Genomic DNA, 72,089 nt, shown 5'->3' on the forward strand with positions numbered 1-72,089 from the left:
TGTTTTTGTAAGAACATGTAGTTCCAGAAATTACTAACTTGTTAGCCACGAGTCTACTTCACTAACAAGGATAAAATTGATGAACCTAGCAAATATATTTGAAATTTTTGTAAATATCTGTCACATTATTTCATAACTTCGTAACTGTAATATTCTCTTAATGGTTTCAATGAGTATCTCCAATTCATTTTCATTTCACAACAGTGTAGTTCTAAGCATTTATGTGGAGCTACATCTAGCTTGCATAACCAAAAATAAATCTGATTAAAAACGAACAGTATTTCCTCTTTTAAGAAATAGATTTACGTTCCAATCTAGGATTGAAATAAATGTGCATGACAAGTGACTCCTCTTCGACAAGTCACATGCTTAGTTTTTTCTGTTTGTTAGGTTTTTTTAATCAAAATAGATTTCAGAAAAGAATGGAGAAATAAATGGGAACTTTCTAATCACGAGTTCTACACCCACGTAAACTATTATGTCCTGTTTCAGCTTTAGTAATTATATTGTTAAACTGTATTTTAAGAGCCCTTTTTCAAAGTACAAGGTAATGTTTATTAACACAAATGAAGCATACATAATAAAAATATAATATGCTATCAAAATAATCAGTACAGTAAGTATACTTAAATGGTGTATTCTAAAGGCTTTCATTCACACGTAAATAGCAGTTTACTTCCCATTTCCATAAAAATTAAAGCTGTGTTCTTTCATGGATGATTTCTACCCCCATGGTCTTTAATGACTGTTTCTTTTTCCTCTTGATTTTTATTAATCTTCTTCCGCCTTTTTTTTTAATGAATCCTAGAAGTAAAATTACAATGTTAAGATTGCATGACTAACATCCAAGGTTATCCAAAATGAGACAAGTCTTGTTTTCAAGGAGTATTATTGAAAAAAGAAAAATGAACATTCTGCCTTACCTAAAGTCTTCATATGCCTGACCAGCGTTAAGTAGCTTGCTCTTGCACACAGTATTTTAGTGTCTATCCTTCTCTCTCTAGCTCTGTCTTCTGATTACCAGTTGCACTTTGCCAGAACTTTCAGCTATTAGATTTTATCAGGCCAATACTTACTACTGAAATCTGCAAAAATCTCTCAGCCCATAGCATGCATAATATTTGCCTTTCATGATAGTCTATGCCAATATCAGTTCCCATACCTTTCCTGCAGATTCTCAAACATGACTTCCTGGAGGTGAAATTATTTTCATTCCCACCACAACCACTGTAGGTAAATGGACGACATCTTCCAGTTGAATAGTGGTAGAAAAACCTGGCCTCTTTAGCTCTACAAAGTCCTCTATCCATGGGAGTCATGCACAGAGAAGGGATAGGGGGTGGGTCTAGAAATACCAGGAAAAAAAAAAGGTTATACAACACTGTCATTTACCAGTTTTTGTTATGCTGATATTTTAGATGAGACTTGAAGCTGTCAGAACCTTGAAATTCATATGAAATTTACTGGCAAATTTAATTCTGCCCTCCTGAAAATCCAGGATAATGTGCATAAGCATTTGTCATTTTATGATGATGAAAAATACCAGCAAATATTCTCTTTTTCACTCCAAAAGCTAACAAAACCTTACCTGAAAGCAAGGTTTGGTTCCTGTACATTTAGTGATAAAATCAATATTTCTGTGTTAGAAGATATTATTGAAATTCAATTAGAGCAATTTACTTGTAGAAAATGAAATGAAATAACTGAAATCAGAATAGCTTTAAAAAAAAAAGAAAGGTAAATATTGAAGATAATCAATGAAATAAACTTTCCAAATTACTGCTAGATATTCTGAAATTATGCAGAAGAGCTGCTCCAAAAGTAATGCTTCCTATTTTATTCTGTTGGTCCATTATGTCAGAGGAAGATGTTAGTGGTGTGGCAGTAGAGGTTGAACCTTCCCATCTATATTCTGTTACATTTTGTTGTCCTGCAGCTGATGGCAACAGAGGGGCAGTCTGACAAAATGGCTTTTGACGTTGAAGTACGTATGATGTAAGGTGCGACACTGAATCCCTTCCTCCCTGTGGAAAAAATTGCATTCACTGACATTCATAGATGCTTATGAATGTTTCTGGAGACGAAACAGTAGATGCAAGCACTGTGAGACGTCATGTGGTGTGTTTTAGCAGTGGCAATAGTGAGTCATCTCCACTGGTGTAGATTTTTACAAGTGCAGCATGCAGGCTCTTGTTCATCGCCTGTGAAAATCCATTGCCAGTGGTGGTGATTATGCTGTAAAACAGTTTTGTAGCTGAGAATTTGCTCTACCAACTAGAACCATTGTGCTCTTCATAGCAATTGTAATTTCTATGGAAATAATCAGGAGGCATTACTTTTGGAATGATGTACATACATAGTACAGTATTTTTGATACAAGATTCAATATTATTATTGGTTTTTATTTCTGTATGAATATAGAAAATTTGACCTAAGTAATAAAATCTGGTCTGTCCGAGAACACTGAACTTTTTTTTTTACCATTCACAGAAGGTTGATGTTTAGTTTCTTTCATGTTGCTGCAAGTGAGTGTGAGAAATGAAACACCAGGAGATGATCCTGGGGTTATATGAAGTACCTAGGCACTGGGACAAATTCAAGCAGCTCATCTATGCCAGAATTCCCATACCTGGAGAAACAGTTATCTACCACCCTGGAGAGACTCATAAGCAAAATCACAACTGACATATGAAAACAAAAAGATGAATGGGAGCCATTGTATCATCAGTTACCAGAGACGCGAAGAGCTGCTTTTTTCTTATAGTAGTAGCAGAGTTGAGACAATTGAGATCTGACTGCATAACTGGACAAGTGAAGATAGTTAGATTGCTCTCTTGAAGTTAGAAAGCCACGTAGCCAGCAAAAGTTTTTCAGAGGAAAGAGCAAGTTATAATTTTAGGAAGTAACTTGGATTATAACAGAGATGAAGACATCCTGTCTTTCAGAAAAGTGGGAAGCAGGTGAGTTACTGAAAGCATGAAATTATGAATTAACCTGAGCGATTCAAGGGGCTGAAAATGTCAAAAAAAAGAACGTGTTTCACTTCATATTTGTCTTACAAATATCTGATGAAAAAGGCTTGTGTGCTAAGTATAACTGCTGAACTGCCAAGGTGAAAAAAAAATTCCAAAAAAAAAAAAAAAAAAAAACCCAAAAAGAAAAACCCATAATCTATGGAAGACAGGCAAATTAAATCATTCATATATTTGAAGCCATATTAGCAATAGTGTACTTAGTATTCAAGTAACTTATTCAAAAACTAAGTCAATGAAATCAAGACAGAAAAAACTAGTTTAAAGTTATGAAATAAGCACTAATTAATTTCCCTGTAATTCCAGTAACATTAATATAAGAGTCTGTGAAGTCTGCTTTTGATCCAGACTAAGTGCCTACAATGGATATTGAATCTACTGTTCTATTTATAATGAATATGGTAGATAAATTGACTATTGCTGGTTTTGGTATTGGTCCTTTGGGAACTCCTGTTCCCTAGCTGGAAGGGAAACTAACATTCAAAACAAATGTTTAGCAACATTAAAAAAAGAAAAAATACAAGACAACAAAACAGGCTTACCTATTTTATAGGAATAGAAAGGCTTACCAGTGATGAAGGGGGTAAATAAAATAGTTTTGTTAATTATAAAAGAATTTAAATATATACTTGTAATATAAATTCCTTGTCTGGTATGTGGACTTTTTAGAGAGATTCCCCTTATGCAGGTGTTCTCAGAAATCTTGAGCTTTTGGAGCTTTGTTAACTGATAAATAAGGACTATTTATAGTATGTATAAAGAACTGGCAGAGTGGCATCCAAATGCTTTTCAGAATCTTTGTTTCTAAAGATCATGTATTCTATTCTGTTTCTAAATTTGTACTGTTCCTAAAAATGATATTATTGTCTACATCTCTAGAAAAATGCCCAAGATACTAAAACATTATTTCTGTTAATCTTCAAAATACCTGCATGCTCTTCACACTGACAGAAGCATCAGCTCATGGAGATAACGTCTTAATTTTGTCATATAGTAAAATACATGCACAATAGCTTCTTAGAATTTTTTTACAGTTCATGTTTTAAAATACAATTCTTAAAATAAAGCCTTTCCTCAAATCCCAGAAAGCCTACCTTTGAAGTAAACAAGTGATATTGTGATACAGGGAAATATATAAAACATTTACATTTAGATATGGATTTATATTTATAAAAAATAATCTGAAACCTACTTTACAACTAAAAGCATTTTTTTTTCTCAGGCATAGCTGGGGTTGAAACACATGACAATGAATGGTTAATTAAGCATAATTTGAAAGAAATTTGAAATGATCTTCATGAGCTAGTTGAAACTAAGACTTACTCTATGCTCTTTCACTAAACAATGGATTGTGGCACACATGAAACTTCAGACTCACTGCCAGATTTTTTAAATATTCAGACTTCAGTTTCTCATTCCTGTTACAGCAAAGGTATAATAAAATAGTCTTCAAGCACACAAACTGTTACAAACAGTAATGAGTCGTCTCCACTTGACAGTACTGTATGGGCAGTGGCAAATTGGTGCAGATCCATTAAAGCAAATAGAACTGTGTCAATTTATATCAGCAAAAGAAGTGGCCCTGACTTTAAGGAATAAAACACGAGCTGCTTCTGTCTGCCATTCCGTACTTACTGAGCAGAAAGCTGACATTTTATCTTACATCCCACTTAGATTTCACCAGCTGAATGTAGTATATAGCATTCTTAATTTCACAGCACAGATCACTTAATCTAGAAATAAGAGTGTTGATTCTTGTCTTCACTTTCATTTCTCTAGAATTTTTTTCTAGATGACATCAGAAATACATTGACATTGCAAGGAAGTTAATTGCTGGGAGAGAGCACTAGTCTTCTATTTACAAGCCAAAATGTTAGTTTTTCTTGGCCTCAGAAGAGCTTAATCTTCTGAACATGAAGAATTTTGCTGGAAATATATTAATTTATTATTACGGTAAAATTATACATACCCTCAATAATGCTCATTTTTTTTCTTGAAATAACAGAAAAAACATTTCAATTATATGGTAAGGTGTTCTAAAAGGGACAAGTCCTTGGATTATTTCTTTTTATGGTGATCCATTATTTTAAAAAAAGAATATACACAGCCAGACCAACAAACACACAAAACATGTTATAGTAGCAGATCAGCTACTCGTCTGTGCTTGAGAAGACAGGAATCAGCCACTCCCACCCCCAGCAGCCTGTTCTGACCTCATATGTGTAACAGCTATGTTCTCTTCCAGCACGGAGGGTTATGGCAAGTCACAGCGCATATTTGCATAGTTCTACTTTACAACTTCTGTTGCAGACTAGTGCAAGACAGACAAAGGTTCTGTATCAGAGGAGAAAGTCAAGCCTTCATACATTCCATCAAAATTCATCAGTCCTTCCAATTTTATGTTTCTCACGTGACCCACCAGGCTGCAATGACTCCACCTATCCCTGTTACTCCAGCCTTTCTTCCACTAATCTTCTGGTCTCTTACCCTCACCAGATCTGCGCTACCTCAAAATTCACCACTGTTAACGTAACCATGAACTTTTTTTTTTTCTTTCCAGACTTCTCAGAGAAAACACAGTGAATAATGCCTCTTTGCTTCTATAGATGAGTTGATTTGTAGATCTGGAGGTTCATATTATGAATAAAAATCTTCCGAGAGCAGTACACTTCTGTATCAGTAGATTTATTACCAGGCCTTAAATTATGCAAACATTTTTCAGTAAAATAAGCTGCCATGAGGCTTATTGTTTTATATTCAGCCATTTTGATAACACAGAGCATTGATGTTTTGTATGAGATAAAAAATCTAGCTATCTCAGAAACTTACCTCAAACCAGTCATACATGTTATCACAGTACAAGCAAAAAACATTAGCATACATACATTCAAACTTTGTTAGACATGATTCTATCAAAGAGCACAGGAATGTTATTCTATATGTCTGTTATCTTACAGACTGTATAAGTACACAGAAACACTGACCATTCTGTAAACCATCATTCAATACCCAAAAGTACAAGTAAGAGAAAACGCAAAAGAAGAAGAAACAGAAATACTTGGTAAGAATGCTCAGTCTTTTCCAAACCGTTTCTTGTTTCCTCTTGCATAACTGTGGATCATAAAAATGACATGCTTCAAATTCAGTCACCCTTTACAGTGTGAGCAAGTACCAGCAATCTATCGCGGAAATTATACTACGTACTAGTGCAAAAATACCTTGAAGTAGATATGAAATTCATTCACACTCTCCTTTTTATTATCAAACCAAGTCCTGAGTTTAATATAGTCTTAACAATAGTAAAAATGTGTCATGATTTTATAAATTCCAAATTCCAAATATGACTCTTCCTAAATTGGTAAAATGAGCTTTAGATCACCTGCCAGTTAGAACCACACAGAAGTATTTATTTTGAATAAAGGACTTCTGTATCACTGCTTTTGCTTTTAATCTTTAATGCTTTGTATCTTTCAGACTTCCACGAGGCACGCACTTTCACAACAGAACAAGGTGTGATCAGTATTTCACCATCTGATATCTATAGAAGATATGTAAGTAAAAACGTATTTCTTCCCTTTGACTTGCTCTGCTTATGAAAATAATTGATATAGATGAAAACCAATTCTTTAGTCTCAGACACATTGGAAAATGAGTAGAAATGGAAAATAAATCTAGAGCACAGATAAAGACTGAGAACTAAGAGCTGCAAAAGCAAATTCCTACCAAAAGAACTGGGAAACTGCTCACGCTCTTCCTCTGGGTAACTACTGTTCACAATATGGGATCTTTCCTCATCTGAAGCAGTTGGTAACAGATTTACTAAAAAGAAAAAGAAAAAGCCATGTGAGGGAGTGAAATAGTGATATGCTATCTAGATACAACAAAGTACTGGAAATAAAATATGATTAGTACCTGTCTGATTTGATCCATGCTGGTGTTAATACCACTATAAGGCAGCATTCCTTCAAATGCCAAAGGCAGTGGAAACTGATGTTCTAAAGCAATTTTGACTTGCATTTCTTTTTCTTTTTCTTTTTTTTTTCAATTTTATTTATGTATGATTTAAATGAAACATGGTTTGGTAAGGTTGTTATATTACTGGCAGACATTTTGCTATGATAGTGCATTTTCAAAATATTTGTTATTTATGACCAAAGTGGCTATGAAGCTACTTTTAATGTTCCTGTTTCACTATGCTTATGTATTTCAACTGATGTATAAATCCTTCAATAATTAAATGAGCAGAGAGTTTGGCAAGCAGAAATTGCACTGAAAGCCAACAGCTAAAGTAAATTCTTACCAAAAATCCCAGGAAACTGATTGTGTTCTTCCTCTGGGGAGCTACTGTTCTTATGGTTAGGACGTTCTTCATCTGGAACAACTGACAGTAAATTTGGTCAAAGAAAAATGAAAGGGAAACAATGAGGAAAAACACACACAAAAAGTGTCAACATTTCGGTAACACTAAAGTAAAAAAAAAAAAAAAAAAAAAAGAAGCAACAAAACATTTTAAACAATGGCAATGGCTCCTCAGCCTCCTAGAAGATGTGGGTGAAAAAAATGTCTCCATCCTATGAACATAATCAAGTGCTCTGTGGAGAGGAGTCAGAAAGGTTACTGTATTCTGATACACAACAATTCACAGGAACCACAGGACAAGAAAGAAGAAAAATGGTATGTGGTCAGTCTAAGTTGCTGTTTTACACCCTAACCTGCACAGCTAAATCACTCAGAAGCAAGAGACAAGTTTCCCATTGTTCTTTGGTGGGAAGGTAGCAACCCATTGTAAAGAAACAGTAAGAACAGAATTTATTTTCCTCAGAAGACCTGTTTGAAGGGAATATATTCAAATGTATGGTTTAAAATATAAACATGCGAACATCTAATGGCATTATAAGGCCAAGCAGCCAGCATAGCTTAAATTTTAAAAAAGGAAAAATTATGTGGCTCCAACCAGAGCAGGTCCATTTCTAAATTCTCTGTCTTTCCAATCTCTGTTACCATAAAGTCTTTGTCTTCAGTGTAGATATCAATATTTTTACAATATATTTCCCTAGATGTCTGCTCTAGAAAGTGTTTTTATATTATCTGTCCCCCTAATAGCAAGTTTAGCAAAGAAATGTGATCCTCTAATGCCAAGGTACAATGGGAAGCAGTACTTATTGTGGACCAAATCTCTTCTTCAGTAGAAATTGATGTTCCATTACTTCATTTGTCCGCATTACTCCTAACATTTTATTTCAAATTCTCTCTCACTTTTTGGTCTACTTAGATACATTAAATAGTATGCAGATTTTTGAAAATTAATTGTGTTCCCTCTTACATAATAGGTTTGATGTGTATTTTTGCAGTGGTTTATAGAATTACAATGTATGAAGGCAGTCAACTACCAAGAGAAAAATAAAACAGGTAGGAAATCTTCTAATATTCATTAAATAAATGTTCTATAAAATTTTTAATAGATTTTTCCTTTTTACTTTACATTTCTCTTTTATGTATATATATTTAAAATACATAATTGTGTTAATTTCAGGTGTAAATTATTGCCATTGCAACAGTGGTTTGTTTTTGGTTTTTTTCCCCATGACAAACACCTCCAAAACAATGCTATTTATAGAAGAAAAAAATGAAGAAAATGAAGACAACAACTTACGGTTGCCTTGGCAGGTAGTCTGGCATTCTTCCAAACTCTTAAAGTTGTTCTGGTTTCCCAGGCACCCACCATACTTGAATATTTCACATATTTTTGTCTCTTTGTTATAGAAATACCTGGAAAAAAAGCCTCGGCAGATTCCAGGGTCTTTCTCATGATAACAGAAGTTTGGCTTTTCTGTGAATAAAGGTAAATGAACAAGGTGAGGGAAGGAAAAAATACAAAGTACATCACAAGGTGAGGGAATAAAAAATACAAAATGCATCACATGCTAAGACAACAGCAGAGTTGGAGTAAGTTGACATAATAAACTTAGTAACTTCAGAATATAGGCCATCTGTAAAATATTTGCAGTTTTAATGCACTGCTTTTGTTCTCTCTATGTAACACTGCAATACTGTACGAGAGCATGATGGGACATTTTAATGGCTTTTTTTTTCCAAAATAACCAGCAAATTGTATCTTGTAAAATGAATACTGTTGACTGCTTTAAGTGTTCACCTAAAATGAAGCTCTAAGATAAAAATTAGACTTTATTCTGAATTAAAACACGATTTAAGTATGGATCATTTGAATCTAAGAACATATTCTTCCCATTTATGTAGTTGCTTTCACCAGTGCTGGCGTGAAGGACACAGAAGACAGTGTTAAAAGAAAAGGAAAAAGGAAATAGTAAACCAAGAATACATTTTGTCTTGGATTTTCTACTGCTTTAAAAGGATATAAGAAACTGGGAGGAAGAACAACTATTCTAAGTACCATTTTTTAGTCTCAGTTTCTAGTCTGTAATCTGCAATTATAATATCAATACAATAAATGAGTACTGTGTAATTTCACTGAATAATCAGGCACGATACCAAGTACTCTGGCAGTAAAGAAAAAAACATAGCTCTACAATAATCCTCAAATTTGATTTTTTGAGAAATGTTGATTTCTCAATGCATTCCATTTTCTTTCTAGATTATCATCTTAAAATCACTGCAGAGGTAATAAAACCCATCTGGAGGTATTCTCAAGTTCTTGCAAGTAGGTGCTTTTGAAATATGATACTTGACTAAGCTCACTTGCAGAGAAAAGTGTTTTTAGAAAACATATGAAATAATCACATCAGATGCGACATAAGCCACTGTACACATGAAGCTTAACAGAAAAGTGAGGCTAAAACAATGTGCAGAAGACTACTATTTTAATAGAAGTGACCTTAGAACAATCATTCTGAAGTCCCTAACATATTTTTAATCGATAAAAGAGTTGTAATTAAGTTAATCCTATTACCTTTGTTTTTAACCAAGTATCTATTCGAAGTATTTTATTTTTGTTTTAGAGTGTTTTTATCTATTTTTGCTAATGGCAGAACAAGTATTTAGGTTATTCTCCAAACACACAAGGAAAAGTTCCATATCATACTTGAATCTATTCACTCTTGTCAGAATTTTGAAGAAAGAAAACAGCTTTATTTTAAAGAAAAGAGGCTGACCAGTGTCTGCAGTTGCCCTCCAAATCTCTGATGAAAATGTGCAAAGATTAGATAACACACTTAAGTATGACAATGATGTTCTGCTTAGAAGATAGATTTGAATAATAAAGAAACTATCCAAAGAAGATAACTACCTTAAGAGTCCAAGGTTATGTATGTAAACATAATTACCTCTCTTAATTTTTGCTAGCATCACATCCAGAGGCAATTCTATAATAAAAATAAAAAGAAAAATAATTAATAAAAGCACCTTTAAAACCAGAATAATTCAAAGTGACTATGAACACTGAAGAAAAAGAATACAACACCTCTTCCCTTTCTTTAGTCTCTTTATTGGAGAGGTAGCACAAAATCTTGGTACAAAGGACTGAACTATTGTTTTCTCATATGAGAAGATCTGATAGACTTGAAACTAGAAGATATGGAAAAGAGTGGAATTGTGCCCATACTGAATTGAATTGGCAAATTCCTCTTTTGTGTTACTGGTGCCAGAATCTTGATTTATATAATCTTAGTCCTCAAAAGACATTTAATCAGTGGAATTGCTTAGCCCAACTGCTGTAGCTATAGGTACAGCTAACAGCTTCCAAGCTAAACTTGTTAACAACAAAGACCTCTCTCATGCTAATTCCCTTTGCTATGCCATGCATGGTCAGAGTGAAGCATTAGTTGTGTTGCTTATGATAATAAAACACCAGGCTGAAATCCATTCTTTCTGGAGTTGCTGTTATGCTCTTCCTTGTTATGAAAGCTGTAACATAAGATTCAGCAATCCTTATCCTTACCATTCGTGCAATTTTTAATTTTCATAAAACAAACTAACAAAAAGCTTCCAGGAACATGGTCTGTGTTAAAATCAAAGCAAATCTATGGGGTAGAAATCAAACTACTCTTCCCTTGAATGCTACCAAAATATCATCAGTTCTGATGGAGGTATGTTTTCTGCATACATAAACCTATAAAATAAATAATATTAATTCATCCTCAGTCATCAGCCCTGTCTGGGTCAAGCAGAGGAATGACATAAGTTTCTCTTGCCAGAAACATTTAATAGAATGACAATTAGGAAATGTTCAAATATATGTGTTTTACATCCAGTCTGGCAGATGGCACTTTTCAGCCAGCTTGTGAGGCAACACTAGCTGCTGCCTTCTAAACCTCGAGTTCTGTATCTCTTCCCTTAGTTAGAAGTGGCATATTCTGACTGAAGAAACTAAACAAAATAAAGATGGCAGAATTAGTACTTAGCCTGTGATAAATGGAATTTTGAAACCTACTACTGACTACAAGCTATGCTCTAGACAGCACAAGACCATTTGCTCTTCTTAAACATGGCAGGGTTTGATTTCTGAACAGGATCAACAGCTAGAACTTGAGATGAACAGATTTGCAGAAAAATAAGAACAAAAGAAAGCAAATGTCATTCCTGCATAAAATTGGTATACTAATATGCAATTCTAACAATATCTGAGACTTTAACAAGAAAATGAATTGAGTTAGTATTGTAAAGGTTTCTGTGTCTGTTCAGTAAAAGCTGAGATATGATACAATTCAGATTCAAGTAACACGTAGTTTCATTGACTAAAGATGTGCATGCATTAATTGCAAGATGTTTATACTCAAAAAGATGCTTTTCTTTCTACCATCTCCTTTTTTCTTTAAACTTAAAATACTAGATGATGTTACTTAATAACTAATTATAATATCCAATTCATTATTTCTCAGTGATCTCCTTTCAATATAAGCCTTATTTTAATAGCATTAGGATTACATTTAACCATATATGAACCCAGAAAACAGAATGAGACTACAGCTGGTTCTTGCTCCTTCTTCCATGAAGCATATCTAATCTCCAAGGCTCATTAGTGGACCTTTATCAGATGCCAATAAATATGTGAAAGTCTCCAAAAAATTGCCATTCAGTTTAAACATGGAGTTGTCTGATCTTTTTTGTTCTGACAAATTGTTGGCAAAATTCTGTGCTATTTCTTTCATCCTGACAGAAATACTTTTATATTCACGAGATTGTTTGAAAACAAAATATAATTGCTTTGAAAAAATAACTGAAATCTGCATTCATTATTTCTGCATTTTGTTTTTCTTTTGTTATTTTGAGTCAATTGTCTGTACTGTCAGGTACAATAAACAAAAGCATGGGGATCCCAGCAGGTCAGAAAATAGCTGTGAACACTTTGTATTTAGCGAGGAAACAAAATGCACATAGTCTTTTTGGTAGAAAGATTAAAGGGATAAAGACCAGACAAAATTTTTTAGGAAGGATATATTTTTCTTCTGTTGGCTGTTCTGATGTTTTCTCATCAGTGAAACTTTGCATATATAGAGAATATCAGGATAATATCAGGTTAAACTTTGCTATTACCTATATGTTCAGTTGCACTGAGGTTTGTGCTCTATTTAGCCAGACTATTCTGGCTTAATCTGTACAGAAAAGAAAGAAAACCTGCTTGCCTTCCCTTTAAAATCTTCACAATGCTGAAGGCCTTAAATAATTATTATGATTATTTTAATTACAAAATCAGCACTCACAACGTATTTGCTATATATTTTGTATCTCATTTTCTTCATTCTCATGGTTAATTCAATTCCAACAAAACAGATCTTTTAAGCCCAACAGCTGTAACTGACATTTTTTAAGAGGATTATTATTTCAGTTCCAATTTTGTTGAATCGTAGCACATGTTCAAGATTTTTGACAGCTTTTTCAGATTCTCAAAGAATCGGAAACGTAGAATCAGAAGTTGGGTGTGATAGTTTCAAAGCAATGAACGTGCTGACCACCAGTTTAGCCCAATATAAAAATCTATTTCATTTTAACACCTCATTCAAAACTTGTCTCTAACCAGAAAATAAGCTGTTTACAACATTCTAGTTACACTGTTTAAATGATTGTTCGCACAGGTTGATAGTGATAGGACGGGGGGAATGGTTTTAAACTAAGATGGGAGATTTAAGTTAGCTGTTAGAAGGAAGTTTTTCATTCAGAAGGTGGTGATGCACCGGAACAGGTTGCTCAGAGAGGCTGTGGATGCCCCATCCCTGGAGGCATTCAAGGCAGGGCTAGATGTGGCTCTGGGCAGCATGGCCTAGTGGTTGGTGACCCTGCCCATGGCAGGTGGGGTCAAAACTCAATTACCTTTGTGGTCCATTTCAACCCAGGCCATTCTATGAACACAGTATAAAAATTGGGAATATAATTAGAGACATCATATTACCGTATTAACTAGAACTGTACAAAATTCATAAGGTTTGTGAACGACAATTAGAAGAACTGATAGAAGAATAAAAAAATGGGTACTGACCTGTTACCACACATTTGTTCTGACATTCTTCCAGCGTTAGAAAATTGTTTGCATTGCCATGGCATCCACCATATTCAAATATCTCACATTCACGACTTTTGATGTTGAAGTAAAAGCGCGTGTGGATTGCTTTGCATGGACCTTCATCTGCTTTCAGGGCACAGTCTGAATGCCCCAGTTTCAGAGGTGGTAAAGGAATGCCTGTGATGAAGAGAAATAGGACAACTGTTATAAAGTTGGTTAGCTTCATTTGTGGAGTTTAACTTCAAAATCATTCTGCTTGTCTGTTCTGCTAGAAATGCATTGCTAATATACATCTATAAAGCTCTGAGCAAATTTTACTCACATGTTAAAGAAACTCATCATCTCTTTGGAAGAACAGTTCCATTCAATCAAATGGAAAAGTGGTTACAATTATCAACCAAAAGGACTCATATTCTAAACTTTCAGTCCTTATCAGAACTCTCTAAAACAGCTACAGATAGCGATCTATTCACAGGAACTCATGCAAAATTCAGAACAAAAATACATTGAGAAAATTCTGGCAGCTCCAAAAGACACACTGACTACCGTTGCATAAATAGACGGCAGAAAGACTGTCTCTTGTGCTCTCTCCTTTCCATGCATAGCTAATAGCAAACATCGTTCATTGGAATCTCACGCCAAGTGGGGCAAGACAACCCTGCAGAGGGCACCATTCCCCTTCTAGATCAAATGTTACTGGCACATAAACCCATCTGGTGTTACTGAAAGGTTATCTTATTGTCATAATTTCTTTGATCTCACTTCCTTGCATTAGATCTTTCAAGAGTTATAAAAATAATAAATAAATAAATAAATAAATGAATAGAAATAGGTTAAAAAAACAAAATCCTTGGGTGAAAGGAAATTGTATCTTTTCAACTCAAGCCACTTGAATGTATTTCAATATACATGATTTAGCACAGGGAATGCTTCACAAACATTGTTATACACATAGTGAAAAAGTTTTAGGTTATCAGGTTCTATGAGGATACTATGATGGATCCATTTTATGACACTGCTCTCTTAATAACATACAGTTTGAGATCTTTTCCTGCTTTGCATTACCAAAAGGAAGTATTTTTACCTTAGAGGGTAACACTACAGAGCTTCCTCTTGCTAACTAGACTAACTTTCCACTTTTAACTACAAGAATTCACAGAAATCAACATTACTACCTACTCCACTCTGTGGCCATCTAGATTTAACATATAAAATTGTCCAGATTATAAAATCTTTAGATGAAATGCACCGCTGAGATAAATCCTCATAAATACTGAAGTCAATGCAACTTTATTCTTCTTAGTCCATCTGGTGCCTTTATAACTAGTGTACTTACAGGAAATACATTTCAATAAAATCTTTCAACCCACAGAATATAGATCCTTGAAAAATTAACACTTATTACACAATTACCACTGGCACAAAAATTGCAGCAGATAATTAATCTTCTGTTTTTAAAACTGACAATTGACAGATTGATATCTAATTTTAAAATACTCAGCCCCTAAAATAAGTTATCTTCTCATTAATGAAATGATATTTACAGATTCCAAAGTCAGGAAGACAAATCTGAAAACATTACTGAAGATTTTCTAATATGAAATATGGATGCATTAAATGAATTAAAGAGACACCAGTTTCATTGTAATTCCTATGGAGCAGGAAACAAAAATGATGTGCAAGCATAGTTGCAAAACTATACAAAGATGATGAACAGATTGCTCAGTACAGTTTATCTGAAGAACTTTCTGGACTTCTAGCTTAGTTCCCATAAAAACCACTGAAGTAAATTATTGTTTTGCTTACGTCCTCAGGCCTTCCCTCTGTAATCACTGACATTGTTACCACTGTCAGATGTACTAACATCTGCTGCAAGCATAATGACTATTTCTGCATCACTTTTTGCAATTTATGTATTAGCAGAGGCATTTATTTTCTTTGGAGTGCTATTAAGTTACCATACTTTAACTAAAATAAGTAATCTGCTTTGCCTCACAAAGCCAAGCCCTCTCCATTTGAACAATAACCAGGTGACTCTAATTAAAGAAGTCAAAAGCATTTATGAAAACTGAATCAGTCCTGTCTCTGGGAACAGAGACAGAGTTCTTCCTCATTACTTGACACCATGGAAACTTAACTCACCGTGAATGATGTAAAATGAGGTTTCTTTCTCAGACAGAAAAGAGAAAGCAAACACGAGTATTTGGCTGCCGATTCACAGAGACACAAATGTGCCTGCACACATCTCACAGAATCACAGAATTGTAGTTGTTGGAAGGGACCTCCAAAGTTCATCTAGTCCAACCCCCCACATGCAGAACATATGGTGCCTGGTCTGAAACTAGTTATTTCCATGAAACTACAACAAATACAGAAAGCACAGTAACACTAGTTGATAGAGCAAATTCTGAGCTAAAAACATGTTTTCTCAACATAGTCACTGCCATAGGCTATGCATTTTCACAGGCAATGAAGAAAATCCTCAACACCAAATCTGGCTCTGGAGGATATTTAGTAGGCATTCCATTTAAGCATCTGGTCCAAATAAAATTTTAGAAAATCTAGAGAATTACAGAACTTTGCTACTCAGAACTAAGAGCAAAATGGGCAAAATTAATATCTACTGCCACACAACAGTTACTACATGCCATACAAAAATTAAAATAAAGGAAAACATAACTCCTCTCTACCTTCCCCCAAAAGTTTTGAAAAGTTTTAAAGCCTTTACTAGGTCAACTACATGGTAAAGTGTCATGACCGAAGGCACTAAATATGCACTGCTATGTTAACATCCTTTGCATTCTGTTTAAAGTGTAGTGTAACACTGATGAAATGGCTCGCAATGACCACAGACCTTGTGCAGATATTTTATGTCACTACTCTCTTTCTTAGTAGGGGCTGGCATTGATCTCTTATCTCTGGTGACCAGCAATAGGACCCAAGAAAACAGCATGGAGCTGCATTGGGATGGGTCAGGTTGGGCATGAGGAAAAGGCTCTTTACCAGAGAGCAGTGGGCATGGAGCAGGCTCCCCAGGGCACTGGTCACAGCACTGAGCTGCAGGAATTCAAGAAGTGTTCAGATAATGCTCACAGATGTAGGGTTTGAATTTTAGGAGGTGCTGTTTAGAGCCAGGGGTTGGACAAGACTATCTTCACAGGGTTCTTCCAACTTGAGATGACTCTTGCTTCATTTCTTCAGCCTTCATACTTTCAAGAATCGTCAGAGCCAGGATACTGTCTAAACTGTTTATAAGCACTATCAGTATTAAGCAAATTGTCACTAATTAAAAGCTTTTCCTTCTTTCTCCATTTTGCCAATTTGACTGATTCCCATTCTCATACTGTTTAGTGCTTTTCCCAGCCTTGTGTTTCTTACTCATTTTTTAAGCGTTTGTATGTGTTCTTAAAAAACTTTTACATTAGAATAAAAAGCACATTCAAGTACTAAGTCATTTTCTTCAGGCTTTGAAACATCAACTAAATTTTTCCCAATCTTAAAAGGCATTGTTGAACAGTATACAAGAGCTAGTTATTTTTATATCACTTATTTTTGTCATTACCCTAATTTACTGGTAGAAAGATGGCAGCATTTTTGCCAGAATACAACACACCAAAAATCCATTCTATCTCATTAAACTTACATTTTAAATTTAACTATTATTGCAAATAAAATGCTAATAGCCTGTCCCCCCAAAATTCCAGAATTCTGATATCATGAGTAATGGATGGACAAAACTTATTTAATCCTTCTGCACCCTGAAAGTAAATACAACGTTTTATAACTGTCTAAGTCAGAAAATAAATACTATGAATGAAATTGAAACTTTTGAAATTTCTGCAGTTAAATTCAGTGAAAACAGAATTTCATCTCTAAGATACTACAATAATAAATTTAGTTAACAACAAAAAATCATTTTATAATAAATGTAATTAGATTACTGCAAAAATACTTTTTTGTAAACATCACAACTGAGTCCTCAATAGTCACAAGAACAGGGCTTGCTTTAATTTCTAAGCGTCGTATTCAACATCTTTTTTCTGTGGAGTACCAATCCAAAAGTTCATAACAGCTCCTCGTAGCAAATTCATTACTGGCTGTATAATGTTAAATGGCTTATTCTTAAACAATAGTGACAAAAGAGTACCTGATAAAAAAAAGAGATGCTGGAGATGCTTTTTGTGCTGCCTTTCGTACTTACAAACAACTATCAGTAGATTTCTTGTTCTGTTGAAGAAGTGCATTATTTTTAACAGACAAGATAATTTGGCCTTCATGAATCATAAGTTTAGGCTGAGAATTTTTATAAGAGGAAAGATAAATATGACTTCGCTCTCAAACAAGAAAGATATTTCTGTACGCCAAGGTTAAAGAGAAAGAAATTCTATCTGTAAAAATTTATCTGACTACATTAACATGCTAAATATAGCACTAATGCAGAATGGCTTATATTTTAAATTGTGGCGACTAATATCAATGTGGTATTAAAGTACTCTCTTAATTTGTAGCAGCTCCATGTTTGTGCAGAATTAATAGGTCTTTATAATTATTATTAATTTTTTTTCCAAGGAACATTGATGTAAAAGGCTTATAGAAAGAAACAACCTGGATGGAAATTTGACAAAACATCGGACAGATAGTCTGCCAACAACAACAGCAACAGAAGGTTTCCCTGAGCTGTATTCTTTGCTGGGTTCCAAAATCAGACCTGTAAAATGAGGTAAAATGAGGGAGGTATTCTCTGCATCTTCCTCTGAAGCGTAAGAAAGAGGTTAACATTTTCTAAAAGGAAATAAAAAATTACTTTAATGTGGTCCAAAGAGAGTATGTTTTTTCTCATCTGCTTTCTCAAAATTGTTTGTGATGAAACTAAAATATATTTCACCGTGATACCCAGTATAGAAATGTAAACTATCTCAATCAAGTGAAAGTACAGTGAACAATGGCCTCACAATGGTAAGAGGATCCAAGAACCTCCCTTATTCTGTCACACTTCTGACATTATTTTTCTTGACACAAAGCACTAACTTGTGTGTTTTTGTTTATCCATCCATACCAAATCAGTTGGAATTATACAGAGAACTTATTCAAGGCCAAGGAAAACAACTAGGGCAATCCAGAATTGTATTATCTTTGATACAAATTTCACCAATTAACTATGTCTAAAGAGATCTGCACAGAGGAGAGAGCAGTATTGGCCTACAGTGCTGTCCATTGTGTTTTTAACCCTTTGCATAGGAAGGCAAAATCTGAGTTAGTACCTGAACATTTCCTTCCTTCAACACTGAAGTTTTCCAGGGATCCTAAAGTGGAACTTTAGAGCAGAGTAATATTGATATCCAATACCAGGTTTGATTAGCATTAGATATTTCAAAATGCAAGGGAAATGGAAGCCCTTACAGTTGGCTAGCAATTGTGCTAGAACTTAATGCAAAATCCAAGCTGTTCCCAATTATTTAGAGCCCAGTTTGTTTTAATTACTGTTTTATGCTTAGTTCAACTTTAAGTTTCCCTGGTATTTTTCTAAGTACAGAATTTCATCTACAGTGCATTGTATCATGGTGGGGTTGTTGTTGTTGTTGTTGTTTTTTGTTGTTGTTGTTGTTGTTTGGTTTTTTTTTGCTTGTTTGCTTTTTTATGTGAGAGTGTTTTCTACAAAGTCTTACCCAGAACATCCTCTTCCCCATCATCAGAGTCATCAGCTACATGCCCAGTGATACAGACAAACAGCAGGATAAAGGTTAAAGGTGAGAAATATCCCCTCTTTCTTCCTTTCATCCTTCCTGAAAAAAAGAAAAAAAAAGACAACATACACTTGAATCAAGTTCCTCAACAATGCTGTGAAAGTAATTAGCATGGCAGTACATATCTTTCAATTATATTATATGCAAACTATGAGCTTTCAAAAGAATATAAGATACACTAGTATAATTACATTTTAAGTACAATGAGGAGTAGTACAAGGTTTTTTGTTTGTATTGACCTGATTGCAAGTCTCTCATCCCAACTACAGTACATGCTAGAGGCACTGCTATTATTTATATTTTAAACCACGATTTTAAATAATCTCCCAGAATCTATAAATAAATAAAACATAACTCTTTGAAAAACAAAGTAATATTTCATGTCAACTGAACATGCGTGGTTGACTGACATATAAATTGACTTCCAAGTAAGTTGTACTCTGTCTGTGTACAGACATAGTACGCAGGATTCATTGTCAAACGAAGGATTTTTTTTTTCTTTTTAGTAAGCATTTCATCATTTTATAGTTAATCAGGTTCCTTGAAACTGCAATTCATAGCAGTCAGTGAACTTTCTGCAACGTGGACTTTAAGTTTTTAAGTGGTACTTTGTATCTTGCACACCTTCTTAATATTGAATACTTCAGTTAGTAAGAGCAGTGCTATTCTTTTTTACACACAAGCAATGCAGCTGTCACCATTCCCACGAAGAAAACATGCTTATTCCACAGCTACTGGCAAGTTTAAGTTTACAAAAGTTAAGTTGTACATGTACATATATGAAAGCACCTCAGGAAAACTTTTGCTTTAATTTTTTGGGAATGTACATTTCCAAACTAACTAAAAGTTCATTAGAGAAACCTCAAATCTAATTACAGAACAGGCTCATTATCTCCTTCCCCATGGATACCCTTTTCTCTTTAAGCATAATAGTAAACTTTGGCTAAGTTTATTAATATCACCTTCACAGAAATCTTAATAACTAGGAAGTTCCTTGCCTACAGACATTGTTTTGTCTTTACTGTTTTTATCTTCATGTCTACGAAGACAGCTGATACAGACATGTTATAACAATGAGGGCAAGAGGGTCTGTGAGCTTGTCACTGACCTTCGCATAGAGCTTCATAAAAAGAGAGTTGAACAGATGCTACAGGCTAAAGCAGGAGGCAAACACGAGTAATCTTTAAGAGATTAAACTTTTCTGGGTGGTGTATCCGTGGCTACAAAGTTAGAAGTAAAACATCACTATAGTAGCTAAGAAAACACAAGCAAGCAAGGATGTTTCAGAAAGGTGAAATACACACAGAAATAAAATTTTAAAAAATGCACCAATTTTTAACAGCCACTCAGAAATGTGCTGGAACCAAAAATTACAATTGTATCTTCAACACAGTCTGACAGAATTTTCACTTCATGCTCTACAATTGATTCATGTTCTCCCTCTCTATACTCACTGTTTTCCTAGCAGTGTTTGTACTAAAGGGATATGTTTCACTTGGCTGACTGCAGAATAACCTTAAAACATCCCTAAAAGACAATAACTAAAACCACCAACTACAGCACTGTACTATGGACGCATCAGTTCATTCTAACATTTCAAACAATATTTAATTACAATAATAAATGCTACTGTTTGCATTTCCTTGTGTACCCTATATGATCATCTGCCTTGCTCTTGTTTGTCTGCTTAGAAATCTCCTACTTAAGTGTAATAAACATATGCATTCATTATCTCTTTTTACCATTGCTACCTTTATGCCAATAAGTTATTGCTACATTATCTCACTGATGATTTTTTTTAAATAATGCACTATTAGAGGAAAAGTCTTTACTGAAATGCCAATTGCTCTCCACTCAATACTTTCCAGTTTCAAACTTTAAAAGAGCATGAACAAGTCTCTTTTTAAGAAACTCAGCATTTCATTTCATTTCATCATTATTCAGATAATTTTCAGTTTCTCAGTCAATCAAACAGTAGAGATTCTCACTTCAATATTTACAGAAAAGCAACTGTTCAAGACCAAGGGCAATGGCATTACAATCATGGTCTTAGTAAGATTGCCCTTAATTTGATCAGCTTCTTCGTGCTAGGACAGAATTTAATGCTAGGGTGTCCACAGAGGACATCTGTTTATATAATGCCTAGCAAAAATGAGACATCAGGCACTAGAAATGAGTCATATACATCATATGAAAAGATTTTAACATACTAAAATAATACCGTATAGCAGCACAAGTCAAATTCAAAATGAACCATGACAGCATCTAAAAAGAGTTTTATTGACTATATTGCTGCTAAAAGTGAACAGTTGACAATCTTCCTTTTCAGCTTTCACATGTCACTCTACAACTAGCTTCAATTCCAATTATATTGTATTATATCATGTTATTTTTCATTCTCATATCTTATTTAGTAAATTAGCTTTCCTCCTCACATTGCTGCCGAAGTTTTGTTTTTAGGTCCATCTCCCTACCCTTTCTCCCTCTCCCTTTCGCAGGGTGTGGGTCCATGGGTTTCCTTGCACCATTCATCATGAAACTGGGTCGAACCGGCCCATAAGTCATTGACAAAAACAAAGAATTTAGACTTTCTAACTCTGTATCTATCTTACTGCAAGTCTGCTGGTCAGGGAAAAATTGCCTTTTTCCTGGCTAACTTTCTCCCAAAGGTCATGCACTCGCAAGAGCACTATATCATGTACAGGTAGAAACTGGATGAAGAAGAAAAAGTACTAGTACTGAAATGATTAAATCCTCAAACCATTTAATTGCTTAAGGATCAGTAAAATCCAGGATCAAAATCAACTTGGCAGTGCTTTTTCAAATAAATAACCCCGGCCCTCTAGAAAAGTCCAGGTTTTCTGACTTCGTGTTCAGTTGCCCAGTAACAGAATTACAGAGCTGCGAGCATGATATTGATTTCTGATTATTATTGTTATATCATGTGTTCTTTACTTCATACTCTTCTTCATCACATTAATATGGGAAGCACAATTCAAAATTCTTTATCTATGACATTTAGCTCAGTAAAATATCAAAGAACTTGAGTAAAGGATTGCACAGAATGGAAAAGATAGGAAATGCTTTGAAAATACAGTAATTGATGTTAAATGGCCTGATTTTGAAAAATTTTAGGAGCACGTATAGCCTCTTACTGCAGCTAGGTTCTAATTTAGAGCAGCCAGGCATCATTTCAGCATTAATACTGGCTTTTCTGTACATCAAAATGTCAGTAATGCAAATTTCTTGAATTCTTAAGAACGTTTCCTTAGGAACTGGCAGTCTGTAGCTCACAAACTAACGAGCATTTAGAGATGTTTTCATATCTAGAAACAAACATCTAAGTTGCCTGACAGCTGAATCGAGTGGGAAAACAGTGACTTGGATACTATTAAACTCTTTCATTAGTGAGCAATGCCACTCCCCTCCCTCAGGCTAGAACACAGGTAGACAAAGCAGACCAGTAGCAATACAGGAAGATCTTTATTATTTGGTCTTATATAACCAGGATCTTTTCACTCTTCTACCTAAATGCAAAAATAACAAGTTACCTGTTTTTAGCAGAAAAGGACAGAGAAATATAGAACTTGCTGCACTCTCTAAGATGTTTTTTATATATGTTTACTTAGTAGACTGTTCTGCACAATTTCTATAGCTACCAGATTGTTTAGAAACAACCATTTTTGTCAGCATTGTATTTATACTTAACCAGCTAATGAAAAAAAAAAAAAAAAAGAAAACACAAAAATTAGCATTTCCGTAGTAGCAAGAAACAGACAGTTTCAGAAAATGCCATGAAGTGATATTATAATGACTGTAAAAGTGACTCATTCATACTGACAGCCCAGGAAATGGAAGGGAGAGGAAAAAAAAAGAGAGAAAAAAGGCAAAGAACACAGTACACGGAAGAACAAATAGCAGGAGATAGGCTATGCGTAGTCAGCAGTTTAATTTAGCACAGCCTGAAATTAAAGATAAGGAAGTCTAATTAGACATGAGAATAGCACCTCTGAAATAAAACCAGACTTTTATTAACTCACCAGAGTTTTCAGGCATTATATTTGCCCTACTGTATCTTGTACCACCCACAAGACTTGTATGATGGATGATTAATTTAGCATACCTGTAGCACTGTCTCTCAGCTTAAGTCAGTGAATTGCCTGAATGCATTTTTACAACATGTGCCATTTTGCAGCTATTTGAATTATCATGTTTACTCACTTTCTGTCGTATCATTTGTCAGATCCAACAAAATTGTCTCCCTTAAAATGCAAAGGCAAGTCACAGGCTATGCAAAATGTATCTTTAAGATGCATCTGCATCCGAGTCCTGAAAACACCAGCTTAGCTCAAGAAGCATGTCAATCTCATAGACCAACATTTATTTCTCTGTTTGCTAAGATGTACCCCACAATGTTTTCACAATGTGTCATTAGTACTTCTATTCTCTGAATGTCATCGTCTTGGGAGGAGAGTTGCTAAAGGTCTGACTTTTAATATTTTCCCCTTCCTGGTTCCTGTTTTTTAAAACAATGACACATTGCATTCAGCAAGAATGCAAGAGCTAAGCCACTTTCCCAGCCTTACCAAACTAACCTCCTACTAGGTTTATTTCCAGAGCTGCATGGTGACTTGACAGTGTAAAGCAGAACGGTTTAAAAAGTAAAACTCAACATTTTACTTTAATTCAGCAGTAAGAGGGATTGTTTCTCTTCCACCACTCTGGCAGTACTGGCTTGACAAAGATTTTTCTTTCCGTAAAATTAGGTACTGTTTCAAGTGTGAAACAGATTGAGAGAGCACCATAACAGTTGTACACCAGCATATCCAAACATCTTTGTAAAAATCCACTTATTACAGAATGTATTGTGTGGATAGAAGAGAAGTTAATGCAACTAGTTTCTGTATTTAGTTATTACATTCCACCTGCCTGTTTCCTTCCTCTCATACTTGCAGCAGAGAAGTCCCATTGTACACTAAATGAATTTCTATTTCCACCTCATAGAAGGCTGATGATGCAAAACAAGGTAAAGAATTAACAAATCAGTCATTCCTTTATATGTGACAACCATATCTATGTGACATGTCACATTCCAATCTAAGGTAAATCTCTACTCCTCGTATCCATCCATTTTCATTGTGACATAGCTTTCAACAGTGAAAGAGAATACTAATTTGTTCCTAGAAAATTACTTTTTAAATGCGTACTAAACCAAATCACTAATGTACACAAATATAACAGCAACCAAAAACCTACCACAACACACAGTCAATCCTGCACTTTGAAAACAGTGATGCACCCAAATAAGTCCTGTTAAATTTCACGCAAAACACAGCCCATAAGCACTTTGTACTGAACAGACTTAGAAAACTAAGCAGTGAAGGTGTATACAGCATTCACGTAATGGTGCCCAGTATTTAGGTTTGTACAGAAAGTAATTGATAGTAGTAAAAATACTGATCATATTCTTTCATACAGGAAACATCTTCAGCATCCTAACAGTAACTACCCTCACAGCATGAAAGCAACAAACAGGACAGACAAGAAACAAAATTAACTAGGCTTTTAGGAACCAGCAGGCAGCCCCAATAACAAGCATCAGCATTAGAAAGCTTCTAAGCTGTCCTTTTAGCAGCTTTTACTAGGAAAGCACAGCGGATGTTTCCAAATCTCAGCTCTGCATATTTAAAATAAGCCCTGTATTTAGAGGTCAGTTAAACAAAAACAAAATAAAACAAGAAAACCCTCTTCCTTAATGGACCAAGACATTTCAGTGCTGAATATTTGTCATCAACTCAGCTGTTTGCAGTTTAAAATTGTACACGCTTCTGAAATATAACTACTTGATTTCTCTTAAGTGAAGCTGTCAGCTACTACAAGGAGGCATAAGTGCAAACCATCTGTCACAACGATGCGTCTCATGATTGATTTTTAACTGTACCTGAAAATGAACATTATGAAACCTCATCTTAAATCATGTTTTGCATGCATACCCCATATAAAAATAATAATTTTCTTGCTCTGTCAGTGATCAAGCTTAGCTCACCCTATCTTTCTCAGGTAGATAAAGCACAAATTCTAACTTCAGTGACTGTGAGAGCTTTGGATTACTGCACACTTAATGCTGCAATTCAAAACCCCCGATTCACACTGCCTCAGATTATTGCCCTGCAGATATGAGAAACCAACATAAACCAACATGGCAAACCAGACAGAGAACTGACATAAGCTCGAGAAAGCTATGGAGGGGAGGGAGGGGGAACATGACAAAAACTGAGTAACAATTATTGAGGATAAAAGTAGAAAATGTTTACAGAAAAAACATTAATGCATGCCTTTATGGTAATTCAAACAGTACCAACTAAGTATTTCCTTAATATAATTCAAGTATTTCTAAATTACTTGTTTCAATCACCTTCCAACACAGTTATAAAATAACCAGTTTGAAATCTGTGTTCTGCAAGAAGGTTGTTGAACTTTCTTGAATCTAGGGTCAATACATTAAAAAGCCTAGTTACATATTTTTTTTTCTCTAAAGAGCAAATCAAATTAGCCAAGTAACTTGCAGTTTATAATCAGTTGTGCACGGCACACATCAGGAAAGGTGACAACACTAAAAGAAAAAAATGAACAGTTGCATTAATAGCAAGGGGGAAAAAGAGCCCTAAGGAAATTGAACAAAGATGTTATGAGAGAAAATTAGAAGGACTAAAAATAAATCTATTTTACTGTGAAGTAACTATGACAGGAAAGGAATTGTATGACTTCCCATATGGTTTTGCTTCATTCTGTCCCCAGGGAAACTCTGTCCCATACTCTTGTAAAGTAAAATAAATACAGTTTCATAAGATAAACATGCAGAAGTGGGGGTAGTCTGTCCATTTTCTTTTTCTTTTTTTTAGAAAGGATAGTTTTCCCTAGTTGAAGGGTGAAGATTTGTAGATATGCAGATATCATCTCCAATCCTTATGAAAACAAACCTATGCAGTTTTTGTTTCTTTAGTGATGGCAAACTTCTCTTAGTTTTCAAGTGAGAAGATAAAAAAACTGTCCAAAATTTAGTCCAAAAAAAAAGCAGTAAGTATTGGAATTGGACCATAAACAGCTTGCTCCAAAATTGTGGTATACTAGAGTCCAATAATTCCTGAGGCTTGTAAACTCTACTATCTTGTTTATTTTATTTTTTCTTGGTTTTATACACTCTCTCCAGCAGATGTTGTCAGCAAATGTTGAATGCACAATAGCAAACATAACACACAACAAAATCATTATACTTGCAAAGCACTTCTAGAAACTACCTCTTTATTTTGAAATGTGGGAGAAAGTTACTGCCAGAATCATCTTTTTAAAGTAAATGTAGGAGCTAGAATAGCTTTCCAGAATGTGAAGGACAGAATCAATTCCTCTTTTCCTCCAGAGACCTAGTACTCATGCTTCCAGAAAGTACATTAATTCCATTGCTATATCTGTCTTCTCTGCACTAAAGGAAATTAAGGTTCATAGAGTCAGAAGAATAAGATAAAAGATATTGGTGACCCTGTACTGGATGAAAAACTCAGCACTAATATTTGCTTCTGTTTGCATATTTAGCATGGGGTGTCTATTGAAGAAACATAAACAGTCCTTGAAGCTGGATCTGGAACCCAGTAATTCTTCTCTTACTGTAGGCCTGGTCTAGCTAGAGGTGATATTACAATCTCACTAAAGACTCTGGATACGTTTTCTAAAAGCTTGTTTTGAAGCTTGCTCTTTTACATCTTGGCTTTGGTGCACAGTCACATTGTATCTTGGATCACTTATCCTTCAACCACTTGACATTTCCTCTAATAGAAATTCTGCCTCCTTTTTAGGTATATTCTTTTCCATCACCTTTCAAATATGACACTCTACCTTTAAAATTTAACAATTTTGAGTTTTGACCACTAGACATCTAATATGAAGGAGAATAAAAGAAACATATTACATTAATTATTCAAACAGCTTGAATGAAGAAGACCATAAAATTATAGTTTAGACTTATTCTTCACTTAAAATATTAACTAGATGAGTTACAGCTGAGTTTTCATTAGCAATATCAGTAAGTGTGGACACTGAGCAGAAAGGCTAAATGCACTTTAAGATCATATAACTATAGTGGCAGCTGAAATACACTCCATCTCCAGACTGAAAATCAAACAGCACACAAAGTAAGGATAAGCAATTTCTGAAAGTTTACTTTCAGTAAAGAAAGTCGATTTAAAGTATAGTTGAATATTCTCTATCACAAATGCTATATTAAAAAAAAAATGAAAGATATGGGTTTATCAAGGAATTACTCGTGTGACTACTTTTTAATGAAAATTTATATGGTATGTATTTGATAGGAAAAGAGGCCAGAGCAGAGTGTGTTCTCATCTTCAGCTCCTTAATGTTGTTCTAATTGTATGCACTCTGTAAAATGTAAACTCTTTAATAATTACAGATCTCAAATTCATCTTCAACAATAATCCAAATTAATTAGGCATTTGTCACCTTCACAGGTGATCACAAACTCTCTCCTAGTAGAATTAAATTACATGCAGAAAATTACAAAGGAAAAAGGACAAGAATTTTTCCCAAGTAGATGCCTAGGAATTACTAAAGCTTGCATTAGATGTTCATATCTCTACTGACAGCTTGGACTTCCTGTCTTTGCAACTGTCCATAAGGAAGGAAGGTTTATATCTTTATATGTTTTCCATTAAGTACTTTGATGACTAATTTCTATAGTAGTGAATCACACTGACCCTTCACATACTCTCCCCATCCAAACTGCTGTCCTCTCTAGTCTACTTTTCTCACTGTTAGATGCCTTCTCTTCTTTTCAGTTATATCTTCTTGAGCCATTATTTAAATTTTAGATTTTTTTAAATACAGACTAGTATCATTGTTTTCATGAAACAGTTACTGAAAATGAATTTTATGCAGATTCTTAATTAAAGTACTTAAGTCACCTGTGATGATCTGACCACCAAGGTCTGCCAGCTTCATTCATTATCCTATTTACTGTTCAAGTGTTACACTTGCTTGAGAATTTCTATAATACACTGTGACTGAAATTGGTTTGTACTAACATCTGATTAATGTGAAACTCCTAAAATGTTCTCAGAGTATTAATTGCTTCAAACAAAATTGCTTATAAACCTTAGAAGAATCAGAAATAGCCTGGCAAAATCAAGCCAAAGTCAAGCCTCCCTTGAAGTTTCTGTACTAGAAGAATTATTTTAATTAATTAAAGGTTTTCTATTTTTTTTCCCTTCAAACTCCAACTAGTGATCAAACTGAACGTATTCACTTTTTTTTTTTTTACAGCTTTCTTTGAAATATCTTAAACTTATTTGGAGCTAAAAATACCTTTACCTTGCATTCAGACAACCAAAAATTAGTTGTGTTAATGTCTGTAAAGCTACTTTAATTGCTACTCTCTTTCAGATCTCCACACAGAAGTGTCTCTTTTTGCAGCACTTATTAATGGACTTTGAATCTAATTACTTGAGTAATGCATCTAACACATTCTAAAGAAAACCTAACAGCAGAGACTTTTCTACCAGCTAAAATAAATAAATAAATAAACAAACAATTCATAAAACAAAGCATGTTACGAAGTACTCACCAAACTCCTAGAAACAGTTCCTGAACTCAAAAGAAATTCCTGAATCAGTGCTGAATGTGATCCGCCCCTACTAATTCACATTTAAGATAATATGTGGGAGTGTAGTGTAAAACTACAAGGGCAAAATTGCAACCTGATCTTCCTAGAGCAGCCCCCTGCCTGTTGATTCATCAGCTAGCCGTCATCGTCGCTTTTGTAGAGCACAGAGGTTTACTCTGGGTAGAAGTCAGAGATCTGCAGCAACAGCAGGGAAGCTTCCTGTTTCAAGTTTTCAGATCTGCCTGCAGTTCAGAGCAACTGCTTTCTAAAGAGCACTAGCTAACTTGAAATACACTTTTAAAGAGCAAGAAAAATTGTAGAAAAACTGTAGAAAATTGTATTAATTGTTTCTAGCAGACTTTGATTCAGGAAGATGCCATATTTAGTGCATTTTTAAGATAGTTATGTCGCAGTTTATAACTCCGGCATCTGTGTTTGTTTGTCTGTTTTGTGTTTGTTTTTTTTTCATGTTTATCTGTTTTTCAATAAAGCCACACTATTCACACTAGATCTAGGCTATGTTCATTGTAGTATCTGGAGCCTGACTATGCTAAAGGCTATGCTGCCTTTAGCAAAATAAACACAATCTTTCTGAGAATCAGGCTGGTTATGTGTTAAAATTAAAGGTAAGCACCATTATCGTATCCCAGCCTTTCCTTGGCCACAGTACTTCTGTAAGACAGAGACATTTAACTTGCCCATATAAAGACAGTACACTAGGATCCTATTCCTGGACACTACACAATGGGAATTTCCCAAATAATGAATTAAATAGCAACAGAGCCAGAAGGAACAGATGAAGAACAACAACTTATGCAGTCAGCAGCTGTAACCAGCTGCAATAATTTCCAGACAAAGACAAACAAGGGAGTTAAATCACTTTCATGGAGGATTTATATTCATATGTTTATCACAACATCCTGAAGGAGAGAGGAAATTTCTCAAAGCCAATTAACAGGCTTATTTGTTCTGAAACAAACAGAAGTGCTTCTGGTAGCAGTTTGGATGTTCTATCTGTTGTTCCTGGATTCTCAGCATTTCTGCAATGCATTTCAGGGCAAAGTCAGCAGCCAGCTGGGGTGATCAACTATTGATGGGGTCAATAACCAAATGGATTACCTCTCCTGAAGTGGACTAGAAGCACTCTAAACACAGAGGTGCAGCTTAAATTCTGGGGGCTGGGTTCTGCTATACAGTTCCTAATTACGAGCTCCTAGTTCACATTAAGGGGAGATAGTCCCTTCCAGGAGAAGCTAGCTAAATGGAAGCAGTCAGTCAGTCAGAATTCATTTACGTGGATGCACAGAAATTCAAATTTATGCCACTATACAAGGTAATTTAGAGGAACTTCTTTATGTGAAACCACATTGGATGCTGAGTAGTCTTAATTTACCCAGTCTGTCCAAAAGTATTTCAAATCTAGGGACTTGACCTGATCTAAACTTAAAATGGACATTTTTTGATTTAATAAGAAATGTTGTGATTTATTTGAAGAATATGCAAAAAAAATTTTGAAGGAAAGTCCAACAGAGCATTTATGTGATTACTGTCCTACAGCCAGGATCAGCTTTACTCAGGGAGTACACCCCAGAACATCACAGACTGAAGAGAAGAAGGAAAAGCCCAGCAGAAAGGACTGAAGGACAGCAGGCAAGACCAGTGCTTCTAAATGCTTTCAAGATCATTCATATCTCCAAGAATTTTCATTAAGAAACCTGACACAAACTTAGTTTATACTGTAATTATGCCCTCCAAATTGTCCTACAGCTCTTTTTTAATGACCTCTTTAACTTTCTAACATTAAAAATTATATAGCACCAGCAGGACATCAGGAAGATGGAAAGAAAATGGTTAATAACTAACCTCATAGCCTAAGAGTACTGGAGCAGCAGTCTTCTGGAATTCCTGTCATCAGTTTGAGTTGGTGACTACAGAGGCTGAAAAGAACAGAGGGAGGGAGAGACAGCGAGCTTCAGATTTAAATTTTCTGGTACTATACAGTTTTAATTTATTTGTACAAAATAGGTCTTAGCAAAATATTAGACTTGAATGCAGTGATGTTCAGAAACACAAATTGTTTACAAACATCAAATATTGCTATTTTACTGTAACAAAAAGCAGGTAAAGCAACACAAAATTATACACTGTATGCATATACAATATTAATAAATTATTTTGGGGAAATGTATAATCTATGACACAAGACTGGCAATAAAACACAATTGGAGAAACACAAAAGTATTTGCCTATGCAAACTGTTCTTGAGTCTTTAACACTAGTGGCTCTGACAGTGAGGGTGTGACATTGCTTGCGTTCTTCAACATTACAGATGTTTCTAATGTTTTATTGCCCCCTAGTGCTGCCAATTCATTTTTCCATTGCTTAAATCTTTTACAGATTTCCATAGAATAGTGTGCTATCTCCTGCCTTGGATAAATTAAACCGTAACTTTATACATTTTCCTGATGCTTGAATTGGATGAATCAGTGCAAGTATTTCTCTAATCTCTATTATGACATAAAATCTCATATTATGACACTCATCTCAACCCTCCTAAGGAACTAGGCAGCAAACTTACAGGAAAAATACCACCAGCATGGTGGTTTGACTCAGTGATCTTAAAGTAAAAGGTAGGAGAGTAGTAGTTACCTTTTACTATATATCACCATATATAGTAAAAGCTCCAAAAAGACATTTCCTCAGTGCAGAAGCTATTCACCTTACACAGTGCAAAGCCATTGCTCTTGCAGAACTTCTGAAAGGACAAAATGTTGCTATTTTTTCCATGCACAACAGCAAGCCAATGCAAAATACTTTAAGCTGGGGACCAGCTACTTAGCACAGACTCCACATTTGCACAGCTAGGAGTTAGTTTCATAGTCAAGCATTACATTTTCTTGCAATTAGTTTATCTTTTTTGAGGTAAGTTAAGTGAATGAAGAATGTGTTTGCTTTTCCATCTGAGGTCATCTATACGTAACTTCAAGACTGTTTCCAGGTTATACAATAAGAACTTTATTCATGCTTTTTTAAATAAGAGTTTTGCAAGTAGCTCTATTAACTGTTTTGTACTATATCTCTTTTCTTATTTTCTTATTTGTGTTGTGGTCTTTAAAGCATTTAATATTTAAATCTCACATTGGAAAAAAAAAACAAAAAATAAAAAATAAAAAGAATGGATGACAGGAACCCAGAAGCTGGCCCTCGAAGGCCTGTCTTCATATACACTCCTTTCCTTTTCCTCCCTGTTGTGACTTCCTGTTATTACAAAGAAACCATGTCTATCTTTAGTATTTTCTATAGATTAAAATTAGAATGAACAGAAAGGGCAATTGTGCATTCTGATAACAGAATATTGAGTTAGTACAATAAGGAAACCACATTTGCAGGCGATGTTTCTATCCTCACTTCAGGACTCATCTTCAAAATTACTCTTCAAATGCTAATATTCACTGTATCCTGAAACGACTGGGAAACAGCACTCATAACAAGCCAAGGGATGTGTATGTTTTCGAAGTTTAGATAAGGGTAAGAAGAGGAAAGGAAGTGACAGATGAAAGGAAACTGCTAATTAGATCCATTCCTTACTGGATGAAAAGTTTCTCCCTTGGAAATACTGTTTGAGAAGGAGCAAGGAGAACATTAAACATCTGCTGCTTTTAAAATTTATCCTTTTCCTGGTATCTCTGGTCAAAACTATTACCTCTTGCCAAAGGGCCAGATGTTAGAAATTTTGAAATTCTTGTTAGAGTTGGACAGTTGTTCCCTCTCTCATTCTTTAAAGCATACTAATCTAAATCTGCCTTTCAGGTTAAAAAGACAAAACAAACAACAAAGAAACTTTAAGCTGTATCAGAGCTCCTGTTTAACTAGTACTTCAGTACAAGCAGCTTTACGAAAAGCAGTACTAAATGCTCTGTCTCATCATGAGTTTTGATCCCTTAGTCTCTTTAGCAAGCTGGGTCTGCTTATGGACTATACTTCAGATTAATACAGTATGTACCCCATTTTTCTGAGCCAAAAATCCATCACAGTAACTTTATTTTGCAGTACTCTAAAATCTCTTCTAAATATTTTTTTCAAGTTCTCAATTTTTCATGTTTTCCCATTATTTTAATCCACTGTGCTTTAAAAAGTGATTAAGAGTAGCTTACATTTCTGAGTCTGAGGATGTACCTCACTTCTCAGTGATCTGAAGAGGCCCAGAAGGACTACTGAGTCTCAAGCAAGTAAGCACACCATAACTTCCACTGCATGATCTTTATACTTGTTCTTAAAGCTGTGCTTTCAGTTCTTATTCAGTTTTTCAGTTCATTTCTCTATTTATGATCTTACATAATTTTATAATCATTTCTTCAATCACCAATTTCAAAATGATAAAATAGCGAGCAACTCGGAAAACGCTTTAGAGCTGAAATTCTAAATAATGAGTTTGCATTACTACCTTTTTGAAAAGCCAAGCTACTTCCTTAGTATAATTACACCAATAACAAAGTACAGATTATATCACATAACATTTTTAATAATAGCAATATTTCAAGAACCAGTTCCAACCAAGAAAAATTTGAATAAATGAGAAAGTAAGGGGTCAGGTCAGTACCAAATGGCACTCATTTTTAAGATACAGAAGCTATGTGATGTTTGAATTTCATTACAAAACTGACATTAGCTTTAATAAACACAGAATCAGGTACGAAAGTGCAGTATGAATTTTGTCACCCTCCTTACACATGGAAGATTTCTTAATTCTTTTTGGTCTTTATTTCATTAACTTGATAAAAATGAAAACTATTTTCCATCATACTGCAGCATTTATCTCTAATGTAGATATTATCCAAAGAAAAATGTAGAACAGGTACTGCCAGTTGAACTCTTGTTATTGTTAGATTAAGCTTTTAAGAAATGCTGCATTGTATCAATAAATAATTTCTTACTGGAGAAATCAATTGTTTTAAAATCATTTATTCCTCACTTGGCTCTTTCCAATTCAATTTCTAAAAGACATATTGGCTAATTCAACATCTACGTGGTTTTAATTAATCACCTATTCATTGTGTTTTCCATTCTCATTCATCCAATATTTATCATCAGTTCAGTACTTCACTAAGAATCTTATGAAATATGCCTCCCTTTCCATCTATGTTCTTCAGCATTTATAAAAACGTACATTAAATCTATAATTTCCTGGCTTAGTCACTGGATGTCACTGTTGCAGCACTAAGTAGTTATCTTATCTGGAAACAGGAGACAAATATGCCTATTTCATCATTCTTTTATTTATTTATTTAAAGGATTTCTTTCCTGTTCAGTAGGAAGCCAGTATGACTCTTATTACAGATGAAGATCAGGCCTTAGGATAAATTTATGCTTTGAAAAAAAACAACAGACTATTCTAGTAGTTCAGTTTTCATTTAATTCCAGAACTGCTTCTCTTTTAGTTAGAAAGCATGCCCATTTTTTACCTTTGTTGCTCTGATAAGAGCTTTATTTCTGAATGTATTTTTATATATACAAAAATGCATTATTCTGTTAGGATATATATACAAAAGTATACACAATACTGTCATAATTATATGCATATATGCATATACAATATAACATTAATAAAAAGCATTCAAAAATGCCTTACTAGGTAGATTTATATAAAAAACTAATTGTAACGAGTAATTATTGAAAATATTACAGCACCTCTTGCCTTAGTTGGCCTGAGGAAAAGCTAAATTGTAAGAGAAACATTAGTCTACATGTTTGCTACCTTCAAACTTGAATAACTTAAGCATGCATCAGTAGGAAGTCAGCCTTCTTAAAGATCCTTTTCCAAAACTCCTTGATATGCATTATTATATCAGCATTGCAGTTTACCAACCATGCAAGCATTGTCATAGCAGTATTTATGTGTTTCTATCTCTTGTTTAAATTAACCCAAATGAAACTCAATGGAACCCACATTTAGGTAGATGATCAAAAATGAGCATTATTTCCTGTTATTTGGACTTTCTATTGGTTTCTGAGAAAATTATGAGCATGTCTGTACATTCTTTGTCTTAATAAATGATGAACAGAAATAAAAACTATTTTCTCTGTGATAAATTTTATTGGAAGTCAGTGGATATAGAGGCTCCTCAGAAGAGAACCTAAGTAGTTTTCTATGACACTTTGTTTTTCTGTTTTCAAACACAACAACTTTTCACAACTTGTGAGGCGGAGTTCTCCCCTATGATATGGCTGGAAAATAAAGTAGGAATGAGAGATACTCAGACCATGACATAAGGAACAACCACAGGAGGTTCACAATATGCTTTCAGATAAGTATTTTGAGAGGATGAGTAACTGAAGGAAATGGCAGCTGAGGACACCATGAACTGCTGCCAGCCCAGGGAAGTCTAAGCAGCTAGTAACAATGTAGTTACTAATAAACTTGAAAAATCTGAACCTAACCCTCTGCAGCAACGTCAGATCTGCTTCCTTCTGTTCCTACTTCAAACACTGTGTCATTATGTTCTTGTCTAGAGCAGCTCTTCAGCATGCTTGCCCTTGCTGCTACTTGTATGTTCCATCCCCTTGCTCACTCCTAATGACCTGTTGTGGTTTTGTGTTTTTTGATGCCGGTATTCCACATCAGAGCATCATGCAGCAGTGAAGGAGTTAATGCTGGGGGAGCAGCAGAGGGGAGGGGCGGAGCTCCGCACCGGATGCAGGCGGCGCTCGGTCTGGGCGCGTTGCTCTGGGCTGCCGTGGAGGCTCAGCACGTGTGCTTCCCCTGCGGGTCCTCCTTAGCGTAAGCTCATAGCTTTTGGTTTGAAAATTTTTCTCTCTCTTCCAATTGTTCAATTTTATTAGATTTAGTAAAAGTTACCGTTCCTTCTCAGATCGTGCCGTTGTTTTCTTGTAGACCCATCTCTTCCCGCCGTTTCCCCCTCCCCCTCCCGGAGCGCGGCTCTGCTCGGGCGGCCGCGCGGCCACTGACGCAGTTTCTTTTTCTCTCCCCTCTCCCTTCTCGGTTTCCTTTGGGTCACTGTCACGGACAACACCGTGACAATTATTGGTGGAGAATGCGGGCAGTGCAGTATTGGCTCTCCATTGTAAATCTGGTGCAGAGTGGACTAAGGTTTTTCATGTACCTTACAGCATGCTGGCGTCTTTTTAAGCTCCTCGCGTTCAGCACCGGAGTAGTGTGGATATACAGCTACTTTAGTGTGCTGAGGGGGTTACATGCCTCCTACCTAAACACCCTGGCTAACGTGACAGATTATGTGGCATTTGGAACGGTTTCCAATTACTCTTTTCAGGTCTTTACCTATATTCAGGATGTCAGCCCGGCAGTTGTGGCAACTGTGTTATCTGTTTTTCTGCATGCACTCTCTGCAATAGTAATTTACATCATGTGGAGGGAGCGTTCCTCAAAACCAGAGAGTGTTGAATGGCAGGGAAGGTGGAAAAAATTAGGAAAGAAATTAGAAGCGTGGGGACCCCCGGTGTTATGCAATTTTGATCTTGAGCACCTGTGGGACCCTGAGAAATTCAGTGAGTGTTTAGGTAAGGAGTCATGGGACTCAGGACGATCTGAGAAGGAATGTATTGTTTGGGGTCTGGCTTGTGCTTATCGAGCCATAATTGATATTCTGGAGAGAAATGGTTTCCAAACCAAGGTCCAAAGCAAAAATGAAAACCTCCAAGTTAGACCTGACCAATCACAGGAAGCACCGGTATCAGTGTCGGTTGCCCCTGTGGAAGGCCAGAAATGGACACGGCCGTCCTTGCGCCTGGAACGGAAAGAAGAAGAAGCAGAGAAAAAAAAGGAAGATCCAGGCGAGGGGCCCTCCTCAGCACCACCACCACCACCACCACCTAAAAAGGCCACTAAGAAAAGTGAGAGACATGGAGAAGACAGCGATGATGATGGAGTCACTGTTACCACTACTCGTCGGCCCCTAAAGATGACTGAAATACAAGGTTCAAGAAAGGAGTTTGTACGGCGCTCGGGTGAATCTATTGTCACCTGGTTGCTGCGGTGTTGGGACAGCGGTGCCAGCAGCGTGTCCCTAGATGGCAGTGAAGCCCGCCAACTGGCAAGCATTGCCCGAGACCCAGCTATCGACAGAGGAATTGGCAGATGTCTGAATGGAGTCGCTACCCTCTGGGAACGAGTACTAGTGGCTGTAAAGGATAGATACCCTTACAAAGATGATCTGGAGCCTAAGGTGGAAAGATGGAACACCGTGGAGAAAGGCATCCAATTTTTGAGAGAAACAGCCATAGTAGAGATGCTGTATGATCCCAATTTTGTCCCTAACAATCCACACCAGGACCGTGATCCTGATAGAGTAAGGTGCACACCTGATGTATATCGTAAGCTCTCAAAAACAGCACCAGAGAGGTACGCAAGTACACTGGTAGCAATGTTCCATAGATTCGAGGGTCAAGACAGGAGACTCCCAGTTTATGAATTGACTATTACACTCCAAAACTTTGAACAGCAGTTTCCACCATCACGTGCTTCCATTGCAGCTATAGTAGCAGAAGAAGTAGGTGAGATTAAGGAGACACAGAAAACTATACTGGACGAACTGTCATTACTGATGAATAGGGATGAACCTGTGTCAGTATTGGAAACACCTGATGAAGACGAGCATGACGCAAAGAATCTGATGAAGCAATTTATCAAACTGTTGAAAGTCTCGGCCACGAAAGGCAACCGCCCCTCTGCACGAGCAAATGACGGCAGTAACATCATGTCACGTGTGGCCATGTGGAGCTTCTTACGAGAAAACGGAGAGGACATGAGGAAGTGGCATAAAAAACCCACTCCTGTACTGCGAGCACGGGTGAGAGAACTACAGCAGAGATCAGCCACCAATGAAATTGCTCCCGTCACTGCAGGTAACCAATAGAGGGGCCCTGCCCTCAGCCAGGGGAGGGAAAGGGATAACAGAGTGTATTGGACTGTGTGGATTAGATGGCCTGGCACATTAGAGCCACAAAGATATAAGGCACTGGTGGACACTGGTGCACAGTGCACTCTGATGCCCTCGAGTTATAAAGGGACAGAGTTGATTCATATTTCTGGAGTGACTGGGGGTTCTCAGGAACTGTCTGTGTTGGAGGCAGAAATAAGCCTCACCGGTAAAACCTGGCAGAAGCATCCCATAGTGACTGGACAGGGGGCTCCATGCATACTCGGTATTGACTATCTCAGAAGGGGACATTTCAAGGATCCCAAGGGGTACCGATGGGCTTTTGGAATAGCTGCTGTAGATGCAGACAACATTCAGCAGCTGTCTGTTTTACCTGGCCTGTCAGAAGATCCGTCTGTTGTGGGGGTACTGAAAGTGAAAGAGCAGCAGGTACCTATCGCTACAAAAACAGTGCACAGACGGCAGTACCGCACCAACAGGGATTCCTTGCTCCCCATTCATAACTTGATCCGTCAGCTAGAGAGCCAGGGAGTGATCAGCAAGACTCACTCACCTTTTAACAGCCCCATATGGCCGGTGCGTAAAGCCAGTGGAGAATGGAGGCTGACGGTAGATTACCGTGGCCTGAATGAAGTCACACCCCCACTGAGTGCTGCTGTGCCAGATATGTTGGAGCTGCAGTATGAACTGGAGTCAAAAGCAGCCAAGTGGTATGCCACTATAGACATTGCCAATGCATTCTTTTCTATTCCTTTGGCCACAGAGTGCAGACCACAGTTTGCTTTCACCTGGAGGGGCGTTCAGTACACCTGGAACCGTTTGCCCCAGGGGTGGAAGCACAGCCCAACCATCTGCCATGGGCTGATTCAAACCACACTGGAACAGGGTGGGGCACCTGAGCACCTCCAGTATATTGATGACATTGTTGTGTGGGGTGATACAGCAGAGGAAGTTTTTAAAAAGGGAGAGCAAATAATCCGAATTCTTCTGGGTGCTGGTTTTGCTATTAAACGGAACAAAGTGAAGGGACCTGCCCAAGAAATTCAATTCCTTGGAGTAAAATGGCAAGATGGACGTCGTCACATTCCAGGAGATGTGATTGACAAAATCACCAGTATGTCACCACCCACCAGCAAGAAAGAGACACAGTCTTTTCTGGGTGTAGTAGGTTTTTGGAGGATGCACATCCCAAACTACAGCCTCATAGTAAGCCCCCTCTATCAAGTGACTCGGAAAAAGAATAATTTTGCATGGGGTCCTGAACAGCAGCAGGCCTTTGAGCAAATCAAGCAAGAGATAGCCCGTGCTGTGGCCCTGGGGCCAGTTCGGTTGGGACAGGATGTGAAAAACATCCTCTACACTGCTGCTGGAGAGAAAGGTCCCACTTGGAGTCTGTGGCAAAGAGCCTCTGGGGAGACCCGAGGCCGACCCCTTGGATTTTGGAGCAGAGCGTACAGGGGTTCAGAGGAGTGCTACACTCCAACTGAGAAGGAGATTTTGGCCGCATACGAGGGGGTTCGGGCTGCCTCTGAAGTAATTGGTACTGAGACACAGCTCCTCCTGGCACCTCGACTGCCAGTGCTGAATTGGATGTTCAAAGGAAAGGTTCCCCCCACCCATCATGCTACCGATGCCACCTGGAGTAAGTGGATTGCACTGATTACACAGCGAGCTCGGATGGGGAACCTCAACCGTCCAGGAATCCTGGAGGTGATCATGGACTGGCCTGAAGGCAAGAAATTTGGAACATCCCCATCAGAGGAGATACCACGTGCTAAAGAGGCCCCACCATATAACGAACTACTAGAGAATGAAAAGACGTATGCCCTCTTCACTGATGGATCGTGTCGTATTGTTGGGAAGCATCGCAGATGGAAGGCTGCTGTGTGGAGCCCCACACGACGAGTTGCAGAGGCCACCGAAGGAGAAGGAGAGTCAAGCCAATTTGCGGAGGTAAAGGCCGTCCAGCTGGCCTTAGATGTGGCTGAACGGGAGAGGTGGCCCATGCTATATCTTTATACTGACTCTTGGATGGTGGCAAATGCTTTATGGGGGTGGTTGCAGCAGTGGGAACAGGACAACTGGCAACGGAAGGGTAAACCTATTTGGGCTGCTGAACTGTGGAAAGACATTGCTGCCCGAACAAAAAGGTTGGGTGTAAAGGTGCGCCATGTAGATGCTCATGTGCCCAAGAATAGAGCTACTGAAGAGCAGAAAAATAACCATCAGGTAGATCGAGCTGCCAGAATTGAGGTGTCTCAGATCGATTTGGACTGGCAGAACAAAGGAGAGCTGTTTTTAGCTCGGTGGGCCCATGAGACCTCTGGCCATCAAGGAAGGGATGCGACCTATAAGTGGGCTAGAGACCGAGGGGTGGACTTAACTATGGATGCCGTTGCACAGGTTATCCATGACTGTGACACATGTGCCATAATTAAACAGGCCAAGAGGATGAAACCCCTCTGGCAGGAAGGGCGATGGGAAAAGTATAAATATGGGGAGGCGTGGCAGGTTGATTATATCACCTTGCCACGAACTCGCGATGGTAAGCGTTACGTGCTCACCATGGTGGAGGCGACCACTGGGTGGCTTGAGACATACGCAGTACCCCATGCTACCGCCCGAAACACCATCTTAGGGCTCGAGAGACAAGTCCTATGGAGACATGGCACTCCAGAGAGAATTGAGTCCGATAATGGGACTCATTTCAAAAATTCTCTTGTGGATATCTGGGCCAAAGAACACGGCATTGAATGGATTTACCATATCCCCTACCATGCACCAGCTGCTGGTAAGATCGAGCGCTACAACGGGTTGTTAAAAACCACGTTGAGAGCAATGGGTGGTGGGACATTCAAGCACTGGGAGAAGCATCTAGCAGAAGCCACCTGGCTGGTCAACACTAGGGGATCAGTCAACCGAGAGGGTCCTACACAGTCCAGCTCCCTACAGACCATAGAGGGAGATAAGGTCCCTGTGGTACATGTGAGGAGCATGTTGGGAAAAGCGGTGTGGGTCCTTCCAGCCTCTGGAAAGGGCAAACCCCTCCGTGGAACCATTTTTGCGCAGGGACCTGGGTGCACCTGGTGGGTAATGGATAAAAATGGGGACGTCCAGTGTGTCCCACAAGGGAATTTGATGCTGGGGGAATGCAGTCTGTAATTAAGTGTGTATGTATGTATATATATATATGTTTCTATGTAACTATGTTTCTATGTAACTTATGTTATTACTGTTTGGTTACGTATAGATGTGTGTTAAGCATGATGTGATGATGTGGAATAAGGGGTGGAATGTTGTGGTTTTGTGTTTTTTGATGCCGGTATTCCACATCAGAGCATCATGCAGCAGTGAAGGAGTTAATGCTGGGGGAGCAGCAGAGGGGAGGGGCGGAGCTCCGCACCGGATGCAGGCGGCGCTCGGTCTGGGCGCGTTGCTCTGGGCTGCCGTGGAGGCTCAGCACGTGTGCTTCCCCTGCGGGTCCTCCTTAGCGTAAGCTCATAGCTTTTGGTTTGAAAATTTTTCTCTCTCTTCCAATTGTTCAATTTTATTAGATTTAGTAAAAGTTACCGTTCCTTCTCAGATCGTGCCGTTGTTTTCTTGTAGACCCATCTCTTCCCGCCGTTTCCCCCTCCCCCTCCCGGAGCGCGGCTCTGCTCGGGCGGCCGCGCGGCCACTGACGCAGTTTCTTTTTCTCTCCCCTCTCCCTTCTCGGTTTCCTTTGGGTCACTGTCACGGACAACACCGTGACAGACCATACCATTTATGCAAAGACAATATAATCAGTTGAACAGCAAACTGAAGGGCTGGCAGAAAATAAATAAATACATAAATAAAAGAAAAAGAAATATTATGACCAACTCCTATGATGAAGACCTGCACTATTCCCTAGGTCTGGCTACTACTGCCCTAGCTCACTGGCTCCCAGACAGCCCACGCATATACTTGGAGAGGAAAGGGCTTCTTTAGAAGATAGAGAGAACATTACCTGAAAATTCTGTACACATCTTGTCTGTCTTCAGCTGCTGTCTTAGAAAACATATCTAAGCCTAACAAGCTCCTGAGCTCTTGAGGCATTCTCATGAGGAGCAAGCAGACTACTGAAAACAGCCAAGTGCTCCTGTGTAACAGTCCTACTGCAGTGCACCTACTTAGCAGAGAATTATTTACACAACAACTTGAACTCCCAGAAGGCATAGAACAATTGTCTTTCTTGTGCCATACACATAGTCACCATGAAGCTAAAGACAACCAATGCTTCTCAGGTAACAGAATATTAACCCACCTTCAGCAAAGTTCATGCTGCCTAGCAGAGAGACAAAAATCTCATTTTCCCAGTATTATTTATATTTTTTTTCCAGCAACTGAGAATAAGTAATACATTATGAGGAGATTAGGCATGAGATAGGAAGTTTAAATAGCAGAGTTCCAATTCTGAAGAGGCTAGTTAGAAAAGGACAATGAATTCCTATCAGATAAAGCAAGTATGAGATTACCTAAATGGAAAATCAGAATAGTTCAAATGAAAATTTACAAAAAATATTTACAAAGCAACCTTATCCATAAGCATCTAGAACTCCACAACATTTTTATATCTTTGAATTTTGTCACACACCAGAGGAAGATGAAGTCCAGGGGTATTTCAGTAAGTCACAGCCTGGACCAATTAACAGCTCTGCACCAAAAGCATGAAGTACTGGCAGCTTCACACAATTTCCAGCTGCAGTCAGCACCTCCTCTCTTTGGTAGAAAAATGACTTCAACTAATATTCAGGGTTCAACACACTTCCTATGTGAAACAGTTTCATGGTGCACCAACAAAAATAAAAAAACCTCTAAAAAGATCTTCTGCAGGATTGCCAGTCTCAAGAGACAGGAAATGGAACATAATGCTGTTCAGAAGAGTTTTCCATTTAGGCTTAATCTGTTCAAAATGAAGAGTAAACATCTGGGAGGTTGACCAGCCAAAATTTCTTCAGCACGTGCTTAATTCTAAACACATGAGTAATAACACTCTAAGAAGTATTTTTTCCGAAGGAGAAAAATATTTCACAGGATGCTACATTAAACTGTTCTTACTACTGCATTTTTGTCTCATCAGCAAACGTGCATTGGTCAGTAACTAGACTAATGAATCAAATGAAAATATATCCATAATAATTTTTCAACTGTAATGAATAAATTAATGCCAGCCAGTTCATATGAGACATTTACTAATGACACTACGAGAGGAGAAGTTCAATTGGAAGTGTTAGCAAAATGAGTGTGATCTCCTCAAGGCTGACAGAGTATCATTACACTGACAATAGACTGTATCAATAACAAGAAAAAATACTATTTTTGCAGATTATTCACTGGAACTAAGTACATCCTTCATAAAACATAGTTAAACACAGCTGTTCTCAAAGAAGCTCTATTTAAGATGTGGAAATTCTTATGGTTTCTAAAGAAAACATCCAATTTAATTTCTGTAAAATACTAGCTAGTTGAGGAATAATTTTTAAATGACAGGCATCTCCTACTGAAATATTACATTCACAGAAAAAGCTTTTTCATGATCACTATGAAGGACGATATAAAATCAAAACCCCTCATCACATTTTTCTATGCTTCTCCAAACAAAAGCTACAGGTGGTAGGTTATTTATCAATGAGATCTCCTTTTTGTACTAATTTTGCGAGACTGTAACAGTCAATCTTCATTAAACATCACTGTGAAACTGGATCAGGAGTTTGAAGTCCCCATCCACATTCCCTGAATTAGACTTTTTTTTTTTTAATAAGAGAACATATGGAGAAGAAGGATTTTTCATAAAGCTTGGGTGCTGCTGAGAAAAGAAGATTAAGTATTACTCAATACTTCTATTTGATCCTCTGCAATTTCTTTCCAATACCATACAAATCTCTTCTTGATTCTGGCAGAAACCTGACAGCTTATTTGATTTCCTTACAGCATGTGGGATAGCAGGGGTCATAATTTTTGCTTCCTTACACTTCAGGGTAACAAAACCCATCAAAAGACAAGATACTGTAATACATACTTGGCTCTAATACACTGGATGATTATTCTAATGCAAGCATATACAATTACTTCCCAGAATAGCCCTCAGACATGCAAACTGCCATTGCTTGCACTTATGTTTCAAGGAAGCTCTTAACACAAACTACTTGCTGGAATACAGATAAGCAATTTTCTCTCAATATCTGAAAGTAAGCTGAACAAACATTTCTGATTATCACCAGAAAACCTACTGAATCACAAAAGAAAACTGTACAACGATAGTCAAAGTCCAGTAAGGAACCTGGATTTCTTTCCTGAGATAATGGTAATTATGCATTTTCTCGAAACATTATGGGAGGAGAGCAGGAGGCCAAATGAACACACACAAGGGCTATGAATCAATGTTGTTGCAAGCTGCTTGCTTATGAGTAAACAAAAGGGGAAAAAATTGTTATCAGGTAAGGTGATGATTATTTACAACTAAATAATATGCTTTGATCAGGCTTCACCTTTCAGTGGTAATACACAGATGATCTTCATGACTGTGTATGTTACCTTAACACTGTGTTTATAAGGTTTTATAATCCATTGTTACAATGGAAAACCATTGCACCAACACTGTAGATAAAGCATGCACTCATCACACAAGGCAGAAGCTTAGTAGTAGAGATCTGTAATAGTTCTACTGCTCTACCTTTCATGAGTGGAAGATACACAGGAGAGAGATCAGAGAACATGTAATAGGAAAAAAAAGATTTTTTATGTGCAAGTCTGTTTGAGTTAATATACATAGGAAAAGGCTGCATCATACATTTCACTCACAAGACATGACTCCTGAGTATTAGAAACTTTTTTTAACTGCCATTGTTAATTGCCTATATTGTACATGTTTTCAGGTTTCTGTACTGATTAGAAGTGCTAGATAAGTAGTGGGAAGAACACAGTTCGAGGATACTGAATGTGAAGAACCTGATACATTTTTATCTGGAAAACTGCAGAAACTACAGTACATTCCTTTATGTAGAACAGAAGGAGGACACAGGTCTGCAGCCCATGAGGCAATGTAAGGACTGTGTTACATTTCATTCCTAATCAGGTCAGAAGTTTGAGTGCAAATCATTCTCAGAAGCATTTTAGGTTTATTTTGAGGATCAAAGTTGCATAAATATCTGTTATGCTGTAAGGAAATAACTTAATTCTCCCCCTTTGTGTTCTGCAGAAGAGGACCAGGTGATAGTTATTTGCACCTAAGCACAGGAATCCTGTAACTGCACTACTCTATCTGTATCATTCACCAGGCCTACAAAGTAGAATGAGCTGTGTTTCAATCTGAAGCATGTCAAATTACAATGCTTCCTCTCATTTTTATTCAGTGATGAGCTAGCAAAAGAAAAGTTGAAGTGTGGATGTAAAATCAATTAAAAAAAACTTGAATATGACACGGATCCAGAATAGGGTTATAATTCTTCATATGATGAAGCTTAAGATAAGGAAAATGAAGTTTTTTTAGTACTTATTCCAGATATGTACGCAAGATGATACGTATTCAGGAAACAGGGCAACAGTACTTTTTAAAATCCAAGGTTCACTTCATTTCTTATAGTGTGGTGGAGATGAGGCCAAATTTAATTAGAAAGCAAGACAAAGCATCCTTCTCAGTAATCAGTCATTCACGATGAAAGTAATACCTTGTAAATACATGTACAAGAGCATATACGATTTATCATTTTTTTTCTCCTACACCACTAATATGATTTTGTTTTTCAACATCAAGTCCATTAGTTTATCCAGACACAGGTCAGTATGCAATGTATTTGCAGATTGTGTCAAATACAAATAATCAAGAACACAAGCATTGCCATGACTAATTTGTTCTGCTGTTTAAAAAAATCTCACTGGTTTTTGAACTGTGCTTTTTGGACCCAAATAGCAAGCAGGTGGTCAGGGCAGCTGGAAAGAAGGAAAAAATAACCCAGAAAATTTGCAATTGCTGAAAGCAAGAGACACATTTATTTAAAGATGAACCCCCACAGAGTTCTTATATGTATTTTTGGAAATAAAAATATTCATGCTGAATTAGGTTCCCTCTCAGTAAACATTCCTTTTATTTTTCCAAAAACTAAGTTGTCCTTTGCTAAAGACAGTCTATGTATCATATGTCTATATGTATCATCTTAAAATAAAGTCCCTAGGCTTTGCAGAAAGTATACGTATTAGATTTTCTTATCAAAATCTTCCTTTAGCCATCAATCTTTTGCTGCCAGGAGACAACAGAAAATTATTAGCCAAATATCTGCATGTGTAATGGGTGGTCAGTTTTTTTCTGCTTATGGAATTAAGGGGGCACTGACTATTCACTTAAGTATTGCCTGGGCATTGAGCCCAGGGACATGTGCTTAGTATCAGACTGTTAGTTTTTTTGGTGACTGATTAGTGTTGTTTGGTGAAGATTATGACACTTCACAACACTTAACTTGGTTACCTGCTAGTTATTTTGAAGTAGCTCTTGTGACTTTGGTGGTAGTTTTCACTGGGAGATAAATTAAAGTGGGAAAAAAACCTGTATTTCTTCCTTCATCAGTGTGTACCAACATACTTTCTGTGCCTACAGAATCAAAGAAAGGCGCTGTTGCTCTGAAGAAGGCAGTCCAAGTGTACAGAGCAGAAACAGTCTGAAATTTTCATCTTAGCTTGCAAATGGACCTTTTTCCTTTATACGAACACCTTCAAAATGTCTAGAAAAACCTGCCTAGCTTTTATTTCAAAATAGACTTGAAAAAGAGTCTACTCAGCATAGCCTTATCATACGGACAATGAAATCCTGCTCCGTTAGAAGATACGCAACTCAAACAGGTAGTATAGGTTACAGAAGTAAGTATAGGATCAGGGCAGGAATTGTGATTTATTTACTGACTGTCTGACATATGCAGAGCATATGTACTCTGATTTTTCAGAAGATTAAAAAACAACCAACCACATTTGTTTTATAATGTTGCCCACCTGTGACATATCAAACATCTTATATGTGTGATACTATTCTACAGTGACAGAAAAAAAAAATCACTATTCCACAGAATTAATATATTTTTATAAAGCATATATAATAAGAAAGAACTGCATTGAAACTGTGGTATTACAGTGGCTACCTGTGAGAACTTCTCTCTTCCTCCGAAATAAGAGGAGATTCAATGCAGTGGAACACTGAATATTTATCACCTCACAGGCATACTTCAACATCTTCTGACAAATCTCTGCAGCTGTCTGGCTCTTGCAGATTTTAGGTCCACTGCTCAGAAAAGCAGATCAGTAACTGGGAAGGGAAGTCTGCTCCAGTTTTGGCCTATTTCAGTGCACAGATAGCATTTTATGCAAATCATTACCATTGTGGTTTTGTAGTATTTGCTTAATATTTATTTTTATAATTATAATTTTTTTTAAATCCTTATATGCAATACCTTCTAGGAACTAAACATACTAATCAAATGATTAAGGTGTTTCAATAAACTGGGCCAATGATAAACCTGTGAGGTAAAACCAGTTGGTAAAATAAAGTCTTCTAAGAAAAAAAATAACAAAGAAAAATCAGAAAAGAAAATAAAGAAATAATCAATGATATAAGAGATAAGTATAGTCACTGAGGAATTAAGAAGTTAACCTGTCAGTATTATTTGGTTCCAAGAAAGTATAGCATAGTTCTCCTTTGCATGAAGAAGATCTGAAAGTTCAGAATTGCACCACAAACAATTAATCAGCTTGTAATATGAAAAGTCAAGTCAATAAGAAGTGATTCTATTCACAGACAATATGTGATATAAATGAAGTTGTCTTCAGCAAAGCAGGTCCATCTTCACCACACAGAGGAAGAACACTTCTTTCTGTGTGCCTAATGAGAAAGACCAATCTGATTGCCAAGGAATTTAATAATTGTTGTGCTACAAAGGTCTGAAGCAAATCGAAAGGGACATTGGTAATGACACAGGCCTGGAGAAATGCAGAACTCTTCCATTTTTTCAATGGAGTAATAATACACTGTTCTTTTCCACAAACTCCACAAGACTGCACAAAACATATGCATTCTATTTCAGCAATGCAGAGCAGAGAACTAAGCCCACATTCCCTAAAAGAGGCTGTGGAGTCTCCTTCTTTGGAGACACTCAAAACTCACCTGGACACTCCTCTTTGTTATCTACTGTAGGGAACAGGCTTTAAGGGGGGAGGTGGAAGAGATGATATCCAGAGATCACTTCCAATCCTATGATTCTGTGATTGTACGATACCTGAACAAATTCTAACACTGCTGCCTATTTATGCAGAACCACGTTCTCGACACACAACCAAGGTGAGAGTTTATTTAATGTAACTCCTTGCTAGAGCCTTCACACAATCTAAAGGTTACTGTGAAATTTGAGCAACATCACATTCATGAATCAAATCTCACTGGCTTGTGCTTGCCACTGTCAATAGGAGCAAATTACTGAAATCACCATAATAGCAGCTTTGTTGGCTGAGAAGCAACATTTTTACACTATTACCAGGAAGGAATGCTTTAATTGTGAGACAATTAGAAACAGGAAGTCTATGATCAATGAATAAGGAAACATCTCTGCTTGTCATGGTCTAGGTAAAGGGAAAATACTGATTAATACTGAACAATATCTTTAAATATCACTACGTCTCCTAGAAAAGACAGAACTATTTTAAAAGGCTCATTAATTCTGAGACATTTAACTAGAAGATCAGCCTACTTTATGGCCAAGACTCCAACATGTTTTCTTCAGTACTGCTGTACAGGCTTCAAAACTAACGTCAGCTCTCACTCAGGCTCCCCAGCTGGACCTCTCCTACTACACTTAAAACAATATCTGTTTTGAACTACATATCAGAGTTTGATGAAAAGCTTCATTTCTGGTTTCAGTTTAAGAAGTGTCATAGTGTCTTGCTGGGGAGTAACTGTCCTTGTCTTGGTGCTGGAAGGACAATTTAGCTGTCACATTGCCATGAGCCCTCAAGCCAGAACGTCAGCCATGTCACACATTTGTATTAATCCCATGAAAAATTAGAAAGCCACAAGAATCAGTAGATGTTAATTATTCTAGATTTTAGGGAATAATTTATCAGCTCACATATTTTTATGTTTCTTCATTTATTCATTCTTTTCAGCACTTTTCCAAACCTGACTTGTTGGCAGAAATTCAAATAACTTCTAAAATGGACCCTTTTATCCAAAGAACAAATGAACTACAACACAGTAAAGTAGCAGAAAGTAATCTCTCCCTAGAAATAAATGATACATTACATATGCCACAGGAATACGTATTATGTCTTAAAATCTCACACTACAAAACATGAGGTTCTGCTGTGATGTTTCCTCATATTTTCTGGCATGACTTGCTCATATTAAAAAGTGCAATTATTTTTCACAGTTTCTGACAATTACCTTTACTACCAACTATGGCATTTGACTATGAAGAATAAATCCTTCTTTCCTCCTTTCCATATCCATTCAAGATAAATAAATGGAAAAAATCTTCCCCACACATACTAATAAAACTAGCAATACACCAGAAAAATATCACATGGCTGAATTAGTGCCAAAGGAAATCCATATTCTTTTAAGAAATTTTAAGGATAATATAGTATATTTAACGACAGCTCATTAGCAAGCAACATAGTAGCAACTGTCATTTAATCATGGATTAAAAAGTAAAATTGAAGCACCAATTGCCTCAGAAAAGATTGAGTTAACAGTAAATTTGAAGGGAGATGCAGTATATTTTTACATTATGCTACAGTAATTCTAAATGTCAAGTCAATATTTTTTCAATAAACTGACAAAAAAACATTAGATTAACACAAGATGCAAAGTTCATAAAACTTATAGACAATAACAAGCCTGGAAATGATACCTGGAATATTTGGAACTGGAATAAAGGCAACTTTGTAGGAAAGAAAATCATGGCAGAAACACAAAAAGTTTCATCTAGCCCACATCAACAGATTTTTTGCACAATCTGTCTTTCATTGTTATTATTTCATAGATCTTAGCTGTAAAGTGCCAGCTTGCAGAGTTAATCTGCATTTCAGATTGTGTGCCCAGAATATAGTTTTCTTATTAAAATACAATCCGTGCTGGTATCATCAGGATTTACTTACTGTGTCACTGGATGCCGAAATTAACTCCTGAGCAAGGTGATGGGCTTAAATTACATATGAAACCCTTGATACCTGCAGAAGCAATAAACTATCAGTTAATTAGACCGTTTTTATTTTCCTTCTCAATTTCCCCCCTCTTTCATTTAATTTTTTTTTTGTCCATAGATCACTGATCATTTTAAGTAATTTCAACTGTTTATTTACTGAAAATACATTAGAATATAAGTAATAATGCTAATTCTTGACAACAAAAAACACTGTCAAGAATGGAAATTGCAAATTTCCAGAAGTCTGAAGTACTTGAAAAAATGACATACTAACACAAACCTTCTAAAATACAAACAGGTAAGTAGATGTGCAGTTTCCACAGGTGTATTTCAGCAGATGACTTAAAGAGAGATCATAGATAAAATGTTACAGAGAGTGCCTCCTGTGGCAAAAGATGTGAAATACACAGAACACAAAACCAAGTTGCTACTCATTTTTAAAAGATGTAGAAGCCTATACTGTACTGTCTGTCTTCACTACCCTAATAACAAAATAATCAAAAGAGAGGTGATGAAACATTAAGGAAGCATGTGAAAAATCCTTGCTGGTGGGCAAGCAAGTAAGCAAGACTTAACCCTGTAAATCAGGAAATGGCTTTATCTAGAGTAACCTGTCCAGTCTTCAATCCCATTGATTCCTGGATGGTAAAACTGAAAAACTGGTTTTGCACCATGAAATCTAGAATAACCTTTCCCCTCCTACATGCGAAAAAAGACTGATTTCTCAAATCCCATTAAAATATAGCATTTGTACATTATGTTCCAAATCCACGCTTGAAGCTAAAGGTATGTACTGTGACCTCCTATGTTAAAAGGCTTTAGGAATTATTTTATTTTCTTTACTCAAAACAAACAAACAAACAAACAAAAAAAACCTGACAAATTTATATTCTCAAGAGCATATTTCCTCTACTTTGCAATTAAACTAGGCAGTAAAAATTTCATTTTTTATTCAGCTCTCCAGGGAGAAATGTGAAGGGTTGCTTCATTGACTAATAGAAGTTATCAGCAAAATAAACCATTTTGACCATCTAATTAAGCCTTTTCTGTAATTCCAACTGTACAGTTCTTTAATACTTTCACTCAATTCAATTACTGGCCATGTGATATTTAAGATCTAATCTATATTTTTGATTATATGTACAGATATAAAATCATGAAGAATGCACAACATGCTCTCACAATTACATCTGGTAATTGATTATCCTCAACACAAATCTTATTTCTAAAAAGAATATACTATCCTTGGCTCCTAAAAAGGTAGCTTTGTTATTAAATCAGCTAAAAGAAAATTTTTCCTGACCTAATGTAATTAAAGAAATCCTCCACACAACTGACACTGCAATTTTGACTGTTATTAGAATGAGATGATTCTTTTAGCATATCATCTTTTCCTGCCTACTTAATCCACAGCGAATAACTGGCTAATAGTGCATGAACAGGAGTACTGTGAGTGGAGCTACTAGTACTATCAGAAATGAAATTGGTTTGCAAGCTCTTCTACCAAAACTACACAGAAAAAGAGGAAAATATGCTAAAAACAACAAACAAACAAACAACAAAAGTTGTATCTAGGACTTCCTTCTGCATTTTCATATGCATGACCCTTCCAAGGGTAAAAAGCCCTCACAAGTCAATTTCCTGAACCAGGTATTTGGGACAAATTCAATGCACTCCAACCCTGAATAATATCCAGTAAATGGTAGTTTAGCTAGCTCTGTGACAGAGTGAATTTTCCCCATTATTAATGGACAAGATGTATAAATGGTATAAATTAATGGACAAGATGATAAAAAAAAAGGTTTTAATTAATTTTTGACATACATTTTACCTGGATTGGAGTAAAACAGTGAAGAGAAATGAAGAAATTATCAAAAGTGAAAAGAAAAATATATTGACATCTTTCCAAGTTCTCATTCAGATGTAGATTCCACAGGAACACAGGAAAGACAGACTAAAATAAAATATCAGAGCAATTATGGATTTCTCAGAACAAGTCTTAAGTTATGAGACTGCTGCATTAGAAGGTACAGATACAATATTTTGTAAACCTTCTGATTTCAAACACTTCACTATATCTCAATACGCATACAGTCAAACTGCTTAACAAGAGGGAATTATAGCTCTTATAAAAAAAACATTAGAAGAAATGGCAAAGAGAAATTTAAAAGCTTTGCACAGCTGCTCTGTATCATAATGTTATTAATGTTGTTCTTTGGAAAAAGTAACCTCTCCCTAACCTGAACTTCTCTCCCTGCAAGACTCTTAAGTTTTGACTATATGTGGATTAACAAGCACCGAAGTCATTATCAGATATGGATTTGGTAAGGAAAATATTATTTATGTGTGGATTAGCTTTACTGAAATCATCTGTCATGAAACAGCTATTGATGAAAAATGCCATCCTATTAAAGCTTAACATTTGAGAATATGCCAATAGAATACGACGACCAAATCAATGCAGAAAAACAGAAACTGAAGACAGGCATCAGAAACACCAGCATATTAGCAATTAGCACCCGAACTGAAAAGAAAATGCTCTCAGACAAATGCTCTATTAACTAGCCTGCCTGCTACTCTAGCCATTCTATTCTCTGGCTTAGAAATGTAACAACAGAAGGAACAGTGATGGGGTCTGAACTTTCAACTGTCACAGAAGGAAAAAAAATTAAGTTCTGCAAAAGTAAATAAATAAATGAATACAAAAATCATAGAATAGTCACTAATTAAGCAAGTGTATATGAACTGTTGTACATAATGGAAAATTCTTCCTTTCAAAGCTTCTCAAGAGCTCGTATTTGAATTTCAGGAAATGCTAACTTATCTCAAACTACACAATGTTCCTTCACTTCAACAATAGGTACTTCATTTTTTCAAGGGAATTCATTTGTCTGGAGCAGCAGTAGATCATTGTTTGCTCACTGTTATACGTTATAGTTGGAATATGAAAGTATAACGAGTTGAATACTTAAAGCTTTTCTTTGCTTTTATGTTATCTGCTGATAATTACTGAAGCTATATGAGACATCTTTCCTTTTCTTTTTTATTTTTTTTTAACTTTTTATTTCTACAAGCAGAGGAGTCACCAGGGAGTTATGAAGAGACTAATGAAAGTCATGCAGGCCTCTCTACATGAATTTTCTATTACGGATGGACAAAAGAAATGAAGAAATTCTGGTCTGAACTACAGAGATGGCAAGAATGGCAATGGTCAAAGCAAATGAGTTTATTAAGACCAACATTTCCTGAACCATCTTTGAAAAACAGACCGACTTGGGTTACAAGTAACTAATACAGAATAGATTATGCATGACAAAAATGCATGAATTGAATAACAGCTAAAAAGGGACTAGAAATCCTAAGGAAACCAGAGTTCAGGGCCAGCATACCTCCCTGAGGAATTAATAATCACTTTGTAACAACAAAATAACAGTAATCTAAAAAATCCTGTCTGCTTTGGACTAAGGTTAGGATAAGAAAAGATAAGAGAGACTGGGTAAGAAAAAAGCTGCCACGGATACTGCAGAATAGGAAAGCTCTGCCTCTTTCAAGCAGGCATCTGGCACTGACAACCACCTTTGTAAACAGAACTGGATTCAACTGAATGTGGAACAGTCGCATAGAAAACAGGGCTCCCTTAAGCAACCTGAGGGACCACAGCATCTGCTTCCCACATTTTAGCTCATTTGGCCTTCATCCCAAATTTGCATAATCTCTTGTATTCATAACACAGACCTTATGTGGTCTAAGTTTCTTATGCTGGACAAGATAGCATATAGAATGTTCCTAAAGCTCATGCTCTTATTCCTTCTGTTCAGCTTGTAGTCAGCGGAGCTTAAGGTCTCCCTTTTCTGACACACATACGCCAAAGTAACCAAAATTAGTGGCCTTCCAACAGCATTTCAGCCTGAAGTACAAAAACTGTACATAAAACCTTTGTACCATAGACAACAGGCTTGTCTTCCTTTCTGAGATGATTAAAAATAATAAAGATGTAAAATATTTCTGTTCATAACTTCATTTTACTTTCAAGTCAGATTTGTTTGCTGTCTTTTTATCTCCAAGGTTGTATTTCCATTCTTCTCTGACAGTAAACCTTAAATCAAAATCTTCTAGTGACTTTCTCTAAATCACTCTCATTCAATATGCTTTGTAGTGCTCTTTCTTACTCCTACCCAAATGGAATTAACTTATCTTTCTAATCTCTTTCATAGACATCTTCCCTTGCTTAATCTTACTGCCCCCATATACTATCAGAGCAAGTATAAGTGAACTGGGTCCTGTGTTCAAGGCAATTAATTAATATCATTTGTACTATATTTTCAGGAATTTTACCAAAATTTCACATCATTACAAACTAAAATAATTCTGAATCTTTTCATCTTATTTTCATAGTACTATCTGATTAGAAAAACTCATCTTCTTGCCTCCAACTTCTTTCATTTTTTTATCTCATAGATATGGCTTTCAGTTTCACAAAAAAAATCCTGGACAATCACTGCTGATGAGATAGGCCGATACCGTTTCAAACCTACAGATTCCTATTATTTCTTTGGGGTTTCAGGGTATCTTAGCAAAGCTGTTTCAGCAATAAAATGAATTCAGAAGCATCAAACACATTTTGGAAGCTCAAATATGTACTAAGTACCTCCAAAACACACAATATTTGTTCCAAATATATCAATTATAATTCTGCATTATGACCCGTACGTGTAGAGGAAAACTAACTTCTATGCAAAAGCAAGAAACACCACTAAAAATCAGTAACGATTCAAGTATCTGCAAAATACATGAGGATAACTGGCTGTTCATTAGAAAACATTTCATATTTGATGCTTGAAGATAATTACAGGATAATCATATGCTTCTCTTACTCCTGCTTCTTGGAACTTATCCTGTCTTTCCCTGAAAAACTCTGACAGCAATGATCTTCTGTGTGGGTGCAGTGGTCATTCAGTTGAAAAGACCAACTAGGAATTTTACTGAAAACATAACACAGAAAAATTAACATTGCTGTTACTGACGTGGCAAGTCACTGAATGGTCAACTCACTGAAAAACCTTGAATTAACTGAAGCACTCTACTAATTCACTCCAGCATGAGTTTTCTCATTTCATTTATTCCTATCTTTTTCATCCCTACTCAGCGCTGCTAGAGAATTGAGACATTCAGACAAACTGAAAAGGAAATAAACCAAAATACTCATCATAAAAGAGTCCTGTCTCCACCTCTACCCACTCAAACACATGTTCTTCCCTATTCTTCTAAATTCCCATACAGCCTTTTCTCTTTTGAAAAGTTCGCTCTCACAGGTGGTAGGCACATCCTGCTGGTTCACTGCACAAAAACTGCTTTTATAGATAAGGCTGGCACACATAAAACACAAGCATTCCACATAACCCATAAAGTGTTGAGGTCCATAAAGAAAGTGCCTGAATTTTAAACTTTTCCACAGTTTGCAGCTATACAGTACGGAAGCAAATTTCTGTAGTCACCTATTGCTCTGTTTGTAGAGCTGTGGAATATTGCATCAGTGATGATAAAGAAATATTATTCAAACCCTCTTCTCATTTTGGAAACTGTTCTGCATTTGCTGAGCCATGATCCAAAGGAATACAAGTGATTTCAAATCAGTTAGTTGCCTGGAACAAATAAAAAGAGCAAGACAAACTGATGCTGTCAAATTTCATTTAGGTTTTTACACCCACTTAATAAAAAAAGACAAACAGAATCTCCCCACTTAATTTTTAGATAAAGAAATGTGCTGAAGCCTGCATGATGAGATCAACCATCTGAAGTTTGATTTCTTCAGAGTTGGAGATGGAGGACTGCTACATTTATTTACCCATTTAAATTGGCTCATACATGAAATAGCTGGCAAAACAATGTAACCTGTGATGTTGTTTTCACTGTTTCCAACTTAAATAAACAATGAACATGTTATCCTCCAACCAAGTATCTAAATTAAAATATACTAGCGAACCAACAATTCTTTTTTGTTGTTGCTGTTGTTTGTTTTTGTTTGCGTACTGAATAGTATCCTTGATGGTAACACCACATAGTAAGCTCACAAGTATTCAGTTCACAACCAACAGACATCTCCTGGGTTACTTCTTTCTTCGTCCCCATCCATCCTCTCACACAAACTCTGTTTCTTCTTAAGAGTGTGCCACTGGATTCCATTAGGAAATAGTGTCTTTATTTCATATGAGTGACATTATTTACCAGCCTGAGTTCTAGTCTCCGTTTATCCGGCTCACTCATTTAGGACATGCAGCTTGTAGTGTACAATTTTTGTGGGTGAAAAGGGGGAACATAATGGTTTCTCCTCTTTTTTTCTGAATATAAAATGATATCCTAAGGTAAATATCTTTCTCAATAGCAAACTTCAAAACAAACAACAAATCCAACACACCGAGAAAAGGTTTTATTTTCTATGATCGAGCTCATTTCCACATTCAGCTTTAGTCACTAAGTATTTTCCTACAGGAGGAAAAAAGAAATTAAATTCTCTTTTGTCTTCCTGGAGGTATAAAATCCTTTATGGAAACCAAAAAGGTTTTTAATCAATTAAGTTTAATAATGTATATAAAGATAAACGCTAGGCAATAAATACAGAAGATAAATCATTCTCAATTATTGGTCCAATCAATTGGTAACACAACTACAGTGTTATATGATTTAGAATTGAGATAATACAAAATTAATTTTAATTTCCATATGGATATTTGAACAAAAATATATTCTTGCAGCATGGAAATAACATATCATGCCAGTAGGGAAAGAAAGCTTGGCTAGTTAATGCACAAAGTGTTGCAAAGTGCGCAGCATGGACCAAGGTCAATTCAAACCCACCTACCTGTGCTTTCTAAAGATTCAGAGCACTTAAGCCTCATCAGCTGCAGCTCATGTCTTGTGTAAAGGTTATGGCAATCTGCCCTTTCAACTCCTCAAATCCCAGACTTGAACATTAACTAACAATGACAAAAGAACAGACTCTGAAAAGTCAGAGTAAGTATATCAATTTGAAGTGATCACTTAGCTTTTCAGAGAGCACAGGATTACATTAGGAAAATGTTTTTCCTGCCCTTCATCCAGTCTCTGCTATGTCCTGCATGTGATAGACATGATGTGGTAGAGGGAGAATTTGATAACATTGTATTGTAGGATCAAAATTAAAAACTCAAGCAGGCTCAAATTAAGAGCTTGGATTCAGGGAAGCTAATCTTAAGTAAATATCAATGAAGAATTTACATCTTTGGAAAGTGGCATAAAATAACAAGAACTGTTAGCACATATAATCTATCAGCCTACAGCCAAGTCTAAACTGCATTTGGACCGCTTTCCAATAGCACTGGTTCACTTTACATGTGTTTTTGTTTTTAATTATTATTATTTCAGTGTAAGAACAATACCAAATACAAGCATATCATTACATTATCAAGGCAAGATATTAAGCTTTGTTTCAGAGCACTTTGCTAAGTGTAATATACCTGCCGTGAATAGATTGTTTGTTTTGTTTTAGTACCTCATTCTTTCTACTAAAACAAGGGGGAACTTTTTTACTAAAAATATTCATCCAGAAATGATTATCAATTGCTTGATTCTCTATGTGTTATCAAACAGACAATGAGATTACAGAATAAAGGATGACAAAGTGATGGTTATATTCTCTGTACAAAGAAAACCCCACAAACTACTGCCACTTTTCTTCTGCAACAAGATATACCAAGTTCCAGAAAAATATAAAATGTAATTCAGTTGAACAGTTTTTACCTTAGATCTAGTAATATATTTTAAGACTTCAGATTTTGGTATACACTTTCTATGGATTATCAGAAATGTCATATCGACATACAATTTATCTAAAACAAATACAAATTTGTTTGAAATAAATATAAATTCAAAGCAACACATAAAATATTTAAAAACATTCCTCCCAACATAGTAGTATATTTTCTATTCAAAGAAATCATGCATTTGGCATTTTTTTTGAGAGAGAGATTTTCTCTAGGAGACCTTGGTAAATTTAGTTCTCATATGTTACTCATTTAAAACTTTGATAATTTCACTGCTCTTGCCAAATGCCAACATAGAACCCACACAGTATAAACATGGGAGACCGGATAAAACTGTAAGTGGGTACCCTGCAATCTCAGCAACTTGTGCACAAGTTTAAGGGCAAAAGATTTTTCATTCTTACTATTCAAAAACACACTTACAAAAATACAGAATATCTGCTGATGGAAAAAGGAATTTTCCACTGCAGAATATATCGTCTTCATCTCTCAGCCCTTCAGTTACACAGACAAAGAACTTTACTAAAATAAACTACTCTTGAAAATTGACTCTCATAAAAGGTTTCTGTCATTCACTATGTTCATTCAATTTCATAAAAAATATTTCTTATATAAAACAGTGCACTATTATGTCACTAAAGAGTGAAAGCAAAAGACATCCATTTATAGCAGTAGCAATTAGTTAGTTACAATTAAGTCTCATTTTAATTAACGATGAGATCTATTTGCTGATTCTCAGCACAGATTTCAATACAATTCCTACGAATACCTATAGGTGGTGCTGAAATACAATTTTTCCTTAATAAAATGAGAAAGTAATTTTGTAACAAAGCTACACGGTTAAGCAGATCTAACTTCAGTGACAAACAGCTGAATCAGCAATCAAATTCAAGTCTGTTCTTGGTGCTATCTTTCCTCAGGTAAGAGGATGCCTTGCAGCTCAGTTTCCAAGACTTACAATGTAAAACAAGAGGATATTTTTAATTGTTTTATGAGCTCAATAATAACAAATATAAAGAGAAAACCTAGCTGTCATAAGCATGACACAATCATAGAATCTTTTGAGTTGAAATTGACCTTTAAAGGTAATCTAGTCCAACTCCACGTGTACAGGAATACCCTACAGCTAGATCAGAGTACTCAGTACTCCATACTCAGCATGATCTTGATTGTCCCCACAAGTGATTATCTGTTTATAGAAAACATTCTGAAATGTTTGCAGTTCTGAGTATACTTTATGTCAAATGTCATAGTTTGAGCTATTTCCTGTAATACGAACATTTTACACATAATTTCCAAGCTGGATTCAGCCTTTTAAAGTTATGAAATGTAGGAAAATAGTAAAGGAAGAAAATAGATAACTGTTATTAACAGTACTAGATTTTTTTTCTAAAAGTAAGGAACAGTATAAAATTATACTCATGATTTTTTTTTAAGTAATAAAATGCTTATAATGCAGGGAGACTTATTATATGTGAACACTCATGAACAAAAGTTAAACCATATCATGTAAATATGACCAAATATCACAAAAAGCAAAATGGTCCCTGAATGCAAGTCCTCCCATTTGAAAAGCAGCCACAGAAAAAGCACACCAAACTGCCTTCACCTCCTCTTGTAACAAAGGGCATGCTACAGATGCACTTTCCATCAGTGCATCATAACCCCATGGAAACAAATGTTAAAAGCTATGTTTAACCCTCAGAGCTAAAAGAAAAGAACAAGTTCTCAATCGAAAACATAAACAAGTATTACTAAATTTGGAGAACCCTTTGCACTGTAAAGAAGTTGAAAATGCATGCAGGATGAACATCTCAGGTATTTCCTTTGACAAAGTAGTAGTTGTACTTGTCCATCTCTTTTTATATTTGAATTAATGAGAGCTAAACTGGTTCTTCTGGGAACTGCATTTCCTGACAGTAAGTGAACTGCAAGCACTGCACTGTGAGATTTCTTCCTATGGCATATATAGAGCAAGATCCTTCTTTGCCTTTTGTAACTCGTTAACAGCAGGAGCTGTTATGCATGTACTTTAAAAGGCAATGTGAACTGTAACGACTAGTCTTTGTTCCCTACACAAGACTGTTTCCTAATGTTTTCCTGAATCTGGTGCCACATTTCAGTGACAAAACAAAAACAAAAACAAAAGCCCACTGGTAGCAGTAAAGGAAAGCATGTTAGAAAAACAAGAGAAACTAGTAAAGCCCAGTAATGACTGTCTGACCCTTGACGAACTTCAATAAAACCAGAAATAAATCCTAAAACTGCCTTATACTGCTTAAAGGTACAAGAACTATAAAAAGCTATCTATCCAGACTAAGTAGCAGAACTTAGTCACACTGTATTTCATAGTTCTACAAATCTGATTACACATGGGGGAACTGAAGGTAACACGAATGTATCCTTGGATTGCACAGAGGAGCAATAGGTGGCAACATTTAAACAAACTGAGGGTCTTCAGAGCTGAAGAATGCTCTGAATGAAAGAGACCAATCATTCCACAGACAGACAGTAATGCTCCAAAATGCAGGCATTTGTAATGCCCTATTTTATGTATTGAGGTTGCAGTTGAACGCGGAACAAAATATAATCTGAAGTCAATTGCAAGCCCCAGTGACCCAAAGAGCTATCAAACAGTAACATAGAGAATATTACTGTGACTAACATGGCAGAAATACTCCAGTGAATGACTCCCCATTTGTCCACAAACTCTCATCTACAAGATAAGAATTTTTGCATGCACTTTAAACGTTTTCAAGAAAATGAACATTTGCTCTATTTAACGAATTTCTGCATGTTTCATGTACAGTACATGTTACATGAGATGGGATGGTAAAATTAAAAATACAGCTTGTCACTGTAACACTGCTTTTTACACTGGATACCTCTGAATGTTTCTCACTTTGAAGGATTAGTCAGCACACCATGTACTGAAGTGTACAGCTATACCATGGAGTACAGAACTCCGTATATGTATTCTTTGATAGTAATAGAATGTAGCGAGCTTGAAGTTGTTTGGTGAACTGTCTTCAAGTGTTAGGAAATATTGACTTTGGTTTGCACAGCTTTACTTGCATCAACATGAATTATGGTCATAATATTTCTCAATATGTCACCATTTCCCCCTTGCTATTTTATTTAAATAGTAGATTTTTTTACAACCAGTGTAAGTAGAAAGGCAAGTCTAACCATCTATAAAAGCCAGTTGTATAAAAATGAGCCCAACATAAATCAGTTTGGCTCTACTGTTATAAATGGAAATTAATGAAAATCAATGTTAATTCATATAGGATGGAAATGTGGTTCAATAATGTCTTTTATCACTTAAACCTATAAACCAGCACTGAGCTGACAGCTACACGTTCCAAACACCCTAAGAAGACAAATGCAAAAACTGACCCTGTATTAATAAAGTATATCCAAAACCAACCAAACAAAAACCAAACAAACCAACAAAAAACCCACCAGCCTATTTGGTTAAATGAAAGTGGCCAAACCCACCAAACCTCAGAACATTTGGTAATCTGTCATTGCTATATACCTACCAGGGTTCAAAACTAATCTAAATCTCTCAAGATGCCATGTAAACCTCATTATTGTCTAAGCTGTTTATAAATTATCCTTTTTATGACTCCTACCTTAAATATCCCACTGGGTATAAATGACTTGCTTGGTCTGCTCTTTGTATCCTACTTAGCTTTCACAGTGTGTCTGTTTTTTTGCACTTCTTTATATATGTTGGGGTGGAAGAAGAAAACTTCTGGACCATATATAGCCATTCATCTGAGAGAAACAAGAAAGTAACTACAACCAGATTTGAGCCATCAGCACTGAAGTGGAAACTTTCCTAATCTCCCACTGTTTTTTTCCAATTATAGAAGAACAGTGTTCTCATTTGTCAGCTCCTCACAGTAAGACAGCTCAGATACAATATTTCATTTACTAGCTTCTTTTTCTATGTACCCTGTTTTGTACTGGAAAGTATTGAGGTAAATTATCATTCTAACTGTATGCTTTGCATAGGCCAGAATCTCAATTTTAAGTGAAATTAAAACTACTACTTTATACTGTCAAAAAACAAATATCAAGATCACAGTTCTGTAGACACAATGTTTCGAAATCTCTCAGTACTCAATCACATACTGCTACTGGGAAACCAACACTGCAGCAGTGCAGCAGCTGTGCCTGTTTCCAGTCACTGCTCCAGGTTCGTAACAGACTTTTCTTATCCTAAATCCCTCCACACCATTATGGAACTTGATCTAACCCTGCTTATTCTCTTTAGAACTAATCACGTCTTACCTAGCTCATTCCATTTCTGAGCCTGTTCTCAGACCTGCCTCATTAAACAGACTTGCCCAGTGATCTGGACTCTCACCTGACCGTGGTTGCCATGCTCAGACCTGCCATGCTTCCCTCGCTCATACTGTAGGACTGTACACTTTTTGGTTGAGGTACTGTCCTTGAATGCCTGCCTCATTACTGCTCTTGGACCATAGTCTATGTTCCTTTGTGAAACAACCTAGCCTTTCTTCTTTCTGATGCCTTAATGCAATATTTGTTGGTTGATGCTCGGCTCAACATGAGCCGGCAGTGTGCACAGGTGGCTAAGAAGGCCAACAGCATCCTGGCCTGTATTAGAAATAGTGTTGCCAGCAGGAGCAGGGAGGTGATCATCCCCCTGTACTCAGCTCTGGTGCGGCCGCACCTCGAGTACTGTGTTCAGTTTTGGGCCCCTCACTACAAGAAGGACATTGAGGCCCTGGAGCGTGTTCAGAGAAGGGCAACAAAACTGGTGAGGGGCCTGGAGCACAAGTCTTATGAGGAGCGGCTGAGGGAGCTGGGATTGTTTAGTCTGGAGAAGAGGAGGCTCAGAGGAGACCTTATAGCACTCTACCACTTCCTGAAGGGGGGTTGTGGTGAGGAGGGGGTAGGCCTCTTCTCCCTGATAAGTAATGACAGGACGAGAGGGAATGGCCACAAGTTGCGCCAGGGAAGATTTAGATTAGACCTCAGGAAGCATTTCTTTTCTGAAAGAGTGGTCAGGCACTGGAATGGCCTGCCTAGGGAGGTGGTTGAGGCACCATCCCTAGCGCTGTTCAAGAAGCATTTAGATGAGGTGCTTAAGGACTTAATTTAGTAGTTGGGTAGAGATAGTGATAGGAGGATGGTTGGACTAGATGATCTTATAGGTCCTTTCCAACCTTATGAACTTATGAACTTATGAACTTATTTTTTTTCCCTAGGGGATATTCCATTTTATGGCTAAAATTTAACTTACGGTCCACTTTATTTCCAAAATATAGACCTGCTCTCTCCCTGTCTCCTACATTTCTTCATCTCTTTCCAGCCCTCACACCCTTCTTTTGCATCAACTCAGCTGCCCCTTTGGCCTTCACACTCCATTCACCAATGACCAGCAGAAGGATTCACAAGTTTGTTCAGGGAGAAGGAAGACAATTATATATCCAAAGTGACTGCATGAGAGAAGAAAAGAGAAGGGTAGAATGTACCCTCCCTTGTTAAGTAAGCATCAACTACTGCATAGGCCCCAACACGACAGCAACTTCTCCTTTGGTTGCCTTATTTCACAGTACGCTCTACAGTTAACTTCAGATAAATATCTGACTCTCAACCACACAAATCCTCAGCAACTATTGTAAAAAAAATTAAGAAAGGCACTGAAAAAGAAAAGAAAAATCTTGTGTTTTACATCTAATTACAGTTTAAAACAAGCAGAAACATGTCCATGCAAAGCTGGCAACATATTATTTAACGCTGATCTGGGCTTTGAGTTTACTTATCAATGATGAATCACTGATCCACAGAGCTCAGCCTATAGTTTGTTGATATAACTACTACCTGAAAAGCATCAAATGTCACTGGATGCTTTCTAGCAATACCATAAGGAAAATTACCAGATGTCTACATGAACAGTCACTTATGTAATTAATAAAGTATAACTACAGCAGATATGGATCTCTAATTTCTCCAGAAGAAAGTATATAGAGTGTATATAGGGTCCCCCTGCTGTGCTGTGTGTTCTTGTGTTTCCCAAATCCCCAGCTAAGATTTTCTTGTTCCTCATCTTGAATTAGAACTGAAGTACTTAGTAGATTTAGCTGACTGCCATTGCAGTTCCCTCAGACAATACAAAGCAGTGAGGACACAGTGACACAGCCCCCCATACACACATACAGCAAAAGGAAGTGCTGGACAAAGTAAGATCAGCTTCAATTGTGTAGGAGCCATAGCTTCAAGCCACACGATTCAGAAACAAAAATACCTGGGATGCCTATCTGGATGGTCCTGAATACAGTCACGCAAATCATGTTAAAACATGTTGTCTTGGTAGATAATTTGGTTCAAAGACTGTTCTTTGCTAGTTTTTGCTTCTCTAGACCACAGTTCTCCCTTATTTATCATACAATTCCATTTCTCTTAAGCTTTTGACAACCGTTCTTGTTTTTTCTTTTTCCTCTGCATATTTGTTTGTTTTGCCCTAAGATACATACCTATGAAGATTTTTTGATGTTGTTCAGAAATAAAATCTACATCTGGGTCCTCACAATTCCTATTCTACTGAGGGAAAAAAAATCCATGGAAATGTTTCAGCTTGGCCTGTCACAGTTCAGTCTAATTTGAAGTACAAGTGGCAGATCAGTAGTAGCAGGCCTGGCAGAGACTCCAGCCAGGCACAGATGGAAGGTCAAAGCAGGTGTCCTAGATAGCAGTATTATGTAAAACATTTGAAAAATAAGGGCAATGAGGAATAAATGAAGCAATCACTATACCATAGAACAGTAGAAATGGGGTCTGAAATACATTAAATATACATAAAACTCATGCTAATTATTTAAAACTACATACATGGAATAGAGATGAAAGTACAGTAATTGTTGTCCTTAAACTCCTTTTCTCTCTAATGCAATCACCGTGACAGTGGTTTGTTGTTTTTTTTTTTTTTTTTTTTTTTTTTTTTTTTACTTCTTTCAAAACTACCCTTCAATTCTCATTCACCTTTATCTGTATATCTCTATTAGGAGAAAGTCCTACACACCTATGATCAACAATATAACACTCAAGTCATTCTGCCTTCTACTTCTTCCAATACCCTAAATATGTGCTGTATACAGTCATCTGCTTCTTAGTCTAGTATTGGGTATCACAGAACAGCAAAGAACACTCAGAATATGACAGAAGCACCGCATGTTTACAAACAAAGCACAGCCATATCACCACACATCATTATTTCAAAGGTCTGTTTGGCTTATGCTGTTATTTGCCATAGAATCAAGGAATCATCTGAGTTTGGAAGGAATTTTAAAGGTTATCAAGACCAACTCCCCTGCAGTATATAGGGACATCTACAGCTAGATCAGTTTGCAAAGAGACATAGCCTGAGTGACTCCAGGGACTCGTCTCTCTCTGGGCAATGTCTCCCAGTGCTTCACTATCCTTATAAAAAAACCATTCTAGTAACTGTTTATAGAGCAAAAATGGTACCATTCATTACAGAACTATGTTACCGAATACAGACATTAGATATATTTGTATAGGTTCAAGGTGGGAGGATTTGACTTTACCTCATATGCTACCATCAGACCAAAATTAGGTGTCTCCTCAAAAACCACTATAGGAAAATATAAAATAAAACAACCAACCAAACAAACAAAAAAAAACCCAAAAAAGCCACAGTATCTAAAGTTACAAAGCTTTAGCATTGCAGCTGAAGAAAACTCCATCGAGGGTGATGGAAGTAGAGGATCAGCCAAAAGAGACCCAGGGATGATCAGAAACAATTGCTACAGATTTCTTACTATTACTTATTTTTCTATTTTTCCTCTTTTTTTCTTTTTTTCGTTTTTTTTCTTCTTCTTTTTTTTTTTTTTTCCCACTCTAAATAGAGAAGTATATTGTTCCTGTGGTTTGTTCTCTTCAGAGGACAATTCCAAGCCTTGTAACACCCATCAAAACTCACAATCTGTTTATTACCACTCTCTCAATTAACAAGTCCTCTCCTCCTGCCATCCCACTCCAGCAATTACTCATGGCCATGCACAGTTGTTTTTTTTTCAGAGTGCTTAGTGCTAACCTCGCAGGGTCTGCTGGTAAGGGCGCCTAGCGCCAGCATCACCTCCGAGCGGCCAGCATCATCCCCGAGCCGCCAGCTCGTGCCGCGCCTTCGGGGCGGCACTGCGTCTCAGCAGCTCCTGGAGCGCTACTTGCTCGAGCGCTCTGCTAATTAGATTTCAGCTCTAAAAACATCTCGGTGTTTGATGGCCGCAGTGGCTCCACGCAATGGGTCGTATTCCCATAAAGTGCTCACAGCATGCCGTCGCTGCTAGCCCAGGCACTGGGGGAAGCACTTCAGCTCAGTTGGATAACTTTCAGCCAGTTCTTGAACTGCATCTTTAGTCTTCCTTTAGCACACCGTGTTTCCTCCATTTTCATGGAGTGTTTTAATCTAATGACAATATCATTGTCTCTGTTCAAACTTGCAGTTCACGATAATAGATTACTTAAGCTGGATTGCATAAAGTTCGCATCACATGCATCTTGTTTTACTTAAACCATACCAGTAAGCAAAACTAGCTTACTTTTATTTTTCATGTGGAATCCAGTGAGGCATTAGAGACTATACACATCTATGTGGAATATGTTGTTCACTTGGTAAGCATTACCCAACGCATATGTAATACAAGTCACACTAGAACGTTGATGCACTTCCCTAAGCAAAAACAGTCACCTTGCTGAACACACTTAAGACTAGATCTCATAAGTATTAATAGTGCTAAAAGACCTCTATTCTTCTTAGAGGGTGGAGTAGATGATGCCCAGGGTTCCTTCCAAGCCCTCCTGTGATTCTGTGCTTCTTCATAATGCTTAATTCTCCAAAATGGCCAGGTATGCCACAGAAAATATACTGGCAGGTGAGTGGACATCATAAATGTAGGGAACAGACACTTCATCAGAGTCTGTTGTGATAGGATAAGGGGAAATGGTTTCAGACTAAGAGAGAGGACATTTAGATTGGATATAAGAAAAAGTATACGCCCCATCCCTGGAGACATTCGAGGTCAGGCTGGATGGGACTCTGATCACCCCGATCTAGTGTAGGTATCCATGTTCATTGCAAGGGATTTGGCTTTTAAGGGTCTCTTCCAACTCAGACAATTCTATGATTCTATGAAAAGTAGAGTCAGAGTACTAGAAGTTGAAAAAACATTTCACTGCAAACTCCTGGCTGGCTCAAGTTAGGGTTATTAGTCTCACTATGTCACAACAAGGAGGCAGTTATGATTGCAGTTGTGCCGAGTATAGTCTGAAAAAGTCTCCCACATTTAAATAATCTAGTGAATACCTTTGTATCTGCGAGTGAAAAACAAAGCACAAACAAGATGTTCATTTGATCAAGTTGTAGAAAATCATGAGAAACAAGGAATCAACATAAGATTTTTGTATTACGCATGTGTGCAGCATAAAGACTCAGGCAGATCCAGCAAGTGCCTGAGCAGACAGCACTGAGGATTTTGAGTGAGAAGCCGCCAGATATCTCAGACAGTGCAGGAGAAAGACTGGGGTGGGAAGCCTTGGTTTACCTCAGCAGGGACAGCAGGAAAGCTCGAGTGAAGCCCTGAGGTACGTGAGCAGGGAAAGCAGAAAGGTTTGGGCAGAAAGCCCTGACTTTCCTCAGCCAGGACAGCAGGAGTGCTCGGGTGGGAATCCCTGAGGCTCTGCTGTGCAGATGACAGAATGTTCCGAGCAGGAGGTGCTTCATCTGCATCTAGGCAGGAAATACTGAGCTACCTGAGGACGGCAGGAGCATTTGGATGACAGCTGGTTCATAATTGATATAGAATAGACAAATGCATTTACTTGTAAAAATTATGAAGAATTGTATGAGAAATCTAAGGAATTGTCTGGGTGAACAAGTAATGTGGGACAAGAAGCCCTTCAAAGCAGAAATATAAAAGTAGGTGCAAAAAACATAACAAAATATTTAGTAGAAAGGGGAAAGAAGATGTATAGCACTGTGATTGGGAGACTGCCCTCAACAGATAAGTATGAGAAGCAGGAGACAAGATGAAAACTTCAGCAGCAAATGCTGAAACAGCTTCCTAAATACTGTCTGTTCTGACCATAGCTGTACTAGGTAAAATATGTAAATTAGAGCTGAACTGAAAACAGTTAGCAAAGGAATTACAGCCTTAAGGGGAAGCTGTGCAACGCAAATACAGCTAGGCATCCCGTGTGCCAGGGCTGTCAGCTGGTGTTTGGAGTAGGTGAGGTGTTGGGTTGTAGCTAACAGAGGGGAAAGGGTTGCTTTGATGGATGGAGCAACATGGACAGCCTTGTAAGACTGAAAGAGGGATATCCCTTCTGTGTGCCTAGGTTCTGGCTGCTTTAGCCAGTGGAGAAAGAAAATCCTTGGTGAGAATGGAAGCTGCATCCTGTTGTTGGTTCTAACATTGTTATACTCTACTCCAATACTATCAAGTCTTATCAGTTCTCTGTTCTCAGCCTTGTATCTGGCCAGAAGACAAAGTACTGTTTTGAGGACTTTGCAGCTGTCCCTGAGGGTGGGGGAATGGAAAATACTGCAGAAGAACACAAATATATTAAAGGCAACGATTGTACTATTCAGAAAGAATACAATTCTAACATTTGTGCAACTAATGCAGCAGTAAAAAGGATTCCCAATTTATTTATCATACTTACTACTCATTTTTCACTCTAGCAACAATCAGTCATCCTTTGGTCACGGGCTCCACACAAATTTTCCACACAAGGAATAAATTCAGTGCTAGTACTTATTTACCATCATATTACAGAGATACAAGGTAGGCATATGATGGCATTCTTCATGAAACCTGTATATCACATAAAACTACACCTCTCAGCCATGTAGTCTCCATAAATCAGATTCTGAAGAGCTTAACAAAATGTATCAAATCTTATTATTCCCAGTATTAAATATTATATAATCGTACCAGTAAAACCCCTAAAACCCCACATCATTCTCGTCCATGTGAAGTAGACACATGCCTACTTCAGTAGTGTAAAGGGCAGCCATCACAGTAACTTAGTCACAGCATAAAGCACTTTCCTACTGACCTACTACTTAATGAAAATGACATTACCAATCTGTTTTTATAGGTAGTTTACACCTCCTGATCTGCTTGAGTGTAATTTTTCCAGTGCTTTTACACAATATAAGGAAATACAAAGAGGACTAGTAATCACCTCTGCAGAAGCTAGAGAATTACAACTACATTATTTTCCCTGAATTTAACTTATATTCTTAATATGTTCGCTTCTGCTTGTTAGGAACTGGTGGGTATCTGGAGAGCTATAGAATGAATCCCAAAATGACCTTGGAACAGCAAAGCTGTGTTTGTTAGCCTCCAGCATTTTATCAGGAGCATAACAGGCTTTATGTTTCCATCAGAAACACAACATACCACAGTGATAAACTGTTTAAAAAAGCAGCGAACTCAAGAAGCATCATACATTATTTCCAAGCTGAAAATCCATATAGTTTCATGGTAAGAAAATGTATCTTCACGTTAATAACTTTGCAGAAAACTGCTAGGGAAATAGAAGTAAAAGAAGACTGCTGTGCAACCCAGACTCGCTCTAAAATTTAAGAGCTGCCTATTTGCTAATAAAGTAACAATAATACCATCTTGAAAAGACCCAGGATAAAAGATACTTCTAATCTATCTTTTTTCTAAGTGCAGAGCTCACCGTCATGATTAGATTGAAGCATAAAGGGAAATAAATACATTCAGTATTGTATTCTTTGTAAGCATTTCTCATTTCATGACGTCAACAATAAGGTGCCTTTTTTTGCTGTTTACTAGTTTTGATTGATTTCATATGCAGAATAATACAAACGGTATCTTTCAATCTCTCTTCTCAGCATGCCTGACAATTGCTGCTTTTACTCTGAGAATTCATTCTGATAAAAAGATTGCATGTACCATCTGTATATTTCACTGTGGGAAGCATGAGTTAATGTTATTACTAAATTATTTGGTAGGTGCTATAGGAACAGTGCCATTTAATTACGTGATAAACATAACCTGCAAGACAGAAGAGATAAAACTCTCTATTTCCATATTATATTTTGAAATAGCAATGGAAATTATATTCTAAAAATGGTACATTAGCAGTTTTAAAGACTAAATCCTCTGTCTATGTAAAAGATGGAGGAGAACAACAGTATTTTCAAAGTACTCTTCATTCTTGCACAATTCTTTTGATGGGTTGTACTAACAGATACCCAGTCATTTTAAGTCTATATTCTATTCAGACAGCCTACACGAAGGATTAAATTATTACTGAATTATCCACTAATTCATCTCTAGAATTTTTTCATATTTTCATTTATTCATTTTTCAGTGTTAGAACTACTCTATACTACATGGTATACACTCTGTGCATACACATAGAATATATACATATTAAAGAAACCATCTTATGAAGAAACCCTTTATATGTCTCATCAGAAATAACAAAATTTACTTTTACATATTCAGTGATCTGCTGTTTCCTGAACTATCAAGTAAATTGAGGTGAAGGCAACTAAAAACAAAGTCCACATATATACATAGATTTTTTTTTTTTTTTAACAAAAGCAATCTATTGATCATCCAACATAGCCTGTAATCATCTCTTTTCTCTGTTATCTAGGAAGTAAAAATTGTAAGATATTTCTTTGTTCCAGGAAAGTTTTTTGAAATAATCTGGATCTGCTCTTAGCAGCTGATGATAATGCAGCATCAGAACATTTGCATAACTTAGTTTGTGTAGCAGTATACTAATGAAAAAGTATATTTTATTGTTGTTAAAATTAAAAATTGAATGATAGACCAGTAGTACCTAGCTTCTAAATAATTCTTCATCTATCATAATGCTGGAATAACCTCAACCACTTAACCAGCATTCTGACATTATCACAAAAATGTACTATAATGAGTATAAATTAATATAGCTTTGAATTCACATGGTAGAAAAAGTGCTTATGTGAAAAAATCATTATTGAAAGCGATTATCAGTTACTGATAGGTATTCTAAGTGAAGCGAATCATTTCTAACTAGGACAAATGGCTAGCTCAATTTCGCACAAAACAGCTTATCTTGTATAAAATCAGATTCTGCCTATACTGCATTATATAATTCATCCATGAATTTACAGGAGATATAATCACTGTCGATGAAATTCTGCCTTTGTCAGAAGATTTATATTAGCAGTTAGAAGGCAAACATTCTGGCTTAAATAATGCTGCAAGCTGGGGTTGGACATGATCTCCTGAGGTTCCTTCCAGCCCCTGCAACTCTAGTTTTGAGAAGAGATACCCTTTGTACTTTAAACACTAAAATCACTTCCCTCCACCCTTTCTCTTTCAAGAGAACAGACAATCCAGTGGGTAAATTGCTATTGTGGTACTCAGGATGACCTCACAGACTTGTTACCTGAAATTGTAACTATTTTGCACTGGTTTTCAGATACTTCAGAGTTAAACAAAACAAACGTCAACACCACTAACTTAAGCATCGAAAAATGTTTTTTTCATTGCTACTGTTTCTAATTTTATGCTTGAGACTTTTAAGTGCAGTTCTGTCAGCAGTAAAATAAACAAATGTCCATGGAGGTCACCCAAAGAAACCTTTGCACACAAATAAATGCCATATGACATAGAGGAGGATTCTATAAAGTCCTCTAAAAGTCCATCATGTTCAGTGAACACCGAGACGTCAGTTGTGCATCTCTCAAACCAAAGTACATTACTGCCTCCTCTTTACCTCCCCTTCTACCCACTCTCATTGGTCTTATATAGGAGCCCACTTACATGATTGTAACTTTCTTTAACACTTCTCTATAAGGTACATCGTTAGGGTTGTGTCCTGTTTAGATTTTTGCCATAATACAATATTATATCTTCAGAAGCACACAGGGACACTTTAACAAAACAGTTAATACCAAGGGAAATTAGATGTAAACAAGAACAGGATAGCATTTATCTCTTGTAATTTACAACCCGTGTTACTAAAATAACATCTGAAAGTGAAACCAATTAGAAACTGTTAAGCTTGCTATCATTCTATTATCTTTTACGAGAGAAAATAAAAAGTGAGGGATTATCCAGTACTCATTTGAAAAAAAAAAAAAAAGAGTTTACAGATTTCATCCCTGAGAGGTCAGGATTCATCTAAGCTTTTGATTTTTGTTGAGAAAGAGACATTAA

General features: G+C 36.7%; 1 protein-coding gene across 5 annotated transcripts; it reads right to left on the reverse strand.

Moving 5' to 3' along the window:
• Positions 1–443: 443 nt before the first annotated feature.
• Positions 444–30,857, reverse strand: TFPI (tissue factor pathway inhibitor). 5 transcript variants are annotated; one of them, XM_065750672.1, is made up of 9 exons: positions 28,882–29,142; positions 19,173–19,289; positions 13,483–13,683; positions 10,334–10,372; positions 8,686–8,862; positions 7,333–7,413; positions 6,756–6,851; positions 1,163–1,345; positions 444–804 (listed from the first exon to the last, which is right to left on the reverse strand). In XM_065750672.1, the coding sequence occupies exons 2-9, from the start codon at positions 19,282–19,284 to the stop codon at positions 695–697; spliced, it is 999 nt and encodes a 332-aa protein (XP_065606744.1). In that variant the 5' UTR covers positions 19,285–19,289; positions 28,882–29,142; the 3' UTR covers positions 444–694. The 5 variants fall into 5 exon arrangements, 2 of the variants coding, with proteins under 2 accessions (XP_065606744.1, XP_065606745.1); XR_010623071.1 differs by lacking the exon at positions 28,882–29,142 and adding an exon at positions 30,784–30,857 and having other exon boundaries at positions 731–804; positions 924–1,345; XR_010623070.1 differs by having other exon boundaries at positions 731–804; positions 924–1,345; positions 28,882–29,148.
• Between the last annotated feature and the right edge of the window lie 41,232 nt (positions 30,858–72,089).

The sequence above is a fragment of the Cyrtonyx montezumae genome, unplaced genomic scaffold, assembly GCF_038088225.1.
Source record: "Cyrtonyx montezumae isolate F1298 unplaced genomic scaffold, pur_monq_1.0 scaffold_7, whole genome shotgun sequence".
Classification (NCBI taxonomy): Eukaryota; Metazoa; Chordata; class Aves; order Galliformes; family Odontophoridae; genus Cyrtonyx; species Cyrtonyx montezumae.

Coding starts and splice junctions, on each gene's coding strand:
- TFPI (XM_065750672.1), bottom strand. CDS start 19,284: ATGAAAGGAAGAAAGAGGGGATATTTCTCACCTTTAACCTTTATCCTG. Junction 13,684..19,172: donor TGGGGAAGAGGATGTTCTGG/GTAAGACTTTGT, acceptor TCTTCATCACAG/GCATTCCTTTACCACCTCTG. Junction 1,346..6,755: donor GCAGTTTCCCAGTTCTTTTG/GTAGGAATTTGC, acceptor TGGTATTTCTAG/ACCCACCCCCTATCCCTTCT.